General features: G+C 31.9%; 5 protein-coding genes and 1 pseudogene across 5 annotated transcripts in view; 4 read left to right on the forward strand and 2 right to left on the reverse strand.

The window, feature by feature from the left end:
* The window catches only part of LOC133315919 (uncharacterized), a 991-nt gene extending 124 nt beyond the window's left edge, over positions 1-867 (forward strand). Inside the window, exons 1-3 of the mRNA XM_061517602.1 lie at positions 1-18; positions 101-162; positions 484-867. The exon at positions 1-18 is cut by the window's left edge and continues 124 nt beyond it. Coding sequence (XP_061373586.1) covers positions 1-18; positions 101-162; positions 484-609 — 206 coding nt within the window. The 3' untranslated portion in view covers positions 610-867. The remainder of the gene's footprint in view (positions 19-100; positions 163-483) is intronic.
* A 14,036-nt stretch (positions 868-14,903) lies between these two features.
* Positions 14,904-19,827, forward strand: LOC133315883 (AT-hook motif nuclear-localized protein 9-like). The gene is made up of 6 exons (XM_061517561.1): positions 14,904-15,207; positions 16,122-16,629; positions 17,747-17,814; positions 18,483-18,614; positions 18,940-19,101; positions 19,269-19,827. The coding sequence occupies exons 2-6, from the start codon at positions 16,212-16,214 to the stop codon at positions 19,506-19,508; spliced, it is 1,020 nt and encodes a 339-aa protein (XP_061373545.1). The 5' UTR covers positions 14,904-15,207; positions 16,122-16,211; the 3' UTR covers positions 19,509-19,827.
* A 2,901-nt stretch (positions 19,828-22,728) lies between these two features.
* LOC133315899 (uncharacterized) lies at positions 22,729-30,601 on the forward strand (annotated as a pseudogene).
* A 1,813-nt stretch (positions 30,602-32,414) lies between these two features.
* Positions 32,415-35,411, reverse strand: LOC133315891 (FT-interacting protein 3-like). Its single transcript, XM_061517576.1, has one exon. The coding sequence runs from the start codon at positions 35,409-35,411 to the stop codon at positions 32,415-32,417; it is 2,997 nt and encodes a 998-aa protein (XP_061373560.1).
* Positions 35,412-40,239: 4,828 nt separating this feature from the next.
* LOC133315900 (uncharacterized) lies at positions 40,240-44,340 on the reverse strand. Its single transcript, XM_061517584.1, has 6 exons — positions 44,257-44,340; positions 42,435-42,973; positions 41,437-41,629; positions 41,268-41,332; positions 40,938-41,148; positions 40,240-40,575 (listed from the first exon to the last, which is right to left on the reverse strand). The coding sequence occupies exons 1-6, from the start codon at positions 44,338-44,340 to the stop codon at positions 40,240-40,242; spliced, it is 1,428 nt and encodes a 475-aa protein (XP_061373568.1).
* Positions 44,341-54,295: 9,955 nt separating this feature from the next.
* LOC133315913 (uncharacterized) lies at positions 54,296-55,987 on the forward strand. Its single transcript, XM_061517596.1, has 2 exons — positions 54,296-54,573; positions 55,583-55,987. Exons 1-2 carry the CDS (start codon positions 54,356-54,358, stop codon positions 55,671-55,673), a joined length of 309 nt encoding a protein of 102 aa, XP_061373580.1. The 5' UTR covers positions 54,296-54,355; the 3' UTR covers positions 55,674-55,987.
* The last annotated feature ends 1,204 nt before the right edge of the window (positions 55,988-57,191 follow it).

The following is a 57,191-nucleotide window of genomic DNA, read 5'->3' on the forward strand; positions in this document are numbered from 1 at the left end:
ACGAATTCGATCTCCGAAGTACTTTCACCTTCTGCAAATATCCCTTCGTTTTCGCCCCCATTCAATTCATGTTCTGATTTTGTTGATGTATATCTTTCAGGAGAGAAGCAAGACAAGGAAAAGCTAGAAAAGAAGCTCCATGCAAAGAAAAACAAGATGAAAGTGAGAGTTTGCATTTAATTTCTCGATTTTCTTGTTTGGAGGGTTTTGTCTGCTGAGGTTTTTATTTATTTATTTGTTTGAAAAATTTGGGAATATATGATTTTGGGTTTCCTATATTTGTCTTCGATTTGAATTTTGATGTTAAAAGTTCTTAACTTTTTGTTTGCTGAGATAGTGGATCAAATTTAAAGTTTAAGCTCTTAATTGTTATTCTTTATTATTAGTTGAAAGCTGAAGTATGTTCAATTGTGCTTCTTTTTGTGTTTTCCAAGGATCAATTGTCTTTTGTATGGTTTTGTTTAACCGGGTTAACGAATTTAGGTTGATGGTGGTGGCAAGAAAAAGAAGGGTGGAAGTGGATTTCAGGTGGGGAAGAGAAAATTGAAGACCAAGTTGACAGCTCTGGCTAAAGCTAAAGCTGCCCAGGCAATGGAACTTGACAAATGAGGTTTGACTTGTGTAATTTTAGGAAACTCGAAATTGATGATGACAGAGTTGTTTTGAGGTTCGATATCCTTTTTCTGTTCAGTTATATGATTATTAGGGTGTGAGCTGTACATTAGGTGATTAATTTTACTGTAGATGTTGTCTCTCTTTTCCAATTTTGTCTCTAATCAACTGTCAACTTTTATCTTTACATCTTGTAATTGAATTGACAAAATTTTACACTTATGTCTTCATTTTGTATTTTGTGGTGCTTGCTAATGTTGCCCATGTATCATGTCTGTATTGTAAATTAGCTGTGGGTGTGAATAGAATTTAGCGTTTTGTTTTAATGATGAGGTACATACTTCTGTGAGCACCGGATGCGGTCCATTGTTAGAGGAACTAGTAAGGTGTAATCAATGCCCATCAACAACACCTTTATCCCAAATTAATTGGGGTTGGTGGTAGATGAACCCACATGAAAGATACAAAACGGTTGTAAAAAAAAAACAGTAATAATATATATATATATATATATATGTGTGTGTGTGTATATAAATATATATATGTGTATATAAATAAATAAAAGTAAAAAAAAGAAAGGGAAAAGAAGAAGAGGGGAAATGAAGGGGAAAAAGACTAAAAAGGGACCATCTGGAACATAGGAATAACAACGGGTCTAACCCTCCACCATACTTATAGCTTTTCTCCATTCCGTTCTAAGACATACCGTCCGCCAATCTATATCCCACTCCATTAAATCTTGTTTTACTACCTTCCCCTAAGTCAGTTTCGGCTTACCTCTGTCTCTTTTTGTGTTGAGCTCTTGGTAACAAACTTCTGTTCTTACAGGAGCATTCAGGGGCCTTCTCATCACGTGCCCAAACCACCTCAATTTATGTTCTCTCATCTTCTCGGCTACTGGTATTACTCCTACCTTTCGTCGAATATCTTCATTTCTTATCTTATCCATCCTTGTATAATCACACATCCACCTTAACATCCTCATCTCTGCTACTCCCATCTTATGCTCATGTTGCCTATGTGCTGGCCAGCATTCCGCTCCATATAGCATTGCCGGTCTTACTGCTGTTTTATAGAATTTTCCTTTTAACTTAAGGGGGATTTTGCGGTCACACAAAAACCCAGATGCACTGCGCCATTTCATCCACCCTGCTCTGATTCTATGATTTACATCCTCATCAATCTCTCCACCTTTTTGCAAAATGGAGCCCAGGTATTTAAAAGCATCTTTTTTGGGTACCTCTTGACCACTTAGATGCACGGGATCTTGGTCCCCATCTCGTACCAGAGAAAACTCACACTTCAGGTACTCCGTCTTGCTTCGACTTAATGTGAACCCTTTAAACTCCAATGTGCTTCTCCACAATTAAAGTTTTCTATTAACACCATCCTTGCTCTCATCAATAAGCACAATATCGTCTGCAAAAAGCATACACCATGGCACTTCCTCTTGAATATCTTTTGTTAGTTCATCCATAATTAAGGCAAAGAGATAAGGACTTAGAGTCGACCCTTGGTGTACACCTACCGTGATAGGAAAATAGCTTGATGTTCCGTTACAAGCTTTTACACATGTAGTAGCCCCATCATACATATTCTTGATTGCCTTTACATACTTTGATGGACCTTTTTCTTCTCCAGAACCCACCATAGAACTTTCCTTGGAACCCTATCATATGCTTTCTCAATGTCTATGAACACTATATGTAAGTCCTTCTTCTTTTCTCGGTATCTTTCCATTAGTTGTCGCATCAAGAAAATGGCTTCCATGGTACATCTTCCTGGCATAAATCCAAATTGATTTACAGAAACCTTGGTATCTCTCCTCAAGCGATGTTCAATAACCCTTTCCCACAACTTCATAGTATGGCTTATTAGCTTAATGCCTCTATAGTTTGAACAATTCTGTATATCTCCCTTGTTTTTGTAGATAGGCACAATCATACTTTTCCTCCATGCATCAGGCATCTTATTTGTCTGGAGAATCTTATTGAAAAGATTGGTCAACCATTTTATTGCCACATCCTCCAGGCCTCTCCACACTTCAATAGGGACACCATCAGGCCCCAAGGCTTTATTAGTCTCCATCCTCTTTAAAGCCTCCTTAACTTCATGTGTATTAATTCTGCGCACAAATCTTCTATTCATATCATCATACGCGTCCTCCAAGTCCACCTCGCTTGTATCTCCATCCCCATTAAACAACTTGTTGAAGTAGTTCAACCATCTTTCATTTACATCTTCATCTCTCACCAAAAGTTTTTGATTTCATCCTTTATGCATCTAACTTGGGTGAGGTCTTTACTTTTCTTATCCCTTATTTTTGCAAGTTTATAAATACCTCTTTCACCATCCTTGCTCCCAAGATTTTTATACAACTTGTCGAAAACCTTGCCTCTAGCTTCTCGCACTGCATTCTTTGCATTTTTTCTCGCCAATCTAAACTTTTGCAAGTTCTCTTCACTGGGACTTTTATGCAAAGATCTAAAGCACTCCTTCTTATGTTTAATTGCCTCTTGCACCTCTCCATTCCACTACCATGTTTCCTTTGTATGATATCTATTTCCTTTGCTTTCTCTCAACACCCTCCTTCCCATATTTCGAATACACTTAGCCATCTCATTCCATACTGCATTTACTCCTCCATCAAACTCCCAAGGTCCTTTGTGCAACATTCTTTCATTGAACTCTCTCTCCTTTCCCTCCTTAAGCTTCCACCACCTTATCCTTGGGTTCTGAGCCATTTTCCTCATTGTAAGTACTTTGTTGAACCGAACATCCAAGACTACCAGCTTATGTTGCGTAGCGACACACTCTCTAGGGTAGACCTTACAGTCGATACAAGAAGTTCTATCTTCTCTTCTACCCGCTTATGTTGTGTAATCAATGCCCATATTTTAGGATATTATTATGTAAGTCTCAATATGAGCATTGTGCGCAGGGACATTTGTTTATTTGTCTTAATTTCAAATCCTTAAGAATGGTAGTAACTGATTGGTCTAGTGAGTATTGTCAACATAAAACTGCTTATATTCTTACCTAGTAATAGATAGTTGGGGCCCTTTTTTTTAGTTTACTGTTATACAAGGCTGAATCTTAGCATTGTGAGCCCAACAATGCTTGCTTAATTGTCTTGATGTTTCGAATTCTTTAGGGTAACATTTTCTGTGTCGGAATCAATATAAAACTGCTTAAACTACTTAAATTCTTTGTTCTGGATTCAGGTGGCTGTATAATCTGTTTGACTGTGTTAAGAATCTTGAGGTCACCACTCCAAAAGCTAGCTCAAAGGATGGGAGTGTCCAAGGCCTTATAAACCTCACATTAGTTGTCCATACAACCAATGTGAGACTATATTTCTCAACATGCCCCCTCACACGAGAGCCCACTGGGCTTGAATGGTGGACAACATACAAGTCCACCTACATGTGAAAATTCCACTACAAAGAAAGTGGAAGGCGGTGAGATTTCGAACGCTCTGATACCATGTAAAGAATTTTGGGATACACCACCCCAAAAGCTAGCTCAAAGGGTGGGAGTGCTCAAGGCTTTATAAACTCCACATTAGTTGCACATACAACTAATGTGGAACTATATATCTCAACACGCCCCCTCACACAAGAGTCCATTGGGCTTGAAGAGTGGATAATGCAACAGACTCAGCCTACCTGTGCTAAGAAATGTCACAAGAGAAAGTGGGGGGCGGCGAAGCTCTGATGTCATGTTAAGAATCTTGAGGTCACTATCCCAAAAGCTAGCTCAAAGGATGGGAGTGCCCAAGGCCTTATAAACCTCACATTAGTTGCCCATACAACCAATGTGAGACTATATTTCTCAAGAGACTGGAAGACAGAGTTATCAACATGAGTGAAATTTACTGGAAAAGGATAATTTTTTTTTGGGGGGGGGGACAATGTGTCCTTTCTTGGGATGCCTGATTTGACAGTGTATTCTGTGTGCCAAAGTAATCAGCTTAGATATTAATGATTGGTAGAATAGATGCGTGATGATTGTAGATATCATCGGAAAACATTCAGATCCGCTGGTCTCCTTAGTTGAGCAATTCCTTTTTGGTTTTTGGAAGCACAGTGATATTCATATTCATATTTATAAATCTGAACTTACGGGTGTTTTCACTTTTCACACGTAAATCAACAGGTTTTGGTGTGTAAACAGATTCTTAAGATAGAACATTTTGTGTGTGAATGTTTCTACTGCTATCCATCATTTTTTTTAATACAAAAAAAAAAAAATGTTAGTGAGCCCAAAACTAAAGAATACTAGCCTTGTGGTGTTGGTCTTGTTCTGTCTCTATGAGGTGTTTGGTAGATGAGAATTTTTTTTTTATCCGAGAATCACGATTTCTATGAATATGATCAGAAAATGAATTTTCTGGAAATATTACCAAAAAGTTGTTTGGTAGGCTAAAATATTTTCGGAAATATTGGGTTAATTTTTTTGATACTATGTTTGGTTGTATTAATTTTCCTTGTCATAGAAATCTTAGAATACTACCTTGTGAGTGGTATTCTTGGATGGTATTTTCAAAAAAATTTACACACAATAAAATTTCGGAAACATCAGATTCTCGGAAAAATTTTAAAAACGTCGTACCAAAAGTTGGTAAATAAAATTGCTACCTTTAATTTTTCGGAAATCCTAAAAAAACTTTCTACCAAAGGCCCCTAGGGTGTGTTTGGTTGGAAGATTTTGTTGAGATTGATAGGCAAATGAGAAGTGGGAATAGAAGGTAATCATGTTTGGTTGGAAGATTTTGTTGAGATTGATAGGCAAATGAGAAGTGGGAATAGAAGGTAACCATGTTTGGTTGAAGGAGATTCCATACTTACCTACCTAAATCACTATCCTACCAAACCAAGTTGCATAGTCATTTTTGTGGATATAGCCGACGAAAGTTTCCCTTTTGATACGTGGTAATGCTGAAAAGCAACCTATTTGCTTACATTGTTATTTAACCAAAAGATGAGCGTACCCATATTTGAAGCCTACACCTGAATCGTCACCCGCCACTGGACTGCTCACTGGTGTCGCCGCTGGGGATGGAACAGACCCGTATGGAGAAACAGCAGTAGCCGAAGGCGGTGATAAAGATGGAGACTTTAGAGGGGATGGTTGAAGACTCACATTAGATGGTGTTTGAGCCGATGGTGGGGTGGTGGTTGATTTGGGAGAAGGAGCGGGTGCATTGTCTGGTTGTGCTATAACCAAAACCGAAGAAGCGAACTTGTTGCTCTTCTTGCGTGTGATGTTGTTGTTTGAAGAATCAGTGTTGGAATTCAATGGCAAGATTCTGAGCTGGCGAGGGGTGTGTGCGAAGAAGCACACCTTTCACTTGCAGTTTATCGAATTTACAATTTTTTTATTTTCCTAAAATTTTTAAAAACAGGGATATTTTTGTAATTGTCACTTATTTCCCCATCTATTTTTTATCTCAAACCAACCATAAACTTTATAAATCTTATCTAATTTGTCCGGTAAATTTTTTCCAACCAAACAATTTTTTTTACATTTTCCTATCAAACTCATTTTCCAACCATTTTTCTGTCAATTACATTTCCCTAGTATTTAAAAATTTCTCCTCAACCAAACGCCCCCTAGTGTTTTCCTTCAGACAAGCACAAATGATAGTGAGCCCAAAACTGCCGAAGCATCAATAGCCCAACAAGTGAAGTCATATCAAAGGAACACAGAGTCAGCCCCTGGCAAGACCAAAGATAAAATATTACCCTTTCTTGCATGAAATTCTCTTTTTGGCGCTGTTACATTCCTTTTTAAGGTTTGTATTTGAGTACATCGAAAATTGAGATTAAAAACTTGGAATGAAAAATCTTTTAAATTCATTTAGTACGATAAAAATTTGGACAATTTATTATGTACATTTCATTCTAATAACATTTGGTCACTCTTTTTATAAGATGAAAATGAGATAGAAGTAATTGCAGTACTGCAGCTCCAGAAATATTTGAGGGGGCTGGTTGCAAAGCTTTAATAATTTTGGTTACCTTTTTCCCTCTTTAGATAAGGATTTGTATTTTTTTTTTTTTTGATAAATTAAAATTTTGATCGCTATATATGACAACCATTTTCTGTCTGTTTCTTATACAAAGTAAGTTTTTAATTTGACTCTTATACCAAAAACAAAAAAAAGTTATCAAATCACACCCATACACGGTCATGATAACACTCTGATCTATTCGTCCTATGTGGTTAACGGATTATGATGTGTGCATATATGTTTAAGAAGCTGTGTTAAATTAAACTTTTAGTTCTCATACCATATTTATTTTCAATTTGATTCTCTACAGTAGTTAAATGAAATCCTCTCCGAAGTAACAGTTTTGGAATTCAAGTAACCAATGTTAACATTAAAACCAGATATTGAACTTGAACCGCTAAGAGAGCTTGAGAGTTTAGATTCAAATTGCTTGGCAACACATAGTCACATATACACATATAGCTCGGTGTAGCAAGCATTTTGTAAGTTAAATGTTGTGGTTTTACTTGTAGGTTGCGTAGAATTATTATAGATATGCATCCTTATTCCAGTGTTTGTATGGAATGTAATTCAAAATTCAAATCCTTAGAGTAACATCTTGCATTAAAGAGATGCTGACCACACCTTCCAGACAATCTCATATGTTACGTCAAACCACATGGGTTGGTGTTAACGTGTTATTCCTCCTACATAATATATTCAAATATACCGTTGTTTAGACATTAAGAGAAGGGATTTACTAATTTCATGTTACATGAGATAGTACTATCATGTAGGTGACACAAATATGTGGGGTCTATAATTTAAAAAGAAGAGAAAAAATTGGCACGAAATTCTGTGGATGTATGACATAAGATAGTTTTCTTATGCAACATGAGGTTATTATTTACCTTAAGAGAATGTATTGAAATGAATGAAATTGAAGATACATTATTTTACTCTATATCTTTTTATCCTTCCAATTTTCTTCTCCTCTACATTTGAGAATATAGGATGGAAAAACCCATAAAACTATATTTTTCATAATTCATTCCTAGGTTTAATGTGTTTAAGAAAATAATGATATCAAAATAATAAATTTATAATTCTTATCATTTCGTTTACTTTCATTATAAGTTTATTATTAAATATCTAAATGATGAGATCAAAACACTATTCCATTCTATTATACAGTATTCTTTTTCATTCACCTTAAAAGATTCAAACATAGCCTAAAGTTGTAAACCACAGCAATTAGGGATCATCTTACTTATGGGCTAAATTGGGCCGAACTTACCCAAAATCATTTTTTAGGTTGATTGTGAATTTGGCCTAATAGCAAAGATTGATTTATTATGGAAGAATTTCCTTTTCTTGATCAAATGAAAAAGTTAGAAATTTGTCCCTACCTGGTTTTTCCCCTCCAAACCCAATTCAATTGTTAGGAAAATGTAATCAGCCTAGTTATCTTTTCTCTTTTCATGTTTCAATTATGTAAAGTGCAATTGCAATTATGTCCATGTATCATATTTCTCTCTCTCTATATAGCTGAATTTAGTAGAACAAATAAACCCTTCTTTTTTTAAGAAAGCATTAAGTTTCTTCATTTAGATGATCCATAACTTTATTCTAATTATTAGTGTAATGATGGCTTATAATAAAGCAAGCAAGGATTATAGTTGTATTGTCATAAATGGAATGGTAGCTCGTCCCTTTAAAGATTGGGTGATTGTTTAATTTACTTGTAAAAGTTAAGTGTTTTGTTGATCTTATCAAAGAATATGACGTGGATGGAGTTCCTAACAAAACATAAGTAGGATTTCTTAGTCAAAGAAATACTAATACTTCTTGAGAAAAAAAAGTTCTATACCAAAAGACACCACTTATTACTCTCAACAGATAGAGGTTGAGGGTTGCTTCATCAGCCAACATTAATCTTTGTTCTTTCAATTCCTACCTCATCTTTTTCTTTCTTTGTAAATTCTTTCCCACTATTGAAATTCAATGAAAAATGGTGTATATCATGTAATCTTCTAAAAAAAGTCTGGTGAACCTAGATAAGATACATTCTTATTTTTGTATTAAGAATTTAATTTACAAAAACATATGTGAAAATGTTTCTCAAGCCGATAATATGAGTTGGCTAAAAACCAATGTGATTATGTTCCTACGTAATTATTATTAATATCTTGCTTATTTTGACAACCCTGATTATGTTCCTACACAAATTTTTTATTTTTACCACACTCATATAAAAATAAGTGAATTTAACTAACTTTTTTTCTTTTCTTATTATAATAAAATTTATTTATTTTTATATGAGTGCGATGGAAAATTTTCTTGTCGTAAAAAGAAAAATATTAAATCTCATAAAAATACTGGATCATTGTGCAAAAATATGTTAAATTAAAATTTAGTTGTACAAGTCAAAGTTCTTTGGATGCTTGAATTGATATAAATTGATGAGGTTCCATAACTTTCCCATCCAAAGTATTTGACCTTTTAATTAGTTTTCATGTCTTGAGATTGATGTACTATTTGACATCTGCAGTCTCATTTTCGGGATAAATTTTTCATATTACTGTTATATTATTTAAGCGGGTATAACATTTTTTTATTTTTAATTTTTTTTTAACACTTTTCAAAAAAAAATCTCACCATATTTGCATTTTTTCAAAATTGACAAAATATTATACTCACTTGAATATAACAATAACAATAGTATCAAAGATTTATCCCGATTTTGGCCAATCATCTTTACCTCGTCAAGTCTAAATCCACCACAGACCACTTTGCAAAATACTTTTTTATATATTATATTAACAAAAAGATTGTGTCATTGGTTAAAGTTCCAATTGCCATATTAAATCGTGTCAAATAAAACAATATGCAGAGAAACTGGCACAGACATGTCCAAGAAAATTGGAATTTTATTGTTAAAAAAAAAAAACCTTTTCCCCTTCAATGTGAAAATCAGAACAATGCTCCAAAAATCCTATATTATATGTGAGTATTGAGGAACAGCCACAAATATGGACAATGATTGTAAAATGAGAAAAATTATATTTACAAATTTTTTATTTATAAATTCTTACAAATTATATTATATTTTATCATTAAGACATTTTTGAGCGAAGTTTTACAGATAAAATATAATATTATTAAATATAATATAAAAATATTGAAGTTGTTCAGGATATGATACTATAAACACAGAATTCAAGTACTTCCATATCTGGAGGAGAGGAATCTAATTCAAGACCCCAAGTGGGCCAAATGAAGGATTTTGTTTTTAATCACATCTTCACTTTATACAGTCTAGAACTTATAGATGGTACAAGCAGCTCTCCATTATTTATATTTATAGGATTCAGGAAATTATGGAAAACAATAGACATGCTAAGAATAATCTAATTCCATGTTTGTTATAATATGAGATGAGAGAGATGCTATGACCTATTTAGTGGGGTCCAAATACGTTTCACTCACATCTTTTTATCAGGTATTCTTATAAATATTCCCATTAGTAGCTAATCAAACAATTATAAACCTTTGAACGAAGACAACAGTCAACAATTTATTAATAGCACGTTTAGTGGGGGTCAAAATACATACCCTTTTCGAAATTCTTGTACCACACATATCTTTAAAATATTATTTGAAAATTACAATGAAGAAAAGCACTATTAATTAATTAATGTTGACTGACATAGAAGAACTTCTCTCTATATATTTATATTTATATTCAATCAAGTATATAAATCAACTCATAAAAGGTTATTTTCACTTAATTAGTGATTTTGAGTTTAAGTTCATAAAATTATAATTGTATTAAAATTTAATAGAATTTTTTTTACCGCCCATATAATTTTACCCAGATCGAATGAACAATTGATATTCGACACTTTAATTAATTTAATTTTAAATTTGAGTTTTTCTACTCTCACAATTTAATGCTTTTTTTTCCTAATATTTACATACATTGCTCTCGCAATTCCGGAGGACAGAGCAGTAAAGAAAACTTCTCGAATGTTGAACTTGTGTTCTCAAAAGGGGTCTTGAGCTGTTACCATTCAGTTAACACATTACTTGTTTTTTTTTTTTTTTTTTTCCATTCTTACATGACATGTTCTTTAATTCTATTTTATTTTATAACTTATGACAATAATATATATTTATCTACCTAACATTCTATCAAGTGATTGTATCTTGATTATGTGTGTAAACAAATTTCATTTAAGGGGTTTGCATTTGTCATTTAACATGACATAATAAATTTTTCTACACATAATATTTTGTGAGGTCCATACTTTTTGAAAAAAAGAAAAAAAAATTACGGCACGTAAAATAAATCTCTATAATATTACATAATTATTTTTCCTGCAACATAACTCTTATAAAACTCTTCTATTTAACGCAAATTGCGTACACTCTCATGATGATTGTCAGACAATTTGATGATGATATTTTTTATTTTTATTTTTTTGGTTTTGTGATGGGAATTTGAGTATAGAAGAGATTCTTGGTTGGAAGTTTGTGTGATGGAGGGGAAGAGAGAGAGAGAGAGAGATGAAGCCATCCTAACTTTTTTGATAGATATTTTCTTGGGTGATGAGATGGGCCATTGACATTATAACACAGAGAGAAAAAGAAGAGTGAATAGTACATAGAAAGAGAGATAAAGTCACATGCAAACAAAGTCAGCCATCTTTCTGAGACTGAGTCAGTGAGAGACTGCCGAACCCCGTTTTTTATCAGTCAACATGTTTGTCACTCTTCAACACGCGCTTTTATCATTCTCCTCTTTTCTATATATCTATATCTCTGTGCTTATCCATTATTTCGAAAAAATTATGCATAATATGTGATATTTTCAAAGAAGAAAAATATAATATGAAGTTGATTTACTTTCAATTAAATATATTTCAACATTTAAAATATGATTAGGATCATTTTATATCACTGTAAAATTAATAAGTCTTACATCACATCTCAATTGTTAATTTCCGTACATTCAATGATTATAATTTAGGAATTCATATGAATTAATTAATTATTAATTACACAACAAATACCAATCGATGATTTTCGTCCATTAACTGTTGAGATGTGATGTAAAACTTGTTAGTTTTACATTGGTGTAAAAAGAACCTGCTCCTTTAAAATATAACCAAAATCAAAATTTAATATATCATATATATATATATATACATATTTAAAATAATATAAGTTTAATTGTATAAAGTAAAAAAATTATTTCTATCATGAGAGTATTTAAGAATTTCTCTCTTTCGAGTACTCTTTTAAAAATGTATGCAAAAGCTAAATCTTATTTAAATGAAATCAGGTTTAGAAAAAATGCTTGCGTCTTTTTTTAACAAAATTTTAGGATTTTCGGGTAAAAACTAAAGTCTAGTTGTTCCGTAAAAAAAAAAATTCTTCTCCAAATAACCGTTTATAACAAAATTTAAATTCAAGAATTAAACTATGCATGAAAATTTTATAGAAAAACAAAAATTAAGATTAAATATTTGGGATAAATAATTTGATAATTTATTAAAATTCATAGCAAAAAATGAAATAAAATAATTTAATTATATTCTTTAACTAATATAAATTAAGTAATTTAATAATTATTTTTGAGTCCCCAGATATTTTGGTTGATTTAGAGGCAATCTAGCACCTCAATTTTGTATAGGAATATTCGTCCAACTACGCGCGTGGGTAGCCTCGTTTGACAATCCCCGTGGTTCATAATATTTAAATCAAATGTATTCATTTATTGATTCCTTGTTTTTTGTTTTTTTTTTTGATATGTTCGATTGTAGGGTCTAGTTTTAGTAATTTTGTTTTAAAAAAAGAGAAATTGTTTTTTTTTTTTTTTTTTTTTAATAAATCTCCTATAAATACATATAGAAAAGAAACGAAACGAAAGAGAAAAAATATAATAGGTCTCATCTCTTTATATGTGAGTGTAGGAGAGAAGTTTTGCCTTAAGTTACATAAGAAAAACAATTTCCTTCAAAAAAATATGATTTCTTTTAAGGGTTCGCTTTTTCTACCGTCAATGTAGATAATTTATCTACACTGAGCACAAAACGACGTCGTTTTGAGGCGAAAATCAAGATATTTTTGTAATTATAATTTATTTTATGATTATAATAGTATTTTTTATTATAATTTTTAATTTTTCAACTCAAAACAACGTTGTTTTGGGAGTGAATGTAGATAACTTATCTACATTCACTTTAGAAACATTAAAACCTTCTTTTAGATCATAATTTTTAATTTGAAGAGGAAAATTCGATATAAATTATTATAAAATTGAATATTTTCACATCATTTAATAATTTTTTATAGATTGTGACTTTTTATTGATCCAAAAGTTACAACTACCTATTACATAAAGGGAAAAGTATTTCTTCGGTCACCGGAGATAAAATTATCTTCAGTGAGCTCAAAACGACGTCGTTTTAGGGTTATAAGTTTAAAAAATTATAATGATAAAGACTAATATAACCCTGCAATATATTATAATTACAAAAATATCTTGATTTCCGTCCAAAACAACGTCGTTTTAAGCTCACATGAGATAACTTTATCTCCGGTGACTGAAGAAATCATTTACCCTTACATCAATTGTTTAAATCAAATCTTGTAAATTTGTTGAATTTTAATAAAGTATTAAACATATTTAGATTAATATAATATTTTATCTACACAATTTATATTATAGAAACTTTCAATGATAGACATTGAAATAAAATTATTTTTAAAAAAAGTTATTAATGACATTAGAGTTAATTTAGGAAAAAAAATTTCTCCTGTAACATTATATAGAGTTATCTCTAACAATCTCATATTTTGAGATTTAGAAAACTAAATAAAGGATATTTTAAAAAATTTACTTTGATTTTATTTTCATGAATTTATTAAAATATATTGATATTTTTTTTCAAACTCAAAATGATACCGCTTTGGAATTGTAGAAGAAAATAATTTTATCTTCAAGAAACATTAATCCTTTAACTTATGGAGGTATAAACTATGGTTTTTTTTTTTTTTTTTTTTTTTTTTCAGTAAACGCAGATAAATTATTTTTAATGAGCGTAAAATAATGTAATTTTAAGGCAAAAATCATAGTATTTTGTAATTTTAATTTATTATGAGGTTATAATAGTTTTTATTAGGGGTGTTCATTAACCGATTTAAACTGCGGTGACCAAACCGAAAAACCAAAAACCGAAAAAATCAAAAATCGAAAAAAAACTGAAATTTTTAATTGGATTGGATCGGTTTTCGGATTGGTTGATGAAAACCAATTCAATCCAAACCGATCAAATATATTAATTTCTATCTACTTACTTGTGCCTTTTCCCCGATCATAACCCAAAATCTTCTAAACTCAAGACCCATCAATTAAATCCAAGAAAAAATCTAGTCACATCTCTTCAATAAAATTTTATCTGTGTAGAGCTTCATATCTCATTACCCAAAAAAAACTATATTATCATTTCCTATGCTTTTGTATTTCAAAAAAAAAAAAAAACTTACAAAGTCAATATATACAAAAGATATTATTTGCACAATAATTATGAAACAAAGTTTAGGATTTTCGAAAAACCAAAAATCGATCCATCCAAACTAAATTTTTTTGGATTGGAACAGATCAGATTTGAAAAAAATCCAAACCGAATGGATGATTACATGATCAAACCGAAGAGATTGAATTAGATGATTTTTGCTTCCAAAACTGATCAATCCAAACCGCGAACACTTATAGTTTTTATCATTATAATTTTTTAATTTTTCAACCTAAAATAACATCATTTTGGGAGTGAATAAAAATAAATTATTTGTATTCACTATACAAACATTAAACCCATAAACTAATTCATATCTATTTTAAATATTGTAAATTGAATAGTAAAGATTATAAATCAAATAATAAAGATCAAATATTTAATTGGCAATTATAAAAAAAAAAATCAAATTCTCCGTTTTTTTTTTTGGATATATCAAATTAAAGGTTTAAAACAAGATAAAAATATTGATTATTCATTGATTTCCAATCCAATATCTTTTTTTTTTGTGGATAAATTTCCGATTCCAATATCTGAAACAATGAAGAAAGAGCTTTTTTCTGTTGAAGATTTGTTTGTTTGTGTCGTGAAAGCGGGGTACAGCAATAAGCTAGCTCAATAGGAGAGAGAAATCTAAGACCCTCCCTTCAGCCCTAGAAATCTTTGCATTACGATAAGGACTTGTGCACACTGCACACACACACAAACCGAGAGAGAGAGAGACACACACACATGACACAACAAAACACTATTCAATAATATCTTGTTTTTGTTTTTCCTTTTTTCTCATTCTGTAGTTAATGTTGTTGTTGTTCTCCTTTCTGTCTTTCTTTGCACTCAATCTTCACTTTCACCCCTCTCTCTCTCTCTCTCTCCTCTGTGCACTTCTGTCACCCACCACTCTTTAATTTCCCTCAGGAAAAACTGTTGAACGTTTTTTCAAAACTCTCACTAGCTTCCAGTTCATAACTCTGTGCACCATCACCACACCACTCTTTTGATTCTCTCTCCTCAGATGTTAGTAATTATTACCTTTTGCTGTTTCTTCTCTCTCCACTTTGTAATGAAAATTCATTATGCATTCGTAGCATTATCATTTTCTTATAATTGGGTTGTGAAATCTTTTCTAGTCTTAGCCTAATTTTCCAAGGTTGTAACTTTCTATATGATATTTTTTTGAGATTTTTGTAGTGTGGCATTCTGTGTGCTCTTTACTTGAATTTGAAACTGGGTTTAAAGAATCTTGTAATATTGGTTCTTCTTTAAAAAAAAATAAAAAAATTCTTCTTGAATTTTTGATTTTCTGGGTGTTGGCATAGAGAGTGAGTTTTTGTTCATATGGGTGTTTGAGGTTGCCTTGGAATTTGCTTGGTGTTTAAGGTTTTATTATGGGTTGGTGAGAGAGTGAACCTGTAACAGTTCACCTGGTCTTTATCTTCAATGTGAAGCCTTTATGTTGTTTCTATGTAGTTTGGTAAGCTGTAAACTAGCTTCTCTTTTTGTCTTCTCCTTAATATTGGTCTTGTGACTGTTTCCCTTGTTTGTTTGGATTGCATTCTAGCTAGACTTTCCATCATTTTCATTGATCTATCTTCTATTTTATGCTTGTCTTCTGCATGTTTGGGTACCTTTCAGTATTGGGTCCTTTTCTTTTCCTTTTGTTCTGCACATATAGATATCAGATGTTCATATGTATATATCAATAGGGTGCCTTCTTTTGAGAAACTTTATCTGTGTAAAGCTTCAATTTCTGATTTGAAGGACTTATGGTTGTTCATCTCAGACTACAGTTATCGATGATATAATTTATAAGCACTTATTAACACACTTGTTGGTGACTGCACATTAGATTTCATTGATTTTATGGTTTTTCTGACTTGTGCATTTTTTCTTTTCCCACAAAATTTGTCATTGACTGTATTTGAGAACAGAACTAGGTGGTGAACTTTGGCGAACTGAATATTGAGGGGTCAAAGTTTCTTGTGAAAGTGAAAGATTCTGAAGGAACTTAAAGTAAATGCATGGATCGTGGGGATCAAATTGCATTATCTGGGTCTGCATCTTACTATATGCACAGAGGAATACCTGGTTCTGGAACTCAACCTGAATTACACAACTCACCTGGTATCCGTCCACTGTCTAATCCCAATGTACCATTTCAATCAAGCATTGGGGGTAGTACCATTGGATCCACATTACCATTAGAATCTTCAGGAATTTCATCTCAATGTGTCAATGTTGGTGCTTCTTCTGGGGCTGCAACTGGTGAAGCTGTCAAAAGGAAGAGAGGAAGGCCTAGAAAATATGGTCCTGATGGAGCTGTGTCATTGACATTGACTCCAACACCAGCTAGTCATCATGGAACCATGACTCAAAGCCCAAAACGTGGTAGAGGGCGCCCTCCTGGTTCTGGGAAGAAACAGCAATTGGCTTCTCTTGGTAATTCTCTATTACAGTTTTTTATTTTGTTGTGTGTTAAATAAAAGTAAATTAATCATAATTTGAAGTTGAGATGTCAAGTCTTTTTTAGTTGTATATTTTCTGTTTTTTGAGTTAAGGTTTGTTTATTCATTTTTTTTAATATCAGTCAGGATGAACTGAATTAACAATGATTTTTTTATTACAATATAATTTAGTGTAAGTTATTAAGTTCTTTGTTCTTAAAATTTTGCTGATTACAAGGTAGATGGGTTGTGAGCAGAAGTGGTTGAGCTGTCAAAAGTTTTGATTTATTGAGATTAGTATATCAATACAAATTATTCTTGAATTTTTCTATGAAACTCTGGACTGTTGAAATGCTTGATTGCTTTGGCCGTTACATCACTTGTCTTTTTCTTTATTTTTCTAAGATTGACATAAATTTTATAATTTAGATATTACGACTATCATGTGGAAACGCTCGTCTGTCTCCAAGCAATACCATTATTTATTATTTTTTCTGTTAGATAATAGTTGACAATTTATAGCTGTAGAGTAATCTCATTAAGTAAAAACTTTTGATCGTACCCCAGATAGAGATACATGTATTTATTGGGATGTATGCACAATCAAAAGTTTTGGTTTAGTGTATAGGTATAACTTAATACTTATGTATTATTTTGTCTATGAGATAACAATTGACAATTTGTACCTACACACCAATCTCAAAAAATTAAAGCTTTTGATAGTACCCCAGATAGAGATTCATCTTTCTATTGGGTTGTGTGTAGAAGTGGTTGAGCTCTCAAGAAGCACAATCAAAAGTGATTTATTGAGATAATAATTGACAATTTATACTTACACATTAATCTCAACAAATCAGAAATTTAATCATGCAACTGAGAATTCCACTCTTTTATTTTTGTTGACCTTTGCATCTAGCTAATATACAGGCAAAGAAATTAGCAAATTTCATTATCTGCACTCTCTAAACTATTCAAATGTCTGCTACAAGGACCAGCTTGGTTCTGTCTTTAAAGGCTGATTCACCCTAGGGGATTAATTTATATTAAGTTGGTTTAAATATATATTATATATATATATTTTTCTGTTTGATATTTTTAGTGGTTATTGCCAGGTGAATTGATGTCTGGTTCAGCTGGGATGGGTTTCACTCCTCATATCATCACCATTGCAGTTGGAGAAGTATGCCACAGATTTTTTGGAATTTGTATCAATCTTTCTGTTTTCTTAGTATATATTTAAAATTTTAACTTCAGAAGAACTTTAGTATTTCTGTTCTCTTATTTAGATGAAAGTCTAAGTAAAACAACCATTGATTTGTTCTGGCAACCAAAAAATGTGGGATCTTTGGGCTGAGAAAGGAGGCACTATGTTGAATTGGTCTCTTGACTTAATGATAAAAATATTAGTATTAATGTACCAAAAAGAAAAAGAAAACTAGTATTATCAAATTGTAAATAGATGTTGATATCATTTGTACTATTTTCTCTTTAAAAGGAAAAAGTTGACTTAGTAAAGCCAAAACCAAGTATCATGATTGATGTCTACGATAGTAAATAAGATAATAATGTGGGAAGGCATAAAGTTGTCAAATTCACCTTTTGTCTATCATCTATTTTTTGGATGAAGAGTTGCTTTATTTTTTGTGGAACCATCAAATGATATGATATATGATACTTGCCCTGAAAATGATTTCATTCGAGACATATTATTGTGCTCCAGGGACTCTTTGATGTTTCTTTTAGTGATTTTAAGTGATCATCCTTTTCAATTTGTACCATATGTTCTGCCATTTGTGTTAAGTATTTAAGAAATACTCAATTGAAAATTGTTCTTTTTCTTCTGTATAGGACATTGCAACAAAAATTATGGCATTTTCGCAGCAGGGGCCTAGAGCTATATGTATTTTGTCAGCCAATGGGGCTGTCTCCACTGTGACACTTCGTCAGCCTTCAACTTCAGGTGGCACTGTCACATATGAGGTTTGGAACTTTCTTAGCGTTATATACATTTACCTTTGGATACTTATAAACAATTACATGGTTTAAATACTTACACTCATATAATCAAACGGCTATCTTTTATGGAGATATACTATAATTGATTGGTTGCAAGGATTCTTTTTTATTTTTTATTTTGGGTGAAAGCCTTGCCTTAAGAATTCTATTCATGCATGGAAGATAAAATTATCATTATTTTATCATGGTTTCTTCTTCTTGTTCTTCCTATCCGTCATAACTCTCTTTATCATGTTAAAGTTATTTTATTTAGTTATGGATAATTATTGGTGGACTTTGGTCTTAATAGGGACGTTTTGAGATCCTATGCCTGTCAGGCTCTTACTTGCTCGCTGATAACGGCGGCTCCCGCAACCGAACTGGTGGATTAAGTGTTTCCCTTGCAAGTCCTGATGGTCGTGTCATCGGTGGAGGAGTTGGTGGAGTGCTTATTGCAGCAAGTCAAATTCAGGTAATAGCATTTCTTACTGCTGCCAGGATATTATATCTTGAAAAATCATCATCCTCACATCAACATCACCAACTTATTTAATTTTGAAAGTTTTTCATGGTTATGCATCCACCCCAAACCCCTAGTTTTATTTTGGATGGCTAGATTTTTATCAGTTATGACTGTAGGTGATAGTTGGGAGCTTTCTATGGGGCGGATCAAAGACCAAGAACAAGAAAAAGGAAGGTTCAGAAGGTGCAGAAGTTGCTTTAGAGTCAGATCATCAGGAAGTTCATAATCCAGTTGCAGTGAATAGCATTTCCCCAAATCAAAATCTTACTCCAACCTCATCACTAAGTCCTTGGCCGGCATCGCGTCCGTTGGATATGCGTAATTCCCATATTGACATTGATTTAATGCGGGGGTGACAATTCATTTAGCATAAGCTAGTACTGGGTATATACATATATATATATATTTCAGATTTATGGTCACTCATCTAATTTTCCTCTAGTAGTAATGGCAGAATGGGAAGTTACCAAGTACCAACAACAGAGTAGAAGCAAGCTGACTTTTGGAATTTGGTAAAATGTCACCTATCCTTCCACCCATGATTGACTTTAGGGTTGTACTCATATTTTTGTAGCTGTGAGGAATTTTAATTTGAAGATTTGGTGTCCTTCATTAAATACTGTTTATATCCTATTTGAAAGTAATTGACATTGGGCTATAGATGTTTTATGGTTTAGGGGCATAGATTATGTGATATAAATCTCGTGATTTTTTGTCATTGAATTGTTTCCTGAAATGCAATGACAAAGGGGTGCATGAAGATTTACTCGTGAGAATATATTATAGGAAGTGTTATTTGAATGGCTTAAAACTTTGTAGGCCTCAACCTCCTATTGAAATTTGGTTTTTTATAGTGTCTATTGACACCATTGGCCTTATTTAATCATTGTAGGTAACTTGGCTGAAATATAACTTTGTTCTTAGGTTTTGGCCCCAAGAGTAATTTGCTTCCATTGGAAGAAATAGCATGTAAATTTCATATCCTCAATAATGCTCGCATTATCTCGTAACAAAAATTAACTGAAATATTTAGTGTTACGCGTAAAGGATGAAACATGAAACATAACGGTTGCATTACAGCATGATGTCCACCTTCAACTTTCATATAGAATGAAATGGAAGATATTGATAGAAAAGCAAGCATATGACCATGTAAACCATGTAATTTCGAACTCCCCAGTTCCTCTTAACAACCTGAGGCACTAAGCAACAAGGTCATTATGGCATGTACGGGTGGTGGTATTCGGGTTGGTGGGATTTTAACACGTATATGAATATCCTTAACATGAATTTAATATAAATAGCTATTTGTGTCATAAAATTTGATATTAAAAATTACTTGTTTGTTACGTGAGTTGACATAATATAAATAATTTTTAAATTTTACTTTTGAAATGAATATTACTTAAATAAACTCAAATTATTGAATAAAAAAAAAAAGTGGGGTAAATATGTAATTATATAACTTTAATTTAAATAGATCAATTGTGGGTAGACTCGAATACTATACAAATTTGGAATATTCTTTGACACAAACGTGATACAAAATTTTCATATTATTTTTTTTGGCTGTCATAGAACATAAATACGGATTGACATGAATACAAAAATTTCGTGTCATGTTTTCATATCGATGTTAAAAATTATCATCCCTAATGGCATCGATGTTGATAAAAGATAGACATTCGTAACTAAATGATAGAATTTATTTATTTATTGTTTCTCTTTTAAATTATTTCCCTTAAAATCATGGCTTGGAAAACACGCCTAAGAGTTCAAACCTTTATTTTTTGGTGAAAACCAACAATCACCTTTAAAAGGAAGAATGATTTTTATCAATACCACCTCTTTCTATCTGTGTTACCTAAAATCTCCCGTGGCTTTGTTGTTCTACTGGGTGCCGAACTACAATTGTTGATTTGTTGTTGTCAAATTTTAACCATAGGATAGTTGGTTTGGTTTCTAGTGACGTGGTGTTTGTCTGAACTCTGAATTTGCACGTGACACTACTGTCCAGTTGCTTTCCTAGTACTAGATGAATGTTATGTTTCATGCGATGAGTTTTGTGTGTGACTTATGCAAGAAAGTGATCATTGAAACATCCAACAAGTGTTCAATTTCAATACTCGAGACCAGTGGTTCATGGAAAATAATTGACAACTATGCAGTATACAATACTAGTATGATCATCCATCAACATCATTGGTGGTCAGTGACCGTATAGTTGTTAATTATTTTCCATGAACCACTGGAAATATGTAAACTAATGCTGTTAATATGTAAACTCTAATTCTGATCTTGCATAACTAGCATTTTTGTTGTTGTTGTTCAGAGTTAGATTAATGATTTGGTCTATATAATTTCTTAAAATATAAGTAAGTCCATATAGTTTAAAATCATTTTAAAGAGTTGCCATATTTTTCAAACAATACAAAATGATCCTTATTAGTTAGAATTGTTCCCTATTTTAGAGTGAAATTTTTGGAACTTAATAGGGTCATTTTTTGTATAAGAAAAAAAAGGGGGGGGGGGGGGGGGGGGGTTCATTTTGCACTGTTTGGAAATTATGGAGACCTTTTTAAAGAACTTTGAATTGAAGGGAGTAAATTACATTTGGAGTGAATCTATAAACACCATTCTAGAGGATGTTTCACACTTTTGAAGGAGCATTGAGACTTGATCTGACCCATACTAAGTGATATGAAGGGTTTAGTCCAATAATAATTAAGAAAACCCAGAGATAAATTTAGTTGATAAGGAAACACGTAGGTAACACGTATACACAATTCCGGAAATGCAGAACTAGACTTGTTTGAAAGTATATAATTGGTTGAGCAGGTAGAAAGTGAGGGAATGATATGTCATAATCATGTAAACCCGGAGGCGTTTGGTATGCGGTATTTTTCAAGATTCCTGAAAAATTAAATTTTTTTAAATTTTTAATTTTCAGATATTATCGTAAACTGAATGTAAAAATCATACTTCTGAAAATTGAGATTCGCAGATAAAAAAAAATTTCTCCTCTACCAAATGCCCTGAGGCAGCACAACGACCTAACCCAAAGCAGACCCAAGATGCTAGTCAGAAAAGATACTAATTCATTTGGTTCAATTTGTTATTTTCATTTGTGAAACCAAACTAAATTATATATATGACAATAATGAGAGGAATATAGTATTAGAAATGAGAAGATTATATTTATAACTTATTTTCGTTTACAACTTCTTACAACCATATCTTAACCGTTGATTTCCGTCAATCAACGGTCAAAATTTTCGTAAATAAAATTTATTAATTAATTATTTGAGTGTAACATATGCTTAGTGAAACTTAATTTTATTTGATTGGCAAAATAATCAAAACTCCTAATGCATAATTAATACTTTTCATTGGTATCTGACAAACCTTTATACTACAATGTCATACCAAACAATTGGAATTTAAAGGAAAAACAAACTTGTTAGAATGTCTTATTTGATATAAGGGTTATGCCATTTGAGCTTGATAACTCTATAAATACCCTGCTAACTATACTCTAATGCATATATCATCATTGAGAGATTAAAGAAAGAGAATATGGGGATCAAGATTTGTTCTAATTATCTTCAAACCATTCTCTTTCTTCTAATTCTTGTAGCAAGCTTCTTGCTGAGCATAGAAGCTGCTACCTGCAGACCTAGTGGAAAGATAAGGGGTGAAAAATCTCCTAGAGGACAATGCAGTGAGTGCTGCATACAAGGGAAACTTTACACCACATACAAGTGTTCCCCAAATGTGTCTCATCGCACAAAGGCAATCCTAACACTGAATAGCTTTGAAAAGGGTGGTGATGGAGGTGCACCATCAGAATGTGACAACAAGTATCACTCAGACAACACCCCTGTTGTAGCATTGTAAACTGGATAGTTCAACAATATGAAGAGGTGCTTTAGCAAAATTACCATCTATCCTAATGGAAGAAGTGTCATTGCCACGGTCGTTGATGAGTGTGTGACTCCACAAAAGGGTGTGACAAGGAACATAATTACCAGCCCCCTTGTTTGAACAATGTTGTTGATGCCTCAAAAGCTGTTTGGGAAGCTTTGGAAGTTCCAGAAAGTGATTGGGGTCAATTAGACATTTATTGGTCCAATGTTTGATTCACTCATATGTGACATGAGGTTATCCGAGACAACTCAATCATTCCTAGATAAATCAACGATTATGGAGAGCATATTAGAATATAAAGTAAGGAAATATCACCGTAAATTTGTCTAAAAATAATTGATATCGTCTCACATAATCTAATATCACATGAGAGAATCCAATTCCCACAAATAAAAAAGCTTTGCCCCTTTCTTTCCTTTCCCTTTCTTGTAGCTTAATAAGGATGTGATCATACTTCAGGGTCACGGATGGGAAGACTATTACTTGTAAAAGGGAGAACTCCAAACCTCTCACGTAAGAAGTAGTGAATCTTATTTCGATTCATTGAATTGGTTGAGTTAACTCCCTTTGGCTCAATTTAGTCTAATGCATGCTTGATGTTTAAATTAATTAATGGATCTTTGTTGTTATGCATCTTTAATATCTCTAAATAATTTATATTTTATGTTCTTAAATAAAGCACACAAATGCATTTGTAATTTTTTAAAGTTGAAAAAAGATATTGATATTAATAAGCACATAAAGCTTCTCTAACGTTCCGGGTGTTTGGTATGGGTATTTGGTATGAAATGATAAGAAAGTTGGATGAAAAATATTTATTTACTATGTTTGGTATGGGTATTGTGAACAAAATGCCAGCAATTTTTTCCCTCAGTATTTTTCTTTTCAACTACACAAAGGCAAAAGATTATACCACTCAACCTTTGGTATTTTTTTTGCCCATGGTCTTGGATTCTGAATATAATATGTTGAGTCAAAAATACCCTTGCGTTATATGACATTGAAAACATGTGTAAAGAGATTGCCCATGGTCTTTGGTATTTTGGTAATTTTAATTCACATTCCCATCAATATTTTTTTTTTTTTATAACAATTCCCATCAATATTTTACCATCAAACAAACATAACATCAGCAGAATTAATTCAATTTTTTGGACAAAATTTTGGCCAACCAAACGTTTTTTTCGTAACTTATCCATTATTATAAAATTTTTTTTACCAAATCTTCAACAATCTTTTTTCTCGATAAATTTTTTTTTTCTATACCAAACGCCCTAAGTGAAAATGTTAAATCTCGATAGTTGATACACGTGCTTTGCATGTGACTCTCTTTTTAGAGTTTGTCAACTCTCTTTTAATGATGAAAAAATGGAGGCAAGATCTATGAGTAGGTTTGTATTAACCAAAATGCAGCTCTGGATTTTGGAAACTATATAGTTTTATAGGGGACAAACAGTAACACTCTAATAGTAAGGGCATGTTTGGTACATAGTATAGGATAAGGCCTGATAGTATAAGACCTAATAGTATAAGACGTGAATATATAAGACCTGATTGAATTTTAATACTATCCAGTGTTTGACACGGTATTGTATAAAATAATATATTGTATAAGATAATATCTAGTATTTAGTAATGCACTGTATAATACTATATAGGATAAAAATATCCTTTAATAAAAAATTTATATAATTCTTCAAAAAACGTCATATGATATTAATTTTTATAAAAATTTATTTGTCAGTGTGTCCAAAACAAATTAATTTTTATAAAAATAAAAATATTCAATATTTTAAAAATTAATATATTGAAAAATTAATTTTTATTTTAATATATTAATATTAAAATAATATATTAATTTTTAAGAATTACACTGGTCAAAGATGTTAATACACTAATCTCTTATCAGGCTTTATCCCTTTCCCTTAGGCCGAATTAAGTTATACATCATTTTGATGTATTAAGGAATTCTGTTGTATAAGCTTATACTATACGATGGTCACACTAAACAACTAAAAATATCATAACGTATAATATAAACTTATAGTATCATGCCTTATAGGTCACACAGGCCTAAGTGAATTCCCCATACGAAACTGTTTCAAGGACCTATTTTGGACCAGCAGCCAAGGTCTGTTGTGGACCAACCGCCAGTAGCGTTGTTCATTGAGGCCCATCTCAAGCCTATATTGTTACATCCATTTTTCCCTTTCACAGACGTATCTCGTGTTCACATGAGTACAAGGCCCTTATGCCATGTGGGTCTCACCTGACATAGTTGTTGGGAGAGAATTAGGGTGTGTTTGATTTATGTTTAATTTCTTTTGTTTTTAAAATTATTTTGTAAAATAGTTAATGAAAAATGTATTTTCTATATATATTTTCTAAAATTTAAAAGTCAAAATACAAAACAAAAATAAATTAGATATGTTTTATAAATTTGAGTATAAAAATAAAAAAAATAGTTACAATTTTTAATTTTTTTTTTCAAAACAAGTCTTGCCAAACAATTTTTTTATGTTCTGAAAGTAAAAAAATTATTCAAAACAGATTTCAAACACGCCCTTAATTATGGGTTCCTAATAATTCTGACATAACCTTGACTCTGAAGAATGATAAGAAGAAACAATGGCGGACCAATTTTTTTTTTTTTTATGATGGGAGCGAAAATAAAATACTAAAGTTCTAAGTGTTATTAAAAATAGAGACAAGATTATTTGACACCTTATTCGATATTATGTTGATCTAATGACTCTGATTTGTAAGCATGTGACATCGTTGATAAGCATTAACTAATGGCTCTCAGATAAGATGTCAAACATTTTGTTTGACACCGATGTCAAAGTTATAGTGGTGTTTGCAGTCTGGATTGAATCGATTTTGAAGCAAAAATTATCCGATCTAATTCCTTCGATTTAATCATCCATAAGGTTTGTTTGTTTTTTTTAAATCTAATCCAATCCAATCCAATTTTATTTGATTTGGATTGGATCAATTTTTAATTTTTTGAAAAGTCTAAAATTTCAGTCATGCAAATCACTAGATATATCAAAATAAAGCCATTCGAATTTATAAATCACTAGAAAATTCAAGTCTTCAAACTAAAACAAGTCTTAAAACTCATGAAGAGTTAAAATAGATTAATAGTTAATAAAATACTAAAACAAGATATTTTGCGATCAATAACATCCAAGATTTTAAGTATACAAAACAACAAGATTCTAAGTCACTATTTTTTGAAAATAATAAATACATAATACATTGGATCGATTTGGATTGAATCGATTTTCACTAATCAAACTGAAAACCGATCCAATCCAATTAAAATATACGGGTTTTTTTTTTCGATTTTCGGTAAATTCAATAATCAATTTTTCAAATCGATCAATACGGTTTGAATCGATTTATATTGGTTGATGAATACTCCTTAAAAATAATAGGATTGACTAATTACTACAAATATTTCTTTTAGAGAGGGGATAACTATTAGCATTCATAATCTATTATTATTAAACAATAATAATAATAATAATAATAAAACTTAGGAAGAGACGACCACAAATATTCGCCCCTCCCTTCGGTCGGCTAGTGAGAAGGAGAAACCACTCTTTCTTCTCCATCCTTTTGATTCCTTATATAAGCAACATCTTCACATGAGAGAGGAAATCTTAAAATCTCTAGATAACCCGTGTCATTACTTGACCTCACCATTGTCATAAACACACACATTCCCTTTAGAACTTAGCTCTTTACTAGGTGCATGTTTGAATATTTTATTTTTTAAGTTAGAAGTTACTTATAAGTATAAGTTAAGTCAAATAAGTTTTAAAAAAAATTCTTATAATAAAAAGCTCTCTATTTTACAACGAAGAAAAAAGTTAAAAAATTTTAGGAGAAATTTTTTTTAAGCTCTTATCTGCTTTTCTTGAATTACGTGATTTTTTTTAAAACGAAGAGCTATAAAGATAGAGAGAGATAATTTTCTTAAAATATGTGTTTTAAGTAACTTTTAAGCTAAAAAATTTATGTAATTACCAAACAGTTTTTAACTTTTTTTTTAAATTTTTTTTTTTTTGTAACTTTAGTTTAGAAGTAATTTCTAACTTAAAAAAAAAATCCAAAAAGACTCTAAGTTAGAGCATATTGAGATTCCCATTAAAGTTTTGATTCCTTCCTACTAATCAAAGAAGTATTCTCCACTAGGGAAACATTCACCAATCCACACTAATTAGTATCTTTGTCATCCTTAAACAGAACAGAAACAAATATTAAAAAGTAAAAGAAAAGAAAACAAAAAGTCCATTAATAATATGAATTTGAATTAGTATGTTCATGATAAATACAATAAGATGAGAAATGTTATACTTATGACTTATTTTTATTTACAATTTTTTACAACCATAATTTTAACTGTTGATTTCTGCCAATCAACGGTTATCAATTATTGTGAATTAATAATTAATTAATTAATTTAATTTACAAAAATAATAACCGTTGATGCGAAAATCAACGGTTAAGATTATGATTGTAAAAGATTGTAAACAAAAATAAGTTGTAAGTATAACCTCCCTCTAATGAGATTCAAAAGGAAAAATTTATCCCTTTATATATAATTATATTGAAATGTACATAAGCTTGAAGAAGATCGAGTATCACAAGACCGTCTGATACCAGGAGATAGTACTCGAACACTCACGTGGGTGATGAGTCCTACATATGCGATAAGACTTGTCCCATTTTTATTATACGAGCTATGGCAGATATCAACCATATTTTGCCTTTGGAATATTTTACTCCTCAAGCAACCTTTTTCCAGGACAGGTTTATTTGTTAACGAGATTGTTATATTTACAAATTTTTTGTTTACAAACTTTTATAAATTACATTACGTTCTTTCGGGAGAACACTAAGTTACACTACATATTTTCTTCCAGAGTAAATACTCATAGTGTAATTTGAAAAAAATTGTAAAAAAATTTTGTAAACGGATCCTCCCTTTGTTATGCATGCGAAATGCAAACATACGACCCCTTCTCCCAACACAACTTTATTGATTTTCAATTTTGATGTTTCTTTTTAGGGATTATTTCTCATGTTGTATGATATTTTTTTTTTATGGTTTTTTTTTTCTTTTTATATGACTCCACATAGAATTCATATAATTTTATGTCTGTATAAGAATTTTATTTCCTAAACGTGATAAACATTAATCCTTTCTTTCTATCATAAAGTTTAGTTTTTTATTTATTTCCCCGAGGATCTCCACAATCATAGTTGTGAACTATTTTTTTTACTGTAGTGGTTGTTGCTAGGTAAAGTGCACCCCGGAATGACAACGTCGTAATTCTAACTTTTTATGTAGGTAAAGTTTATCTGAAATCACCATTCATTTTTAAAGTTTTTTTATTATATAAAAAACAAAATTATTTTTTATATATAAAAATAATTTTATTTCTTATAACATTAAAAAATTTAAATCCTTCATTTTTATTGTAACCAACGTTAACATATAAATGTTATATTTATGGTTGAGTTTGAGTATATTATGGTATCATTTGATTATAAATATATATTACTTTATTTATTATTTAATACATTATATAAAATAAAATCATATTTTTTTTGGTAAGTAAATAAAATTATATTTAATCATATATAACTAATTCGACCACAGTTAAACTGATAACTTTTAATCGATGCTTTTACCAGCTTAATGACCAGTTCAATTTTAAAAGTAAAAAAAGAAAAGAAAAAGAAAGGTAAAATAATAATTTCCTCGCTCCACACCTTGATCTTTTTTGCCATTGTCATTTTATAGCTATAAAGCCAAAAAAATAAAAAATAAAAAATAAAAAATAAAAAATAAAAATGAATATTAAGTTAGAGGTTTCGCTCGAACAAGAAAACCAGAACATCCAAAAGTCAGTTTTTAATTTATTTATTTTTAATCAATTGCGTTTCGAGAGACTACTGTCTGGTATTAACGTCAATAACAATATCATCTATTCTCAAATAATGAAATTAAATTTTGATTTCGATGCAAACTTTAGTTAGAAAAAAAACATGTGCCTGCTAAATTTTATTTTGATAAGGAATACACAATTACTACTTTGCGACTTTGCCTTGTGTTGTTCACATTGCTAGCGTAAAAAATCCTGTCTTATTAACTCTATCAATGATTCTATCAACACTTTTGGCACCGTAGAACTGAAGGGGTTGTTGCTTTATTGCTAATAGAAAACATATTATAGTAACGAAGCTCGTATACTAGGAACTTACTATCATATTTATCTATGCAATATGCATGTCATTATCTTCATGGTTTCCAATCCTTTAAAAATACAAAAACAAAAATATAAATAAAGACAATGAGTATAAGACATATATAGAATGTAAAATAATAGAATCATTGACCGGAACACATAGGATATTCTTCTAGACAAATATAATCCTACAGAATCATCAACTTTGGAATCTCATTCACTGCCTGGTATCTTTCAAAGTAATCACATTACAAATTCTTTCCCAACTTGCTATTCTTACGCGAACATGAGAATAAAAATTCTTACGTCAAATCTTTTTTTTTTTTTTTTTTGGTAAAACTTATATCAAATCTTGATTATTGATTTGTTTACATATAACAGCTCACATATTTAATAAATTATATATAAATAGAGTTAATGGTCAATATTGAAAATATAATTTAGACTAGTGTAAAATGATTTAATTAACCCTATATATATATATATTTATACATATTTGGTGATATAAGATAATCTAACACTCCTACTTAGAATGATGTCATATTTTGTTCCTTTCATCCATGCCAAAACTAACTAGCAAAATTACTTAATAAAATAAATCAAAAGTCTTATATGATCGAAGCATTATATTATATATGTCTTTCAAGCTGTGTATATCTATATATACCAGCTAGCATAGGATTGGAGATATAATTGAAAGAAAAGATATGAAGATCCAAATATCTTCAAAATCTTTAATAGTTTTCTTTCTTCTTATAACAAGTTTGGTGAGTGTCCTCGCTGATACTTGCAAGCCTAGTGGCAAGATAAGGGGTAAGAAACCTCCTCAAGGACAATGCAGCCAAGATTGTTGCAAACAAGGGAAGATTTACACCACATACAAATGTTCCCCACATGTGTCTCAACGCACAAAGGCAATTCTAACACTCAATAGCTTTGAAAAGGGTGGTGGTGGAGGTGCACCATCAGAATGTGACAACAAGTTTCACTCAGACAACACCCCCGTTGTAGCATTATCAACAGGATGGTACAACAATGGAAATAGGTGCTTGAAGAAAATCACCATCTCTGCTAATGGAAGAAATGTCAAGGCCACGGTCGTTGATGAGTGTGACTCTACAAAAGGGTGTGACAAGGAACATGATTACCAACCTCCTTGTTTGAACAATGTTGTTGATGCCTCTAAAGCTGTTTGGGAGGCTTTGGAAGTGCCAAAAAGTGATTGGGGTCAATTAGACATTTTTTGGTCTGATGCTTGATAGGTAATGTTCTTGTTGCACATTAAAAATTTGTTATAATTTTAAACTATTCTTTTTCTTTCACATAGGAATTGATTATTTTCTTGTGTAGGGAAATTCCAGTATAAGACTTACGAAATTGCAAGGGTTTTTGCAAAAAGGCGATTTCCTATATTCGAACCTATAACCTTTTAGTTACAAGGAACATCCTTACTGTTGCTCCAAGACTCGCTGTTGTTTGTGTTCATGACCAAGTTATAAATTAAATGTCTTTCTTTCAAATTGTAATTGTTATAAAAAGTATGAATAAATGTTTGCTTCTTGGTTGAATTGTTTTCATTGTGGTTATATTTTTCTAGAGGGTGCAATAAGGAGGTAAATTCCCTAGCGCATCATGCTGAATTTTGTTATTTTAGTGTTTGGGTAGAGGACCCCTTGTAGTTTGATTGCTACTTTGTTAATTTCTTTTTAGGTTGAATGGCTTCTTTATTAATTTCTAACCTTCGATTTGAATAAATATGAATTTAATCTAACAAAAAGTACGCATAAATGTTGGTGTAAATTTTGAAATCCCATACTCTTAATTAAGATATTAGCATGGTTATCACTTTTTTGCTAAAATGATTATTACTTTTTTAAGAGTGACAAATTAAATGTGAACTTATTTTCGTCACAGATACATTATATTATAATATGTACTAACATTTGGATAATCTTTATTTTTTTATTTTAATTATAAAATAAAAATGAACTATAAAGTTAAAAAGAAAAACTGTATTTACAAAAGTAGAAGTTAATGAGTTATAAAAAGTAGCTATAGTTGTAAAGTAAGGAGTATGTATAATTTTTGTTTCTTTTTCATATTTATGTCAATTAAATTAATTATTTTGAAAGAAAAAAAAATTAAATTTAATATAATATAATATTATTATATACAAAAAGGTTTCTGACAACATGCAAGAGACAAGGTATTACCATATTCATTTTTATCCAAAATTAACTTTTATAACTTTATTATTTATCATATGCAAATTCTTTCCTGATTTGATATAAGAACAGAACAAATACAAAATATGAAAGAAAGGCTTTATCTGTGCTTGCTTGCTTCAGCAAATTTAGAAGCCAAAGAGTTCAGGATTTATCTGTTAATTTTATATATAACATACCCATGCCAGTAGAGCTTGTTTAACACATCTACTAGTTAGGTTTCTTTAGTTGGAAACCTAGTACTTTGTTAAAGAAAATTGAAATCTGGCAAAATTTGTAATTGTAATGTGATTCTATTTTGAGTGCCCTCATGTTAATTAGCAAATAGGAAAAGTTAGGTTAGTAGTTCTTGAAAACTGAATGGTGAAAAATTTAGAAACAATTTTTCATATAATTTTGTGTATACAGTATCCTTCTCTAAATTTTATACAAAACAAATTGAGCCGAAGATCATTTTAGCAACCCCAAAAAAGATAAGATAACATATCCAAAAACAAGTGTTGCCTCAGCAATGTTAGTTCATTTTACTCAATTGGTAAAGTTGTGTAACATGCAAGTAGAGCACAAGTTCAAATCTCACAATGTACTTAATCAGTCCCTCAACTAGTTTTATTGCAGCATCTGATTCAATCCTACTATAGGAAAGTCGTGTAAACAGGAAAACTATGTTATAGTTTTCCACACAACATGTATATATATACATTTGCATCAAAGGTCAAGACTCAATAAACAAAGAAATCATGAGATAGTTCCAAGAACTTTATTATCACTGGCAAAAAAACTTAATGCTAGATTCAAATACAGGCAGCAGAGAAATTTTCAAGAAAACACAAAATAGAGTCTCCATTTACAGCATGCTATCTGTAAGAGAAGGCAACCTAAGGAAGAAATTAAGTGGTGCTGATGGTATCTTACTCCGAAAAGTTGGGTGCCTCATTATGTAAAATCCAGCTAGAACAATAGGAAACTGGAAGGGTGTCACATACAACACAATAGCAGCCACAATGCAGAATGCCATGAACAAGGCAGTGGCGTGAGGATCGCGCCAGTTCACAAGTGCTTGGAACCTCTCACCTTGAGTAGCTAAATCTCCAACAAGACCCTGAATCCTCATAGCAACAGTTCTTAACCGATCATACCTTAAACATACTGTATCATGGCTCTTTGTGGTAGGAAAAGTGTCAAATTCTTCATCAAGTTCATCTGGTGAAAGTCCATCTGGATAAGAGATTCTAGTGCTCATATGAGGAGGGTGTCTCAGGCGAAACCTCAAATTCCACATCCCTATTGCAAACATGTATAGAAGCATGGCTGGCATAATAACTCCAGGGAAACACACAAGCATGACAAAAAGAATGTGCACCACCAATGTTGTAAGAGGATGCTTCCATATGCAAACTTCCTCCAACCATCCTCCTAATGAGAGTAGTCCTGAAATCAATGTCATCAAACGGTAGAAGTTTGCTTTGCTACGTCTCATGCTCCAAAGATGAGAGTCTGTGTCAGACATGAACTCAACTACTTCCTTTCTAAGAGGGGGTTCTGCATTACCAAAACGAGCAGCAACAACATTAACAGCCTCTTGTCGCAGCCTTTCCTGTTTCCTTATATTAAGTGGCAATTTATAGTGCATTTTAGGCAATGGAGGCTTAAAATACATGCGCATCATGTCAACCATTGAGGAACATGAGAATCTAATGGCCAAGTGAAGTTCAGCCATCTTCTTGACGCCTGAAGGGTGGAGCATCAGTAACGGATAAGAATTCTTGTAAACACGGCCAGTTTCCAGTGTTGAAATCCGGATCCGAACTTTACCAAGTTTTAAATCATCATTACCATCTGAACCACCAAGCTGCACATTATCAAACACCCCCACAGTGAGAACTGTTGCTGGATCATAAACTTCCCAAGAGTATTGCTCATTGTATTTTGGTTTTACACTGTCAGCAATGGTTCGAGTGCGAATCCATTTTTGGCCATATTTTGCCACACAGTATGTATCTGATGTCCCTTTCCCCCCTCTGGTTTTCATTGGATGAAGTCCATTAATACTTAGAATGCCAAGTTCTAAGATACCAATTGGCTCCTTCCATAGTTGCCTTGATGTGGGTCTAAGATCACTACTATAATTATGATTTGACTCATCAAAAACATGGTAACCACCTTCTAGACAGACACTGAGGTGAATTGTACTAACCGGGTCATCATCATCCTTCCTTTCATCTTCAAGGGCATACCACCTAGTACGGATAACCTTATCATCAGCACGCTTGTAAACATTGGTCAAAGGAATAACAGCAATCCCAATAGTCTCAATATGGTCGGGATCAACGCGATTTTCAACTGAAACGATTAAAGGTTCTTCCAAGGGTTCAGCAGCAATAAACATAAGCTCCTGATCCCAACGCAGGTTCATGTTCCTTGACTGAACTGGTCTTGTCTTCAAAATCTGGTTACCAAGCTGTAACTTCACATATGCATCTGAGATTTGAATTTCACAATCCTCTGATAAATACAAGTCCTGTGCCTCAATCACTCTAACCTGTAAATACCATAATCTAGGCGAATGGTAAACTTTTGATCGAATCTGAGCATAGGCAGATGAAGAGCTTATACCAAGAGAGGGTGCATCAGAATGCCAAGCATCCGGAAAAGCTTCATCAGCTTGTGTACCAAACCATACAGCAAGCATCAACTCCCCTTTTTTCTTGTCCCAACACTTGTCAATCCGATACCATTCAGGAGCCAATGGACTATTAGGTGGAATCCGTGTGGGAACTTCATGGAGATCAAACTTTACAGTTCCAACAATGTCATCTTTTATCATCGTACGCTTGTCTCTGAGCCGAACTTGAAGCTTAGTTGACTGCAGATCATCCCTTGCAAAGGCAAAAACCTGATGCCATTCAGGGTCCAGAGTTTTCTCCCAGTGAAAGGTAGCTCCTTCGAAGTTTCCAACCTTTACTTGCACATAAGGATCAATGCCTCCAATCAAAATATTTGATGGAAGATCACGAGCTTTTACAACTCGTACAAAAAGGTAGTGCATTGGTTCAACAAGGTCATAGGTGCTGGCTAGCTTATTCCCATGAATAAATCGTGTCACTCCAAGAAAAGAGCTTATCTCTTTGAGTGCACGATCCTTTAAAGGCAATGAACCTGCGTATCCTCCTCCTACAACTTTTGGAGGAGCCAGACCAGATTTCACCTCATGCATCCCAGAGTTTATAGTAGGATTTTCACCTGTTGGAGGAGATGATGGTTGTTCTTCTCCTTCTTCTTGATCTGAATTAGGAACATTATGATATTTTTGCCTAAACTGATTTCTCTTACGAGAAAACATGTTCAGGATTGAGCTTGTCAATGTTGCATCATGGGTTGAGAATTGATCTGAATCAATAGAGGGTTCGCGGAACAGGTTGTTTGGAGATCTTAGAGAAGGGTCATCAGTAACAAATACCTTCAAACCAAGCTCACCACTAACCCGGAAAGGCGAAAAAAAGAATCTCCTTTCTAGAGGGTAGTGCAAAGCAACAGCATCAGGATATGGGACAAATGAGGTTCTGGTGAGACAGACCTTACCAAGGAAGACTCTGGAACTGTTGCTTTTCTTATAGTGGTAGACAAAAGCACTAAGAGTGAGATCATGTAATAAGCTTGGATCAGTAATGTTGAAGTAAAATTTCTCATTCCAAACAGGATTCAGATCTTTATCTTTAGTTGTTGTCCGAAATTTCTGACGATCAAAGCGAAGTTCCACAAAAGGATCAGATGAGTCCTCCCCATCTTTGGCCATAAGCTCATGAGCATCCAAAACCTCCACAGCTAGCTTAATACTGCTCATTGCGAATATACCTGAAAATGAAAGAAATAAATAGAGTTCAAGATTATTATTATAGTATCTGATGTAAAATTCAATAGCCTTATATAATATATATGTATCTTCCTGCCTCTGTCCCTCTGTTAAATGATGAATGTAAATCTAATCTATTGGCACTACAAAACTTTTTATATTACCATTATCAATAAACAAAAAAATCATTGTAGTTTTTGAAATTTGTAAAACTCTCTATACTGTCAGTGGATGAAAATTAAGTCCTTGAATAGTAAGAGTTTACCCTTAATCCAGCAATTTGTTTATGGTTTTCATTAATATTCAAAGATGCATTCTAGCAATAGTATAACAATTCAGTGAAACATCCAAGTTCCAAAATCTCATTCTGTTGGCAGACAAATTTTGAAAAGGCAACACACCAGATGGAGATGTAACTGACTATAACATCACCACATTGAGCAAGCACAACCTCTCTTATAAACCTTTGAGTTCCTATCATAATATCTAAGCAAATAGTTTGGAAGTTCCCCTAACAAATAAACATGTATTTACTTAAGATATTCTCATTAATTGATTTACAAAAAAAAAAAAGGCTTGAAATTTTAAAATTAATTATTTTCTATTTTCTAATACTAAAATTGAACAAGGAGATCATTATAAAATGAATTCTTGCTAAATACATAAATAAGTGTGCATGTGAGTGTAGGTGCATAAAAAACAAAGCAACAGAGTTATAAATTTTTAATCAGTTAGTTCCTATCATAAATAAGATAAGGCAAGGTATGCTTCATGCAGATAAAGTGAAAAGAAAGAAGGAAAAAAAAAAGTGGGAGATGGGTATTATTATAGAAAGCAAGTAATTCATAAAGCTCAAAGCAAAAAACAGGAAGATTCAAAAGTTTCAATCTACCACTCCCACATTTGTCTTCTCAATGATCAAAAAGCAAGACAAGAATAAAAAGAAGCCTTGCATACTTTCTACTCTACACACAGAAAATAAAAGAATATAAAATCATAGAATAGGATAAAAAAAATAAAAAATGGGTTCCTTGTATCACAGTACAAGGATTGTGTGATGAGAATCTTCAGATACTCTGAAGAAAAGAAAAATCTGCTACTGCATAGCCAATATTCCAACCCCATTACCCGTTTTAAACAAAAAATTTAAGCTTTTAAGACTACAAAACCTCCAACAACAACAACAACAAAAATCCAGCTGCAAATTATCAAAATATTCCACACATAACAAAAAAAAAAAAAAACACATAGAAAAACAACAAAATAAGCTTGAAAGGAAGAAGAAGAAGAAGAAGATGATGATGATGATGAAACACACCTGAGATTCAAAGCTTTGAGAATTGAGACTTCACTTGAAGAGCTGAAGACTACAACAAAAAGAGATTGAACTGAGTAACAGAGAGTTACATCAAAATTAAAAAGAGAAAAAAAAGAAACATAAATAGCAGGTACAGATAGAAACACAAGGTAGCATACATACATTGACGTAAGAAGAAAGTCTGAGAATGTGGAATTCGGATTGTTCAGTAGTTGCTGTAGCACTGTGTGGTGTAACACATTTATAAGAACTGAGAACATGGTATTGCAAAGGTGGTAACTGTGGCCCCACTCCTTACATAATCATTCTCTTTCTCTCTCAGAATCTCACTTCTATTTGTCTCCACTTAAGTAACAATAATATTATAGATCCTTGTATTATTCTTTTTTATGGACAAACTTTGCATAAATTTAATTTCCTTAAGTTGAGAATTTGAGTGAATCAGGTTAATAAATATTTATTTATTACTAATTAATAAATATCAATTAATTAATTATATAATAATGTATTGAATGCACTAGAGTTATGTAAAAATCATTCTTTTCTATAATAGTTGGACCGTTTTGAAATATAGATTGAAAAATATAATTTTTAATTAAGTTGTTATGTTTCATTGTTTCAAATCTTTGTAATTTAATTTCTTATATTTTGAAATTAATATGTTAATATATTTTCTATAATAGTTCTTCATGATATCTTGGAAATAATAGAATTCTCTCCAAGGATATATGCAGTTATATCTTGATGTAACTGACAAATATTAATTATACAGACTTTTTTTAAAAATAGTTAATTAATTAATTTTAAAACCAATTCAATAATTGTAATTGTTGGAATTAATTTTTAAATTAATTATTTTTATGAATAAAAAGTTTGATTTGAAAAGATATGTGTTTTTGGTCGTTGAAAAGGTATGTCTTTTGGTGTCAAACGATATGTTGTTTTATCGACGAATATGTATCTTTTGAATCAGGATATTACGTTTCTTATAAATATATAGAGAATCAGAATTTTTGAATAAACATTTTTCCCATTATATTTGCATTTGCATTCTTTTACTCTAGTGTGATTGATCGGGCATAGATTGAGTTCGATTTGACTATTCAATGTAAAAATACCGCCACAAGAATAGAAGTAATTTGTTCTATTCTGAAAGACAGTTGTTCGCAAAATCTTGAGCACCATATAAAAGACAATATTATCTTAAGAGTACAATGTCTAACAGAGTACATTCATATATTTTTATACGGTACGCAATAACACAAAATTTATAGTTTTCATTAGATACACTTAACTTTGTGTTATTGCGTTCATAATATCGATTGTCACGTTAAAAGTTAAAAATTAAAAATTCATGTACTAAAACAAATTAAGAATAATTACACAACATATATAATACCCAAGTAATGGAAAATGGACCCTTCAGTTAAAAACCAAAAAAAAAAAAAAAGAACATGTTAACATAAAAACATGGGATTAAAAAAAATGAGAATTAAAGTAGATAATTAGTGACTGGTTTTACCTTTCATATATTAAGTATTTACTCATTAAATAACGAAATAAAACTATTAACCACTTAACAGAACTGTTGCAATACTTTTTATATATAGTTATAATTAAAGTATAATTAGTATATTTAATTATCTTAGCATTTAAAACATATGTGTATTTTATAATTATTAATTACATTAATTTTGTTCTGCAAAACTGCCGGTGAATTAACGTGTAATAACGAAGCTGCCGTTACAGTGGGTTTTTTGGTAACAGTTGATACTGTTGCCCTCAATTTTGGTTTATTCCATATAAGCCACAAAGTTTCTTTTAATAGAAAATGTGGATAATAATTGTTTTACGTTAAGTCATTAATTGAAGGGTTTTATGAATGGTATGTTGGAGGAAATTTTTTGTGTTGTGTCACTCTGATAAAAAGGATGGCCTTATCTTTCTTTCTTTTTGAGTAGGATTCATATTTTTTTATTAGAATGACATGGCATAAAAAAACTTCCTACAGCATAATATTCATAAAACCCTTAATTTAATAGAAAAACATTATGAAAAGTGAGTTGAAAGTGTAAAATTACCAATCATCGAGTATCAACATTATTTAATTTAATTTGATTCTCCAAAAAAATAACATTATTTAATTTGTGAATAATGATTTTGGTAAAAAAAAAAATTATATTTATCTTTATACCCGATCCGTTCATTTAAAAAAATAGTATGATAAAAAAATGTGTGTTATTTCGTTTTCTTAACCATTGTTAAGTTTCTTTATCATTTGAGAAAGTGTTTTAAAAATCCGCGGTCGGGTGCATGTGTAAAATATATACATTTTATGAGTAATGAGATTAAAACTTGAGCCCTTGTTTGAGATTAAAAAACTTACCAGGGATCATTTTTACTTGTTGAACATGATATTCGTAATTTAATATTTATTATATATTATTTTAAAATTTAGTTGAACCTAGTTAAATCACTAACCCATTAACTCAATATCTCAACCAATTAATTATCGGCCCGAGTTTTAAAAACACTTTGAGACAATTTTATATTGTTAATGTCAACCTGTTGTTATTATTTTACATCTATTTAAATTGATATTCCCTCTATCATGATTTTAGAATTAACCTCAGTTCTTCTATTCACTCATTTTCAAGTTTAATATGGTTTCATTACTTTTACGCAGTGTTATTAAATTCAGACTCGTCATCCTCAGCTGAGATACTAGATTAATGGATTATTAGTTCAATAATGGGTAAGGAATGAGTCACTGGTTGAACTAATTAAATTAAATATAAAATTATGGGTAATACTTCTCTCATTTAACATGAGAGAAGTTTTTTTTCTACACTAACAAGAAATGTGAAGCTCACAAGTTAAAGAAAAATAAAAAAGAAAATAAATTATAGACACGTCTTTTTATGTCTCACTGACATGAGATAATTATCTCCTACAGTTGGAGAAAACTATTTCTCTAAAATTATTTCTCATGTTTTAGATTCCAATCTCATCCCTAATAGTTTACACAATATATTATAGAACTGGTTTAATTAAAAAATTGGTGTTGATTTGATACTGATTGAACCCGATTCAGGAATGGTTCACCAATTTTATACAGGATTGAAGTACATGACTGATATCATGGTATTATTTTGGCGGAATTTGCATGAGTTTCGTGTTTGTTTTCAATATTTAATTTTCAAAAAAAAAAAAAAAAAAAAAACATCGGTAAGGTTTATAAGAACATGGTTCTTTACTCACGTAACAATCTAAATTTACAAGATGTAACTAAAAACTCTTTTCTAACCAAAAATGCTTTTTCTAATCGAGAATTTTCAATTACATTCTGATATGCTCAATTTGTTACACTATGACTAAGTAACATTACGACATGATGCATGAAGAGTAGTATTGCAGACATATTTTGCTTGAGAAAGAGTGTGTGTATGAGTGTGCATGAACTATATCTATATATAAACTACAACATGGGCCTTTATTGTTTTAATTCATTGCTCTTGTCTTCACTTTCCCAATTAGATTCTCCTTTTCTTGTAGAAAATCTTGGAGAGTTTCAGTTGTATAAGGAGGAGGCATTGTACATGGAGGTGTATCACTTGGTGAATTCACCATTGACTCAATCATATAATGCTTCCTTACACCACGCAAGGAACATGTCATGCTTTCAGAACAAATCTCAATGGCTCCTTTTGGTATGGTTGGTTTGAATCTCAAAAGACTTGCATACCTACTTAATAGATGAAACATATAATCATACACAAACTTCATCTTTAAATTCTCTATGATATAGTCAGTTCCTCCTTTGCCAATTGCCTGTGCCTGCAATAAAAAATTTAGAATTCTGTTATCTTAAAATTTAGTTGGATCCAATGTAGTTTAGTCCAATTAAACTCTGTATGTAGAAACAAAGTGCAGGTTTCATTTAACTAGCATGTTTTTTTCTCAACATAAGCTTATAGAAATCTTTTAGAGGTTAAAAAAAAATCACTTCCCATTAAACCTTGACGATGGTAAGATGAGGACAATTCTTATACGCAATCTTACCCTTATATATTTGTAAATAAATTGTTTCCTAAATTCGAACCAGTGACTTTTTAGTCACAAAAGAGTAGTATTACCGATACTCCAGGTCCACCCTCTAGAAATCTTTTTAGAGGTTGATAGAGGAAAAAGATTATTACATTCTCAAGGTGAGCATTGCCCCAATCCACTGCAAACTTTATCTCTTCACACATATTTTTGGTACTGATAGGCCAGTAGTGCTTCAAAGGTACCATGTTTCTTGTGAAGAAGTCATAATACCTTGGCTCTATGAACATAGTCATGGAGTCACATGCTATTATGTATTTTTCACTCACAGACCATGTGGCTCCTTCTGCATAAATCTTGTACCTTAATATGAAACATAACATAGACAAATTTCATAGTTTAGTAGATAAAATCTCAAAAGCAAACCCCCACCATGGAAAAATTCAAAATAAGAAACAAAGTGCTAGAAAACATTTACATACCTGTAGGTACATTGATTTTCTAGTTTTGTGTTCTGGAAATTTTTGGCTTTCTCCTGTTGCCATTGCTGAAAAGGGTAAAAAAAGAAAAGAAAGAAATATTATAATTTCATGTTGAAACAATTAAGGCAATTACTGGAGACAAAAGCCAGGCTTAAAATTATGTAATTACTATGTCATATATTCTGGCATTCCAATCATGTTCTTCTGAGGCATTGCACTTGACAAGTTCTTTCCTAATATAAGATACTGTTGGGTTACCCTTCCAAAAAGCATAGGGTATCCTATCTTTCCATTTGACTATCTTGTTGCCTTCTTGTATATTCTGTAATGTTGTTTCCCATGGTCTTATATTGAGCTCAGCCCTATTAAGAAACAAAAATACAAAAAGTATATAAGTTCTGTTTGCCCTTTTGTTTCACTTTAATCAAAGTAAAAAATAAAATAGAATAATGAAATAACCAAACCACCTCCCTGTTAAACCCGACTAGCGAGAGTGGGGTGAAGGTAATCCTTGTGCGTAACCTTACCCTTGCATAATTGCAAAGAGGCTGTTCGACTAGCGAGAGTGGGGTGGAGGTACGTAGCTTTACCTTTGCATAATTGCAAAGAAGCTATTTCCTGGATTCGAACTCATGACCTTTTGGTCATGAAAGAACAGTTTTACCACTGTCCCGGTTCGCCCCCTTTAAAATAATGAAATAACATTGTGTCTTAATTCAAACTTGGACATATGAGAAGATTAAAATAAAGGTTACCACCCTTTAAGCAGGTATGCTTAGTAGAAGAAATAGCAGAGGAATGAAAAAGGGCCGACCCAGTTCAAATACCCACTTCGTGAGTGTCTGGGGAAGGGAATACTCTAGGCAGTCTTTCCCCTGCTTTTTGCAGAGAGGCTGATTCGAACCCGCGACCTGACACACCACGACAAGCAAGCTTACCGCTGAGCCAAGCCGGCCCTTCTTGCAGAGAGGAATGAAAAAGGGAATGATGAAAATCAAATGATGTAGCAAAATATGAACACATTGTTGATTTTCACTTCCCTCATATGTTCCTCCTATCTTTGCTACTACCATGCACAATAATAATCTTCATTGTTTCTAATTGGACAATTAGAGCTTTTTTGTTAATGATGCATTTATTTAATTCCAAAGGGAATAGAAGCTTTACCAACCCCAGAAGGTCCAATCAGGGAAGACAATGTCATATGAATTTTCATCACCACAGTAATGGAACACAGGAGGAATTGACATAGCTTCTGGTCCTTGGAAAATTCTTTTGTCAACCACAGTCTTATCACCACACTGAAACATTAGCTCCAAATCTGGTATCTCTCCAGGGTATAACCTTAGAAGCTGCAAAATTCCCCATATTGTGAACACATCCCTTGTCTGAAATGATTTTGCATACTTTTCTACATAAGCTTTTCCATTCACAACCACAAGCTTAAAATGTGAAATATTTTTGCCTCTTTTCAACATATCCCTTGTGATTCCTGTTCTCTCCCATGGTTTAAGATCTTCATGGATCCATCTAAAGTACTCTGGACATGAGGTAGCTGATGAATCATCATTAGGCTCAAATTTTGTTGGATAGTATGATGAACAGGTTGGTCTTGAGTTTCCATTGCTGCAGTTCAAAGCGAATTGAGGTTGTTGCTTATTGAAGACTATGATTGTCTTGAGAAGACTAGAGTTTGTTATTTTGGACTGAAAACACAAAAAAGTAAACACAAGATTATATATTGTTTTTAACATAATTTTTTTTTTAAAATTATCCAAATAATTCACTTTTAAACTTTTGTAAGAGATGTACGAGATTAAAATCAGTACAACTATTATACAATCACTGCATACAATTGTCTCACATAAACATTAACAAACAAAAAGGATGGTGACGTGTGATACACGCCGCAACGGTATCATATAAATAATGTTAAGCATACGAGGAGCGCGCGGCAATGCATATATATTATTATTAATATTACACGCATAACATGGCTTGGAGTAAAAAGAAATGAACTATGTCAACGGGGCCACGTATAATATACTTAAAAAAAAAGATATTTGTACTAAAAAAAAAAATATACTTATATATATATATATATATATATATGTATAAAAGAGAAAAGAAATGAACTATGTTTTGGTATTTTTGTTTATTTATTTTAACAAAAATTATTTATTAATTCTCCTAACACCCAAAACGACATAGTTTTGAAGTGACATAACATAATTTTATGTCATGGGATATGACAAATAATAAACTATATATATATATATATATATATATATATATATATATATATATATATGTTTAGTAATTTTTATACAGTGGTGAGGTTCGAACATATGATCTCATGTAAACTATCCAAATCCTTCACCACTAGACCAATCCTAATGGCTTAAATTAAGTTTATTTTTAAATGTATAAATAAAAGTGAAAAAAATATAAGTTATATATTAGATTGAGAATATTATATTATGTTTTATTGCAAAATTACTTTTGAGATGAAAATTTATAAACATAAATCATTTTTTTTTTATATCCTAAACATAAATCTTTTAATTTTAACTCACTTTTGACTAAATTTGATTTTTGTAAAATCAAAATTATGTTAAGAAACTCACCCAAATGCATACTTTATAATATGAAATAGAGAATTCATCTTTGAGGAGGATAGCATCCAGTGGAATTTCAAGATGAAATTTACTCTTATGATGAATTCTTAGAAGCTATAAATAATTACTACAGCTAAGAATAATAGTATTTTGAATTTAAGGTTATAAACATCATCAATCAAAAACAAAGAGGCAAAAACTGTTACATATATCCTTATTTGAAATTACAAAGAGAGACAGAAAGATGGAAGATATGAATCAAATGAGACAGAGACAGAGAGAGAAAAGCATCCAAGTTAGAACAAGCAATATCTTGAAGAAATACACACACAGCCAATGATAGATACATGTAATGCATATGAGAGACTTACAAGGCCAGTTTCCAGGTCCAGGATGAAGGTGCTTGCAACAAATATAATAAGGATGATGATAGAGAAGAAAATCCATCTCGTCATTATGCTAAAAGATTCATAGCCTCCATGAATAAAAATTGCGAGAGGTTAGCCTAAGAATTCTACAAGCTGTTGTTGACTATTAATAACTATGCACCTTTATAGAGGAGACAATGCTGTGCCAATACTCTTCTTTTTTTTATTGGCTTTTCCATTGAAAACTAAATTTAAGTGGAACTAAATATAGAATCTAACTTTATCTTCTTATTATCTTAACGCAAAAGGTTGAAAATATTATTATTTATTTTAAGAATTGTAATGCATTATTTATGCTGATGAGGTTAAGTTATATTAAATGGGAGAGGTTATAGTTACTACCTCTTTTTCTTACTACCTCTCACTACTCAATCTTAACTGTTGATTTCCGTCAATCTAACGGTTATAATTTATTAAAAATTAATAATTAATTAATAAGTATGACCTAGTAAATTATAACCATTAGATTGACGAAAATCAACCGTTAAAATTTAGCAATAAGAGATAATAAGAAAAAGAGATAGTAACTATAACATTTCTCATATTAAATATGAAAAATGCTTATTCTAGCACAACCACCCTCCTGAGTCTCAGTAAATTATGCATAATTTTTAATTGATTTGCTAGGATGCATTGTATTTTCGTTTTTCTTTTTTTCTTTGGAGTTGTTTCTTTAATCTTAGAAAGATATGATGATTAAAACAGTGATATATTGTTAGTGAGTTGTAGAGGTATAACTATAGTAAGCTGTAAATGTTAGTGAAATGTATCAACCTTTAAAATTGATTTGATTACTGTCTTAGTATTTTTTTTACCTTGCAATTAATAAAAAATTCTGAATTCTAAATAAAATAGAAAAAGTATAGTTGAAGATAAAAACTTAGAAATAGATGATAATCGGTGATGTACCAAAAAAGAAAAGAAAAGAAAAAAAAAATGATAATTGGTGTTTTTTTTTTACCTTGGTCAGATTAGATAGGTTTTGGTTGACTGAAAATTTGGTCAGAAACTAAACTAAACTAATCAAATTTGAAACAGTCATAGTCAATCTTGGGGTGAAAAAAGAAACAAACAAGTAAAAGTGGACTCATTTCTTTGCTTTTTCTTTCTTTCTATATTTCTTTGGGTTAAGTTAGTTTCATGTAACATAAGATAGAGAGTTTCTCCTACTGACCCTTCTATATCCGTACTTGCCTTTTTTTCTTCTTTTTAAAAATCAACGGAGCTCACACATGTTGAGTCTATCACATAAGATATCTTATCTCCTACAACATAAGAATAATAATTCCCTATTTCTTTTGTTTCAAGCCCAATGTTAACTAAAACCTAGTCTTGGAGCACAAATCCGAAAGCCTTAGGTCCTTAACTACCGAGGAAGATTCTAAATGCACTTACAGCTATTGTCTAAAAAAAAAAAAAAAAAAAGTGTACTTAACCCAAGAGTGGATTGTCTAGTGGCATCCCAACTAGATTTCAATATTTGATATGTTCAAACGACGGTGAGTTGGATTATTGATAATCGCAATTCTTAAAAAGAGTGGAGAGGTTCAAATTCAAAACCCGATAGTGATGCCTCATTAGAATTTGGAACACAGGTTGGTAATTAAATAAAAAAAAAAAGGTGCACTTACGACTATTTACATTATGCAGTATGCACTTTACTAGCAAATGGCAATCTCCTACATCTTATTATTTAACAATTCAAATTCAACGGCATGCCTGATGCCTCATGCCCTGACATAATGCCAACCTATCATTTTCTTTTTGTATTGAAAACTCTGGATGCTGGCATGCTGCTATTCACGCGTAGAGTTTTCTTAAGAAAGGAGGAGAGAAAATTATCTATGAAGCAAACTATTTTTTTTTTAGTAGACTGAAGCAAACTATTTTTGATAAACTGTTATTCCTCCGTGAAAGCATAAGTTAAGGATTTGGATTTCTATTATTTAAAATGTTAATATAATAAAAAGAGAAAATGAAACCAAAATATGATAGCAATAATTTTTTTTAAAAATGACCCAAATATAAACTTTCAATTTCATGTCACAAACAGAAAACTTTATTCATGATATTTGGCTCTATAAATAAGATTTTAATCATTATACAGTCACAAGAAACTTAAGTATTTCATAAACAAATATAATACCATATCACTAGTCGTAGTATATCATCATATAATGAGAAAAATAATGTAAAGAGATCTCAATTTCTTTCAAACAAGTAATTCAGTGCATCAACTTTGAAATAAATCAAGTTGACAATAATTTGTGCATTTAAGCTTGGGGATGCCCATCATCACAATATGTTTATGCCGCTTGCACACTATAGCCTTTAACTATTTCAAGAATTTAGATATGTACTTAATTACTATTGAAATCATAATAATATACACATCAATGAAGACCAATTTTTTTTTAATCCAAAAGCAATTGCGTGTGTTGACTTTAATCTCACATTTTTTTTATTGGTTAATATCTTATATTCTGAAATGTCACGATCGCCAACAAAAAAAAAAACATAGTTTCAGACCAAAAGATTCAATCATTCAAATCAACAACGATAAGAAAGAAAGAGATAAACAAAATATGCATGCATATATAAGTAGGGTAAATCATTTCTGCAGTCAATTTTTCTGCCTCAGACACAAAATTCAAAAAGAGAGAAATAAGAGAGAGAAAATGAATTTTGTGTCTGAAACAGAAAAAAATTCCAGTCTCAACTGCAGAAATGATTTACCCTTTTGGTGAATCATTTCTGCAGCTGAGGCGAATTTTTTTCTTCCTCCCTAGCTAGAAAGCAAGAGAATCAAAAGCAAAAACAAGGGATAACTTAAACACATATATACATAGAAATTAAGAAGACGATTAAGAGAGAAATAACTAACGAGGTCAATCCAGTCGACGATGAAAATGCTTGAAGCAAACAAAAAGAGGAAGATGAGGGAGAATAAGCCGGAGGTTGAGACCCATCTTTTGGCTTTACTACATGACTGGGGACAGCCTTTACTCTGGGCCATGATTAATGGAGTTCTTCCACCCCACCTTGTGCTGTTTATTTGTATAAGACTGCCTAAATTATCCAACTAGCTACCACCAAAATTGGATCTTGATCAATTTTTTTAATTTGATCAATGCTCAAAGCTTGCTTATCAACGGAATGTACAACATGAAATAGTTGTTGGGGGGATATATAATATAAAATAGTTTAAGCATGTGTAATGAATGATATGTGTTGGCAACAAGTAGCTAATCTTCTTCCCAAAAATACAAAAATACCGCACGCAGCAGCATTTTATGAGCGAGGATATGATTGAAGGGGAGATTACGTTAGGAAATTATTGGCATTTATTTAGATTGATATCAATCATAATTATTATTAGTTATGTGTATATAATACTCAAATTAGTCGTTTCCTTATTTTATGATCTCGAATTTAGTATAAGAGTAAAGTCCATTTTGAGTCTCTAACAAAAAAAATATGGTACTCACTTTCGTTCCTTACAAAAAAAAAATCAATTTGTGGTTCTTCTACAATTTCAGTTCTTTGAAAATTGTGGTCTCTTAGAAATTCAATGAAGACTCAATTTAATCCATAAAAAATGACTAATATGGATTTTTTTTTTTTTATAAAGAACGAAAGTTGGGATCGTATTTATTGTTAGGAACTCAAAAGACGGTTTACTCTTAGTATAAATAAGGATGATTGTTTTTCTTTTTGTATCATGTCATATCAATCACATCAATTTATAATATTTTGCTTTCTATTGCTCATTTCCTTCCTCCCTCTGAAAGCATTTTCTGTATACTCGGTGTACCTACGACTTCCATTAAAAAATTGACATTTGCATTAAAAAAAATTCTCTCCTTTTTGTACACACATAATAAAAAAATGCCCCAATTTTGATTGGCGCATCGCACCGAGTTAGTGGTGTGATGAGAATATCATAAAGGTGGACTGAGTACAAAGGGAGCATACTAATGTGAGGTTTCATTAGTCATAGACCTAATATGTTTCGGGTCAAAATATGATGTCAAAATCACTTATTATGATTAGTGTAACTTAGTTTTTTGATAATAATTCTCTCGTACCATGGACTCCCATAACCCACCTAACAGCTTAATCTTTTGAGAGAGTTAGTTGCGAGACATGGTACCAAAACCTTAATGATCGAGCTAGTGGTCCAGAGTCAAACCTTGTCGCCCCTCTTTTTTCTAGTAAATATTTAATTGTGAAATTTCTTAGCATATATAGGTGGGGGCATATGCATTGTCCATCATTCAATCTCCATCAAGAAAGCACTGACATGCTTTTTGAAGAAAAAAAATTGCATGTCGGAAACCGATACGTTCTGACTTGCGGTCAACATTTTAGGGCATGTTGTGAACGCTCCAACACGTGTTTCTAACACGCGGTCAACTTTTTTCGACATGCAATCAACGCTCTGACACGTTTTTTTTTAGGTCTAAATTTTATTTTATTTTATTTTATTAACTAAAAATGAAATTTTAATTTATAAGTCAATTTTTTTTCTATTATGGAATTTGACATAAAAAATTAACAGGGTATGACAAATTACTTTTGCTTTATATTTATGTTATGAAATTTCAATATTTGATTGATTATATAATTTATTATAGACTGTTATATGTACTAAATATAAGTTATATTATATATTTTAAAAATATTATTTAATATCAAAATGTGTCCTAACGTGTCAAAATATGGCATTTTTTAGAATTAATGTATCAGTGTGTCGTGTCTCGTGTCCTGTGTCGGTGTCAGTGAAACATAGATCTCAATAGGCTCTTGTATAAGGGGGTCTATTATAAATAAATTAAATATAAAATCATACATCAACTTTTACACAACAACTTAAGTTAATGTGATAATTGGTTGTTTGGCATTGTATCATAACAATATCATCCTCCATGACATGTTTTTTATTGTAACTCAAGTTTGAGTTCTGAATATAAAGTTGTGTTAAAAATTTAGTAAAGGAAATTTTGTCGCCTTTGTGATTTTGTTCGGCTTGATTGAATCAATTAATTAATCAATAAAACAGGGAAGAAATTAAAAAATAAAAAATATATGTAACTTGGTAATGTAAAATTATGAAGGGAAAAACATCGACTTGTTGAGCAATGAACTTATAACTCGATTGCCTCCCAGCTCCCACTTAAGTTTTTTATAATTTTGATGTTTGTTCATCTAATATACTACTAACAAATGTTTTTATTAGACAAAGTGTGGTAAACAAGCTTATTTTTCCTGAAAGGATAAAGTTCAACCATTTAAGTGGGTTATATGGATGTCATGTTACTCCACCAAAAATCAAATTCCTGCAGATACATCGGTTTGTGTGTGTGGCTTTTTTTCCTAAATATGTGAGGTTCATATCTTGATTTGTGTCTATAACATAACCTAATGAGTTTTTTTTTTTCTGTAACATGATATTTATAATCCTCATCGTTTATATTCATACTCAAAATGATTAGTGATACGTTAAAAAAAAAATACTTGGTACTCAGTAGCAATTTGCGCACGTAATAAATTATAATAATAAATAGGAACCCAAACGCTGCCAAACCAAAGGAACGAGACTAAATTATAAAAAGAAAAAAAATCAAATAATAATAGCTCAGTTGGTATGTGAAAGCTGACGATGAGAGTATTTATTCGATCATCCTCATTATCATCTTTAAAAGAAATTTAAAGTATTAATCCTGAGTCCGTCTCGAATAAAATTGTCTCTCATAAAAGATAATGTGATTTATTCAAAAAAAAAAAAGGAATGAGACAAAAAAATCTCCGGGGATTTACAAGAAAGATCATTCCCCTTTAATGTTATAAGAACTTTTAGATTTGAATATTATTTATATTTTTTATTATATAATTAGTTATCGTCCCTTTCAAAACTTATAAAATCTTTTTGTTGCAAACATCATTTCTATTATTTTCCTTCATTTAAATAACTAAGGTAAAATACTTGTACATCCTGTTCTATGAGAAGATAAAATAATTATATCATTGTTTGCTTTGTATTGTCTTATTTATATTTTTTTTATACAAATATTGTCTTATTTATAACTATTAGATTTGATTTATATTCGAAATATAATATATGAAAATTGATTATACATGTTGTATAACTGGCTAGGCACTCTTACAACGCAAGAAACTTAAACTTGATATATGTCAGATCCATCTTAGTGCAATGAAACAGGGGACTCTTAACGTGAAGTCAATTTTCTTTTTCTTAGTTTTTTCCTTGTTAATATTATTTTATACTGGGTCAGCCCAAACAGAATGAAAAGCCCAAGATTCGAGGCTAATCATGGGTTGACTCATCACATCTTATGAATTTCGTGGCTTTGCTTTAAGGAGAAACAAATTACTAAGCACATTACCTGCAAGAACATGCAACAATTATTATTATTTTCTTAAAAAGTCCATGAGATGTCTTTAACATCTTTTTAAGGAAAGGTACTTACATAGAACACAATTTACTAAGCAAGCCACATTTTATGGTTTCTTCACAATAACTAGTTCTCAATTCTCAACGCAAAGCAACCCAGTGTGCAAGTTGGAAAAAGGAGAAGCATTAGAATCCACAAACACGATACCAATTTTCTTGTTTGCTTGCCGAGAAAGTTAAGAAAAAATTAAAATATAAATGTTTAAAGGTGATATAGACCCTTCTCGGGGTTCAAACCCTGCCTCAAGCAAATTCTTGGAAAATCTTTCGAGGCCAGAGGATGTGCCTCCCTCCTCGATTGGGGGATTAGTCTCATCCTTCCTCTGGTAGCGAAGCTCAATGCACCCGCTGTTCTAATGAGGAGCTAGTCTACTTGGCTGTACCTCGAGGGCAAGGTGACCGGAGGAGGTTGAATGTGAATACCTCAAGGTTATACCAAAAAAAAAAAAGTGATATAGACCCATCCCATGTGAGATTACAGGCCCAAATGGTGAAAGGCCTGTAAGGCCCAAAGACTATTGCTTAATGAGGAAGGAAATGCGGTCATCTCACATATTTTGTCAATCTAGCAAACTCTTGACACACAATATAATCTAATCAGTCAATTGTGGCCACACAACATCAATTGCTCATTACACTATTACTTCCCCCATGACCATTGCCAAAAGTCACTTTGCATTGTAAGGTTATATGGTAGATTGCATTGCATTTGCTAAGTAAATATCTTTTTCAAATTGCATAATCAATAACATTTTGTATACTTGAAATAAATTTGAAAAACACATGAAAAAGATCATTGACATGTTTTATGTAACACCTCGTGTTAACTCGGTTTGTTAACATGTCATCGTATTAAGCCATGCTTAATTTAAAAATGGGGAATATCTTTTTCTTTTCAATTATGACGTCATTATACTTAGCCAAGTTGATTACTTAATCATTTTCATAAAACATCGCCTATATGAATATTGCAAAAGACAGCTAACTGAAATACCTCATTAATTAATATCATAAATATGTCTCTAGTCACGGAACTACAACACGTAGACCGGACAACCTGATAGTTTATACAACACAGATAAACTTAAACAAGACGGAAGTCAAAGTGGCATGGACAAACCCCATACTCACCAAATAAGGCACAAGCCCAACAACAGTCTCAACTCACTAATCATAAATGACAGAAAACATAAACAGCAACCAAGTCCACATCATGTCAGCATACAGCATAATAACATGATAACAGCATAATCTAACTCAGCTCCGGCCTCCTGTCGCCCGAGGTCTCAACCCCGAGTTACCTGAACCTAAAATAAGCGTCCCCAAATGTGGGGTGAGATCTCTAAACAAGAAATCTCAGTAAGACAAGGGGTCCTCAACGATATTTCACCCCAAGCTCACTTACATGTGCAATATAAGTTCAAAAGGCAGTTTAACAATATAAGTTCTCAAAATAGTGCAATGCAGCATATAATCATGTCATGTGTGTTATAATTATTCTACTGATCAGAGAAGTGTAGGAATCCATCTAAACCCACACGGTACTAGCCATTGCTGCACCCACCCACAGGACCACCTCTTGGCCTCATGTAGGCGTAACACCACATACATATCATAAGCAATTGCACTTAACAACTCATTAGCATTTCCATAAAACAGGTACATGAAAACACATCATGCATACAACAATCCCCCTATGGGAAATAGTGGAACCAACAATGGCTAAACCGAGGACACAAAAGCTTACCTTGCAAGCTAACAATCCAAGCGAAGATTCCAACCAATGCTCAAAGTCCAAACACAGCAGAATCACAATCTGATTTGGAACATAGCTCATAAGCATAAACATAAAGACAACGTTTCTCTTTTACGTTTTACGTCTTAAGGCTTCTCACAAAGCCATAAGCCCTTAATCCCTTGATTCTGACTTACTTAATCATTACAGAAGTTCAACTTCCTCTAGGGTCCACAAGCCCATAGATCAGTTCTGTATGAACAATAAGTTACTGTTCTTCGAAAACCCAGAATATCCGGATATGTGTCGGGGGCATATCTGGATATCAATATCCGGATATCACAGAACCCCATATCCGGATATCAATATCCGAATTTTTCGCGACAGAATGCAGTTCTTGCATTTCACAAGATATCACTCCCAAGGTTGGGTTTTTAACCCATTCCAACGTTAAAGCATGCATTTTTATCCTCTTTTAAGTTCATATATCAGTTGGTTACTTATTTAACTCATTAAACATAGCAAGACTCCACTTTTACCCATTAAAACACATGATCAAAGGTGGTAACACTTACCCAAGCTTAAAACAGAGCAAGAAGGTGCTCTTGGAGCTCTCACTTCAGCTCCTACAATCTGACTAGCAAGGGAAACGAAAATGCCAACCAAGCTTGGTCCTTTCTTCACAAAGAAAGCTTCTTGAAGCTCCACAAGCCAAGAAGATGACCCCCACAACCCAAACTCAAACACTCAGCCCCCTCACACCCACAAGACAACAACCAAAACTTAGCAATGGTGTACTCTACCCACTCACAATGATAGCTCACACACTCACAAGAGGTTTTGATGAAGAGAGTAGAAGGAAAGGTGACAACTTGTCCTCCAAATGGTGAAGAGGAGCCATGAAACAGTGGAGGCTGCCCAGCACACACAAAACTCACGCATAAAGGCTGGAGGATCAGCCTAGGGTTGTGTGTAAGTGGCTATTTATAGCCGATTTAAAGTTAATCACACAGTATTAGGACTAATAGTTACGCTTATCATTTTAATCCAAAACTTTGGAATCTGAACCTACTCATTTTTTTTAAGATTTTTCATATATTTTATTTTTCGCAGCACCTTTTCGGTACGCGCTTTTCCATAGCCAGTATCAGTTTTGGCACCAGTTCTCATTATTTTGACTTGAAACTTGAAATCACATTCCTATATATTATTCCAGTAATATATAATCACTTTTCATAATTTTTCGGAATACTTCCTCGGTATGCATTTATACCGAGTAGCAGAACCGGTATCTGCACTTTGCGTTAGAAAAACGACTTTCAACATTATTACTCACTTACTATGATTATTTAAGCCTCTTAATAATTATTAGGGTCTATTATGGAATTATTTTCTAATCTCACATAACTAATTAATTAATTTCCTTAATTAACGGTGCGGGTCCAAAACAACTTCAATTTTGGCTCGATATAAATAATTTATTTACATTAATTTCAGAAAAAATAAACTCAAATTTTATTCTCAATTTTGACAGTTAATTCTATTTATATTTAACATTTTGGATTTTCTATATATAAAGTTATTTTTTTCGGATACTAAATAAATAAGTCATTAAATACAAACAAATCAATTGTGAAAATTTGATGAATACTTGTTAAATTAATAATAACCTTCTCCGTTATATATGTTTCGAAGGATATTAGTTGAAAAAGATGATACTTTAGGGGTCAAAATATAATTACTGATAAAACTATTTCATAAGCACAATTTTGTAAAGCCGAACGAAGTGCAACAGCAACTTCTTCTCTCTCTCTCTGTCTCTCTGAACGACGATGGCTAGCGGTGGTCTGAAGAGAATGGTGGGTGCAGCAATTGCTCAAGGAGTGGCCGATGCACGAGCCAGGATATTCGGTCATCAATTGAACCCTACTGGCAAGAAATCTGCGCACAAGGTTCTCCGCATGAAGCTCTTTGGTGAGAAAGTTGCTCAATGGTACCCCTATGACATCAACAAAGATGACCCTCTTCTCATGGCCCAAAAAGAACAAGAGTACTCTCTTTCTATCTCTCACTCTCACTCTTCCCAATTTGCTTTAGTACACTACACGCCCTCACAGGCCAATGCCCACTACGTGTTTGTGTTTATGTCTCTGTGACGTTGTTATTATATTATTTTATTTTTTATTGAGTTTACTGTGTCTTTTACCGTGTGCAAGTTTGTGGGGTTTCCTTATTTTGATGGATGAATGGAATGATATCATAAAGTTTTTTTTTTTTTTTTGTTCTGTGGTGGGGTTTGGTAATTGAGTGCTTCATTTAATCAAGAAAATATGTGCAACACGAAACCCCATTTGCACAAATTTAGTCTTCGTGAACAAGCTATAGCAATTGGGAAGTTGAGTTCAGTGGTGTGGTGTGGAGAGCAATGTTGGTTGTTCTTTTATGCAATATGTTAACAGTTCTTCGACTGTTCAGCATTAAAATGAACTTCTCAATATATTGAAAATAACGTGTTTTTATTAGTAAAATATTTTCTTTTTGGGATTATTTTAATCTGAGGGTAAAATTTTGTCTTCTGAATATTAGTCCCCATTTTCTAGATATGTCTCTTATCCTTGTCCACTATATATTCCTTTGAGCTTACTTCATTGCTTTAAAAATGAAAAGGTAGAAAGAACAGGTTCAATGCAAATTATATTCTGCTTAATCTCCCTATACAAGTTAGAAATAATACTCTATCAGAGACGGTGGCTGATGAATCTTTATGTTAACTTTTATTTCCAAGTGCACTACTTCTTTCTCATTATGAAAACTTCTTCGATATCTAAATCTGGTGAAGTATGTTTTTGGTTTCCCCTATGAATTTGGTTTTGTTTGTCTTGAGCCAATTGCATTCTGGTAATGCTAATTTATGTCGATATAGAAATTAAGCAGCCGAAATTTGTGAAGGGATGTCCTTCATGTTATAATCAGAAACTTTAATAGGTTTTATCAGTTATCTTACATTGATTTCCACTCATTCGAGACTTCTGATACAACTATTGTCTTGTTCTTTCTAGACGCTTATCGAAGCTTGAAATGTTGAAGCGGCGGGGAAAAGGACCACCCAAGAAGGGCCAAGGAAGGCGTGCTGCCAAGCGCAACAAATAAATTATACTTTCACCTGTCTCTGAAACCATAATGTGGGTACTATTTTGAGTTAAAGACAAGTAGTTAGTTGTTTCTGTAAAAGCATTTTGATTTTGATTTATGCTATCAGAGTGATAGAATCCATCTTACCTTTTTTTCCTGAGGGTAAACTTAATGCACTCAGTCCAAACCATTAGCCTAATTTGGTTGGTGGCAGTAGAAGGTCTTTGTCCTTTTATGTGCGTTTAAATATTCAGAAATTGATTCAGTCTACATTGGAAGTTGGAATGCAATCACAAGGTTATGAACTAGACTTTTTCGCATTAATTTTGTTATTGGAGTCTTGGTTTTATGATGAACTGAACTCTATAGTTAATAATATTTAAATGTTTTAATTTTAAATCATATCCATAGTCTATAATATATTGCCACGTATATGAGAATCCGACTTTGTATGTGTGAAACTGTGATCACTCTTTTCTAATCTGTCCAGAAGCTGCTAGTGTTGCAATATTGTGGAAATCAGGAACAGTGGCCAAAGTGCCACTCTTGGCAAAAAAAAAATATCGAAATGTCACGCCAACAGTAAATTTTGTCAAAATGTCACATGACATATTTCGCTATACTGTGTAGCGAAATATGTGTGCAAATAATTCGTTACACATTGTAGCGAAATATGTCACGTCAGAACCAAAAATGTCACGTGTCAAACAGGGAGAATTTCGCTATTCTCTGTTTGACACGTGGCATTTTTGGTTTTGACGTGACATATTTCGCTACACAGTATAGCGAAATATGTCACGTGATATTTTGGCAAAATTTACTGTTGGCGTGACATTTTGGTATTTTTTTTTTTGCCAAGAGTAACAGTTTAGCTATTGTTCCGTGGAAATCATCCCAAGTGGTTGCAATAGGCCACTCTTGTCACTCTCACTTGGACATGACCTGGGTAGGTTCAATGAGACAATGTCTGTCTCATTGTTATTGAGCAAACTTGCATATCCCATTTTTTTTTTTCATATATTTACTGACATTTCCTAATAGGTCCAGTTAATGGGATTTTGAGTTTGAGTCTTTTCATTTTGTTTAGAAATTGCGACTCTCATAAATTGATTATCCTTTGGACAAGTAAAATTTTGGGATTTAATTAAAATTTAAGCAACCAATAACATTTGGTTGCTTAGCACATTTCAACATCCATGTCTAAGGCAGAGGATATTTCTTTTTGTACTATATCACATTGTATCGTAAGAATAAGGGTAAGCTCAATTCTTCATGAGATACATACATCTCTTATCTCTTTATCCGTCTCTTTCCTCCTAACCTTCCCAAAATGAAGAGATGAATTTATCTTGATTTAAAGTCTTATACGCCTATATCTTAACTTAAAACATTTAGATAAATCTTAAAATTGTGTCTTACGGAATTTTCTCAGAAAGTATTTGACAACATTTTTAATAAAATAAGAATCTTAAATTTTAAAAATTGATTTGATTTAAAATCTTTATAACTTTCTTTGTAACCCACTTCAACGGGACA

The sequence above is a fragment of the Gastrolobium bilobum genome, unplaced genomic scaffold (genome assembly GCF_033153095.1).
Source record: "Gastrolobium bilobum isolate Gb01-03AN ecotype WA unplaced genomic scaffold, APGP_CSIRO_Gbil_v1 utg17648, whole genome shotgun sequence".
NCBI classification, from domain to species: Eukaryota; Viridiplantae; Streptophyta; class Magnoliopsida; order Fabales; family Fabaceae; genus Gastrolobium; species Gastrolobium bilobum.

Bases quoted from the DNA above. Each gene is read 5' to 3' on its own strand.
- LOC133315883 (XM_061517561.1), top strand. From the start codon at position 16,212: ATGGATCGTGGGGATCAAATTGCATTATCTGGGTCTGCATCTTACTAT. The intron at 16,630-17,746 runs GTAATTCTCTAT...GGTTATTGCCAG, and splicing joins ACAGCAATTGGCTTCTCTTG to GTGAATTGATGTCTGGTTCA. The intron at 19,102-19,268 runs GTAATAGCATTT...TTATGACTGTAG, and splicing joins TTGCAGCAAGTCAAATTCAG to GTGATAGTTGGGAGCTTTCT.
- LOC133315891 (XM_061517576.1), bottom strand. From the start codon at position 35,411: ATGAGCAGTATTAAGCTAGCTGTGGAGGTTTTGGATGCTCATGAGCTT.
- LOC133315900 (XM_061517584.1), bottom strand. From the start codon at position 44,340: ATGACGAGATGGATTTTCTTCTCTATCATCATCCTTATTATATTTGTT. The intron at 41,630-42,434 runs GTAAAGCTTCTA...GTTTCTTAATAG, and splicing joins GATTGGACCTTCTGGGGTTG to GGCTGAGCTCAATATAAGAC. The intron at 41,149-41,267 runs GTATGTAAATGT...TTTCATATTAAG, and splicing joins GAAAATCAATGTACCTACAG to GTACAAGATTTATGCAGAAG.
- LOC133315913 (XM_061517596.1), top strand. From the start codon at position 54,356: ATGGCTAGCGGTGGTCTGAAGAGAATGGTGGGTGCAGCAATTGCTCAA. The intron at 54,574-55,582 runs GTACTCTCTTTC...TGTTCTTTCTAG, and splicing joins ATGGCCCAAAAAGAACAAGA to ACGCTTATCGAAGCTTGAAA.